Source organism: Podarcis vaucheri, assembly GCF_965113315.1.
Source record: "Podarcis vaucheri genome assembly, chromosome: 4".
NCBI lineage: Eukaryota > Metazoa > Chordata > Lepidosauria > Squamata > Lacertidae > Podarcis > Podarcis vaucheri.
In genome coordinates this window covers 27,676,947-27,737,894 of record NC_138762.1, presented here as the reverse complement: position 1 = coordinate 27,737,894, position 60,948 = coordinate 27,676,947, and the positions used below count along the sequence as shown (strand labels likewise).

At 43.5% G+C, this 60,948-nt stretch overlaps 3 protein-coding genes across 4 annotated transcripts; 1 reads left to right on the top strand and 2 right to left on the bottom strand.

Annotated features, from left to right (window-relative positions):
- Positions 1-1,199: 1,199 nt before the first annotated feature.
- RASL11A (RAS like family 11 member A) lies at positions 1,200-5,813 on the bottom strand. Its single transcript, XM_082220206.1, has 4 exons — positions 5,569-5,813; positions 4,344-4,400; positions 3,506-3,585; positions 1,200-2,159 (listed from the first exon to the last, which is right to left on the bottom strand). Exons 1-4 carry the CDS (start codon positions 5,687-5,689, stop codon positions 1,707-1,709), a joined length of 711 nt encoding a protein of 236 aa, XP_082076332.1. The 5' UTR covers positions 5,690-5,813; the 3' UTR covers positions 1,200-1,706.
- Positions 5,814-16,559: 10,746 nt separating this feature from the next.
- RPL21 (ribosomal protein L21) lies at positions 16,560-21,003 on the bottom strand. 2 transcript variants are annotated; one of them, XM_082221125.1, is made up of 6 exons: positions 20,928-21,003; positions 19,666-19,744; positions 18,910-18,971; positions 17,826-17,938; positions 17,310-17,460; positions 16,560-16,688 (listed from the first exon to the last, which is right to left on the bottom strand). In XM_082221125.1, exons 2-6 carry the CDS (start codon positions 19,730-19,732, stop codon positions 16,599-16,601), a joined length of 483 nt encoding a protein of 160 aa, XP_082077251.1. In that variant the 5' UTR covers positions 19,733-19,744; positions 20,928-21,003; the 3' UTR covers positions 16,560-16,598. The 2 variants fall into 2 exon arrangements, with proteins under 2 accessions (XP_082077251.1, XP_082077252.1); XM_082221126.1 differs by lacking the exon at positions 20,928-21,003 and adding an exon at positions 20,872-20,896.
- Positions 21,004-24,577: 3,574 nt separating this feature from the next.
- USP12 (ubiquitin specific peptidase 12) lies at positions 24,578-48,497 on the top strand. Its single transcript, XM_082220330.1, has 9 exons — positions 24,578-25,395; positions 33,759-33,839; positions 35,842-36,055; positions 36,632-36,861; positions 39,196-39,272; positions 41,341-41,424; positions 44,638-44,835; positions 45,250-45,328; positions 46,646-48,497. Exons 1-9 carry the CDS (start codon positions 25,348-25,350, stop codon positions 46,745-46,747), a joined length of 1,113 nt encoding a protein of 370 aa, XP_082076456.1. The 5' UTR covers positions 24,578-25,347; the 3' UTR covers positions 46,748-48,497.
- Positions 48,498-60,948: the final 12,451 nt, after the last annotated feature.

The following is a 60,948-nucleotide window of genomic DNA, read 5'->3' as shown; positions in this document are numbered from 1 at the left end:
AGCCTGCACCTGTGGCAGTGCATCAGGAGCTGGCCCCAGGTGAAGCCCTTCTGGCCCCAGAGGGGTTTGATGACTCAGTGGCCACAGGTGAGCCTCCTCCAGGGCCCAGTAACCCTTTGGCCTCTCCTGATCTGCAGAGGCTTAGGGCAGAGAGGCGAAGGGAACTGGTTGCCCCCAGGAGGAGTGCTCGCCTTAAGGCCAGAGGAGGCGGGGCTCCTGGGGGTCGGGACCGCCCCTGACCTTGGAAGAGGATAAAAGCCCAGTCAGGCCGGCCCCAGGTTGCGGGAGCAACGTCGTTGTTGGCTTCGGACCTTCCTGTGTTCTTGATCCCTGCTCGGCCTCCTGTTCCTGACTATCCGGCACGCCTGTCCCCTGCTCGGCTTCCTGTTCCTGACTATCCAGTACTCCTGTCCCCTGCTCGGCCTCCTGTTCCCGACCATCCGGCGTTCCTGTTACCTGCTCAGCCTTCTGTTCCAGCGTTCCTGTTCCCCGCCCGGCTCTCTGCAGCGGACCGCGCCCCTCTTCGTGTGGACTCTGCTACACTCACGGTACCTTACCCCCGGGACCAGCACAAGCAGTTTACCACACAGTATTAGGTAAGGTAAAGGTAAAGCACCCCTGGACAGTTAAGTCCAGTCAAAGGCGACTATGGGGTTGTGGCGCTCATCTCGCTTTCAAGCTGAGGGAGCCGGTGTTTGTCCACAGACAGCTTTCCGGGTCATGTGGTCAGCATGACTAAACCGCTTCTGGTGCAACGGACACCATGACAGAAACCAGAGCACATGGAAACACCGTTTACCTTCCTGCTGCAGTGGTACCTATTTATCTACTTGCACTGGTGTGTTTTCAAACTGTGAGGTTGACAGGAGCTGGGACAGAGCAACGGGAGCTCACCCTACCACACGGATTTGAACCGCTGACCTTCTGATCAGCAAGCCCAAGAGGCTCAGTGGTTTAGACCACAGCACCACCCACTCCCCTAGATTCTAACACATAGACGGTACTAGAGACTGCTATTCAAGAATTTAAAGTACCTTCATTTGGCTAGTGGAATTAGTTACATAGTTCTATGGAGCTTGGCATATATCTGACCTGATTTCAATATGCTAATATAACAAGGGTTTCTGGAAAATGAAGGGGTTCACACATAAAAAAGTAATATTTAATTATTTTATTTAAATAGTTTTATTTTGCAATTGTATAACTCAGGTCCTCGCAGCATTTTACAAAATCAGTTGTAATTCTTTCCCCGTGTTTACATACAGAATGAAACACCAGTCTGTAAGTTCTTTTTTTTTTAAGGGGGGATTTAAATCTGTATTTGAATAGGCTCAAAGAGAGATGAGCAACCCTAGCCACCATCTGGTAAAATGGAAATACTCTCATTTAAGCCAAGTTCAGACTAACAAAGTTCGACAAACGTGAAATCCAAATACTTTCAACTTTGCTTGCCCTAAGTTTAAAGAGCAGGTCACTATCAAATAGAGGGATATGCATATTGGCACTGTCTCTTTCACAGTTTCATTCTGTTGCAATCCAGCACTCAGTTGTGGGGTTGCAGAGTCAATTAATACAAAAGTAATGCAAGGAAGCTGCATACTTGCAAATGCACGAACAAACAGCATCAGTACAAAAATAAATTATTCTTATAAATGTATGCTTTATAAAACAGTCTGTTCAGCAGCGGCTGACGTCAAGGTTGGTGCTCACTTGACTTTGTACGATAAAGCCTGTTTGAAACGTCGCTTGAGATCTTGCATGTTAGGTGATTTGGGTCGAGAAATGAGGGACGACCGCCTTTTGTCTCCGCTGCCACAGCTGTGCAACTTACTCACTTCTTTACAAAGATACTGAAATACATCACATACACCTTGGCAGCTATCACTGGTGGAGATTTCTAGAAACACGCTGCCCAGTTCATTGGCCAGCTGCAGGCCATCGCTGGCCGCCACCTGTCTGGAGTGAGCCAAGTCGCCTTTGTTGCCTACAATGACAACAGGCACTTTAGAGTCTGGACGGATCTTCCGGATGTGTTGATAAAGGGGACGGATGGACTGGTAACTACGGTAGTCTGTAATGGAATAGACTAAGACAACACCGTCTGCCCACTTCAGGCACCTGGAGAGCGAATCCAACATCTGTGCAACATCTTCTTGCACCTGGAAAGAAAAAGAGCACATAGACTTAAATAAATGAGATACAAGTGGGAAACCTTTTCAACAGCAACTATATCAAATGCCTTTCCAAATAAGAAGAGGTTTGCTTCAAGACGGGCTGGTTGCTTTGGAAAGAGAAATCTGTTGCTGGCACAGCTGTTCCCAACTTGATGTCCACCAGATGTTTTGGACTACAAATACCATCATCCTCAGCCAGCGTGGTCAATGGTCAAGGCGGATGGGAATTGTAGTCCAAAGTGTCTGGAGGGCACTCCCCAAAGTGTGGGGGAGGCTGTCTTAGCCAATAGCCAGTTCACAAGCTCACAAAGGTTGCATGACAGTGGCACATGTTAACTGTGCCATGTGTGCTTCTCACATGTGGAATGGCTGTGTGCAACAGCTTTAGAGACTCATCAGATACCAGCCCGACCATTGATGCTTTTGCATCTGAATCTAGAAGGGATTGCCAAAGGCAATGTGTAGGTCTTCATCTGTGGTGGCTTTTGACCCCCAACCAGCAAGATGTACGACTCTACTGTGTAATGAAACAAAGAGCTTCGAAGAACTTTTAGTTTCTGCATGAAATGTAGCAAAAGTCACACCACTTTCTAAACAGCCTACGAGAGCATTATTTCTAAGACTGCAATACAGTGGTACCTTGGGTTAAATACGCTTCAGGTTACAGACTCCGCTAACCCAGAAATAGTCCTTCAGGTTAAGAGCTTTGCTTCAGGATGAGAACAGAAATCATGCTCCGGGGGCGCGGCAGCAGCAGGAGGCCCCATTAGCTAAAGTGGTGCTTCAGGTTAAGAACAGTTTCAGGTTAAGTACAGACCTCCAGAACGAATTAAGTACTTAACCCGAGGTACCACTGTAATAGGAAGCTGCCTTATGCAGTCAGACTATTGGTGAATCTAGCTTAGTACTGTCTACACTGACTGGCAGCAGTACCGGGAGATGCCAGGAATTGAACCTGGGATCTTCTGTGTGCAAAGGAGATTCTCTACAACTGTTGAAAAATGCTGGCTTGAATTAAGCCCTCTTGAAAATACAGTGGGTCTTCTGAAATGCCTACAAGTTACTTGCTGACTGTGGACACAGACAATTGCCGAGCAATTCCACATTCTATGCGGCAAATCTTTTCCATTTATTTCCTCCAACTCTTTAACCATTGGACTTCAGTCACAGAACATCATTTGCATTAATGTGCAGATTGCATCAATGAACGTGAAATATCGCAGCCTACTCCTATGAGTGGGAAATTTCTCAGCAACATTCATATCTACTGATGGAATGAATCAAACCTCAAAAGGCCGACAGAATGGACATATTTAGGATTGTTTCCGTACCTCAATACATCCTGGGGTGTCTTGGATTTGCAAGAAAATCTGGTCACCTTCAACGTGAACGAGCCTTGAATAGAGATTGCCTGGAGAAAGAAAAAGGGAAGCTCATTTAAAAACTGTTGCACTTTATTTGGAGGTAGGAGGTATATTATAAAGAAGCAGGGGAACTGATGCTAAACACATTCTTTCTCCATGGGGGTGCAATGTAAATAAAAGGAACCGGTGTGGTCAGAGAATTGGGGAGGCTTAGCCAGGCACCTCACTGGGTTACCAAGAGGCATTCACATTTTCTCAGCCTAATTTACCTTTTTATGCTGCTGTGAAGATAAAAACTAACATACACTTTCCTGGGCTCTTTGGAGGAAGGGTGTGACTCTGTTCATTTGTTAGTGTTTATTTATTATAGCTCTCGCCCTCCAATGAGCTCAAGGTGCTTCATTCCTCTTCCCCATTTTATCCTCACAAGAACCCTGTGAGGGAGGCTAGACTGACAAATAGTGATTTGCCTAAGGTCATCCAGGAAGCTTCATGGCAGAGTTGAAATCAGAAACTGGATCTCTCCAGTTCTAGTCTTGGACTCAGTCTAACCGCACTAGACCTAGGGTCTGCAAAATTATAAGGTTATATTTAAAAAAAACACCCCACAACACTGCTTCTTCCCTGTCCTTTTGTCCCTGTTGGGCAACCACAGAAGCACAGGAGAAGGGCTGGATGGTGTTATGGGAAGCGTAAACAGATCCATTTCCCAGACTTCCCTGGGAAAACAAGGCTATATGTGCATGATCCCCACAAGCACCAGACCCAGATTCACAGAGAGATTCTATGAAAGAAAGAAGCTCACCTGTGTTGGGTTCATAGTCTCCAATGAACCTCCTGGTTAGGTACCGTACAATCATAGCTGGAAAGAAATGAGAGTTGTTGCGTTACTAGTGGTGACAGGTGGCAAAGGAAGACGCATCAAACGACACACATCCCTTTGATAAAAATAGCATTTGCAAAAAAAGGTGGGGGCTGCGATGATGTCCTGCTACAAGCAAACACAGACACACAAAGCTTTTAGCAAAATGAGTGTGGTCTCCTTAGCTACGATGCCTGCTTGCCAATGTAGGCATCTCCCGCCTATAACGCAACAGGCGTGTAGAGTCTGCTTCGAAAGCAACTCTCTTCCCTGAATACGTTCGCAGCTTCTTTGTGTCAGGAGAAGATCTGCACGTACATGCCTCTGTGGCTTTAGGAGAGCATTCCCCCAGAAGCCATTCATTCCCTCGTTCATTCATTCTGGGAGACAAAAGGGCTGAAACGTGGATGACTTTGGGAACAGCGGTGGCTGCCTTGTATCAAGCCAGGAAAATTATCCTTCCCGCTTACTGGGGGGGGGGTGCGGTCCACCCCGGGTGTCACCCCTGAGGGGGTGACAAAATGGCACACCACCGGGGGGGGGGGCACTTACCACAGGGCCTGGCCAGCAGCATACCCAAGCTATGCTTCTCTCCTGGGAGTGATGTGCCCTGCGCTGCCCAAAACAGCAGCGTGGGGCTTGTGCCCGCCAGGCAAACTCCATGGGCAGCTCGCCACGCCACCCCCCTGGGTGGATTGCCACGGCACCCCCGTGGGTGGCTTGCCCTGCCCCCACGCCCCTGCAGTAGCCTGCACAAGGGCAGCCAGTGCAGATGTTGCGAACTGCAACTCCCATCAGCACGGCTAATGGTCAGGGATGAAGGGGGCTGTAGCTCACAAAATCTGGAGGGCATCGGGTTGCGGGGTGGGGAGAGAGAGAGAGACTGAGTTAGTCCACCAGCATCTGGCAGCTGCCTTATAGGCACATCAAACCAAGGATGCATCTAGCTCCAGAGTGGCCACACTGACCAGGAATTGAGATTCCTGCATTGCAGGGGGGTCGACTCCATGACTCTTGGGGTCCCTTCCCCCCCTCTACAATTCTATGATTACAAGGGTTGGGCAAACGGGACCTTTCGCATTCAAAACACGCGCCCGCCCGCCCGCTTCGGCTCCATCCCGCTTTGCAGCAGCCCCTCCGCGGATACGGCGGTGACCTTGGCGCTTACCGCTTTTCCCCACGCTCCCCGTTCCCAGCACAGCCAGCTTCACGTCCTTGACCAGGTAATCGGAGGGACACTCCTGGATCGGAGCTAAAAGGTAGTTGTGAGACATGATGGACAGCCGCATGGGGATAGGCTCCCCTTCCTCCTGCGCCCGGCGAGGCGAAGACGAATCCGGAGGGGCGCAGCTAGCGGCGGTGAGGCGACCTTTCCAGAGGGCAGCTGGAAGCGAGGCGAGGAAGGACAGTGAGCCAGGCTCCCGGCTCCAGTCTCTGCTCCGGATCGCAGCCGCCGCGCCTTTAAAGCGCGCCGGGCGGCGGGCGGGCGGGAGCTGTCTCCGCCCCTTCCTTCCATCTATGGGCCGGGGAAGGGCCGGCGCTGCGTGCGTATGAGGGCCGGGAGGTGTGCGCGCACCGCGCCGAGCGCCACCCAGCGCAGACCGTGGGAGATGCCCGCGGATCCAATGCAGGTTCCAATGGCGCTCCAAGGTTTTCGGCGGCAGCGAAACGAGGGAGCTTTGTGTCGGGGCGCGCTTTATTGGAGAGCCGCGGCTGGATCCTGGCTTGCGGCTTGGATGGGCGTGAATGAATGGGAGGCCCCCCCCCCCCCGCTCCGCACACGCCGGGAGTGAATAAAATGTGGAGAGGTGGGGTTTCCAGTATTTTATTGAAGGGGATCTTGGTCTCTAGGAGTCTGCTCCTATGGCACGCACAGACTGCCAAAAGGCAGAGGGTGACCCAGTAAGGCAAAGCCAACAAAAAAGGTAAAGGAAACGCATCTCCAAAAAAGGAGGATAGAAGATGGTGCAGGTTTGTGCAACATTTGTGTTAGCTGATGTACATAGAATTTAGAAATCATGGCTGCAGTTTAACAAGAAATACAATACATTTCACACTGCAGTTTCACTTCGCTCAGGTGTGCTGTACACCTGCTCTGTTTTAGTCCAGGTCGGTGCTGACTATTGGTGGCCTCTGTTGTCTAATCTGAGGGTCCTTCATCTTTTAACCAGACTGGACAGCCCCTCAAATATAGGACTGCCCTCTGTAAAGCAAGATGCTGGTCACTATGATAAAATATGGTGCTTCTTTTTATCCCACCCATTTCTACACTTTATTTTTAAATCGATGAATACAAGAGCTTGAATTGGTTTTAAAAATTGGTTAAGAAATACAAGTGTAGTGCAGTCGTGTGCACTAGCTCTCATGTGGCTTTGCAAGCTTACTAAGTCTCACTACATCCAATGGATTCAGCTCGCGTGGGGCTGCCTCCACCTATGACCTGTTTTGTGTGGAATTGCTATGCTTTGTTCACTTACATTTTATGGGGCATCACGACATCATCAAAGAAGTCTTCAAGCTCCTCCAGACGACACTTTTATTGGGCATGTGTCCTGATTTGTTCACGTGGAACTTACCTGGAGGTTAGACCATGTCTGGTCTTTACTGAACATTTGGTCTGATTTGCTTGCTGGGCAGGGGGATCTAAGACAATGGGGATTCATCCTGGATTCACCTTGATTTGCTTGTTCAGTGGTTATACGTATTTAGAATCACAGAATCTTAGAAGTGCAGAGTTTGAAGGAACCACGATGGGCTATCTAGTCCAACCCCCGTTTTGCTCACCATGGGGCCCAGTCCCACAACCCTGAGATTATGAGTTTCATGCTGTACCGACTGAGCTATGCTCACCCCATGCTTCTTAAGAGCATTTCCTTAGCATGACCCCTCCATCTTTTATCAGATGTTGTTCCCCCCTCCCATTGTATGGCTATCATGTATCAGGTATGCTTAGGATGATGTACCTGTACACCTCAATACATCTTCATTATTATCCTTCCAGTCATGCCATTTTTAGAAACCTATCCTTTGTGCTTCTTTGCCAATATAAAAATTAATTTAGAAAAGTGCACGTAATTAAATACAGTTGGATTTACATCACAGGCTGTGTTCCCTGTTCATTGCACACTCACTGTGTTTCCAGTTCTTTGTTTTTAAATCCCTGTTATGCATATGTGCCCTGTGCTTTGTTACAAAAGCCTATAGTTTTGATGCGTTGTTTCTCAAACTGGTTTCACACCAATCGGAGTCCTTAAGCTGCTCCTAATTCGTCTCGAGCCATATGTGAACACCTTCGCAAAAGGTGAAGAGAAGAAACGCCAAGGTACACCTGCTTCGGAATAACTGGACGGCTTCCTTTGCTCCAGTTGCAACAAAATATGTCTTTCCTGTAGTGTGCTGTAACTCACCAATGGTTTGTCTCCACCCATGAAGGAACACTCTTCCATTTTCTCCCGAGACAGACGGATGCCAACCATGCTACCAGTGCCCACTGGTGTGAATACAAACAGAAATGAATGAAGCTGTGCTGACATGAACAGCTAGGGAGGGAAGGAGCCATGAAACACACTGGAAAAACAATTTCACTGCACTCGTAAGGGAGCCATGTGAACACACCCTAAGTAATTCTGCAGGCTGCCCCTCTGTGTACAGCTGTCATGGGAAGCAATGTTACCTGCAACATGTGTGAAGTGCGGCTGTCACAAACACACTTCATGTTTGTGTTTGATGTATTACAGTATTTTAATATTTTTTTGGAAGCCGCCCAGAGTGGCTGGGGAAGCCCAGCCAGATGGGCAGGGTATAAATAATAAATTATTATTATTATTATTATTATTATTATTATTATTATTATTATTATTATCTTGAAACCGTGATCCAATCAGGGCATCTGGCAACAGAAGCCTGCTTATGGGAGCTACTTTTGTATGAAAATTAAAATTGCAGCAATTCTGTTTTCATGCCAGAGAAACTATTCTCTTAGAAGAATAGCTGCAGACCACAAGCGAGAGCAGTTTTCAAGCGCAAAGCAGCCATGAGCACATAAGTGCAGAAGAAGAAAAACAGTTTGGATTTGATATCCTGCTTTCTTACTACCCAAAGGAGTCTCAAAGCAGTTAACAATCTCCTTTCCCTTCCTTCCCCACAACAAACACTCTTTGAGGTGAGTGAGGCTGAGAGACTTCAGAGAAGTGTGACTAGCCCAAGGTCACCCAGCAGTTGCATGTGGAGGAGCGGGGAAGCGAACCCAGTTCACCAGATTACAAGTCCTTCTGGATCAGACCGAAGGCTCATTCATTGCAACACCCTGCTCTCATATTGGCCAGCCAGGTGTCTGTGGGAAGCCCCGACGCAGGGCTTGAATGCGATAGCGCTCTCCCCACTTGCGATACCCAGCCACTGCTATTCAAAGGCATACTGTCAATGATGCAGTGCAGATACTCTCCAAACCAATTCAGGGATATCAGATGGGTGTGCACAGTTGTTTAAAGATACAGTATATTTATACAAAGCCTATGTGACAACTGCGTGACAAAACAGGTGGGGCAAAAGGATTGGTCTGTAAGGACAGGAGGAGTTCTGTGGAAGAATGCTAAAAAGTTACTAAAACATTTTATTAGGGAGGAAAGGTTCCTATGGCTACCATACCATGCATCTGATGTGGCATAGGATAGGACTGTCTGCTACAGAGCTACAGTTCCCAACAACCTTAGCAAGCTACAGTTCCCAGAATTCTTTGGGGTGAAGGAGTCTTGTGCTTGGAATGTGTTTTAAGTGTCTTGTGTGGGCCTGCAGCTGCCATGTAGTCGGATGTAGGATGCTTGGTAAGGGTCTGATTCTCAGAACCGTTTCTCATCCTAAGCAGGAAACGGACTCTTTCAGACCGAAGGAGTTCAGGACGTGAGGGATTTCAAAGCACCGCTTCCAAAGATGCGAGGTGGCAGCCTTTCACCTTTGTTGCGATAAGCAGAGACACCATATGTACTTTTCCTAACTGCAAAAACAAAGCTACTTCACTGAGTGTTACCAAGAGCAGCTCTGGGGAGAGCAAGGCAACAGGGATAGGGAGCTGAGAGAACCAGCCCACAGCCCCCTTCCCTCAGCTTACTCCCAGTCCCTGCCCCAAGCACTGTAGAGTTGGAAAGGACTCTTGAGTGTCATTTAGTACAACCCCCTGCAACGCAGGAATATTTTGACCAATGTGGGGCTCAAACTCAGGACCTGAGTGGGGGCAGTGGTGGGTGAGAGGACCATGGGGTACACAAGCTAAAAATGACCCACTCCACATGGTCAATAATGATCAAAGACAGTGTTTCCCAAACTTGGGTCTCTAGCTGTTTTTGGACTACAATTCCCATCATTCCTAGCAAGCAGGACCAGTGGTCAGTGATTATGGGAATTGTAGTCTGAAAACAGCTGGATTGGGGAACACTAGAGAGCTCCACATTGATTGCCTCTAGTTCGGGTTGATAGGAACTGTAGTCTAAATACTTCTGGGTATCACAGTGTTGGCTCCCCTGGCATGTCTAGTTAGACTTGTGTGATTTTACTGAGAAGAGTTTAAACTATACCAGCCTCCGGGACAAGCTTTTGTTATTCTCCTCTTCCAGATTTTTATCTCTGGTAACAGTGTGATGCGCGTTTGTTGTGTCTCATGTGCCTCTCCGGTTTACTCATAAACAATGTCATTAAAATTTGAATTTCTCAGTCATGTTGTGAAATGAGTAAAAAAGGAAAGAAAAGAGTGCAATATTGCTTTTGTAGCTGTAATAAACCCACATTGCAAAAAATATTACACTGCACTACTAATCTACTTTTTAAGCTGGCTTTGGAAGGAGCAGTAAAATTGTTGAACATATTTTTCTCCCCTGTGTACAAATAAAGTAAAACTACTGTCACACTAAAAGAAATGAGCTCCCGTTTTAGTCCTCTAGAGGGATGCGCTTCATAGCTGTTTGGCTGAAATCTGTAAGAAAAAGAAACACCCTCATGTATAAGAGAGATGAGAGGCACCATTATGTGGATCCACATGAAACATCGCAGCTAATATAGGCGCGTTCTGAGATGGTTTATTAGCTGGCACTCTGAATTGTTCCCTTCCAGTGTGAATTCAATTTCATGGGTGTGAATGCACCGCTAGCAGAGCAGAGATACAGGGCATGTCATTGCCAGTTCAGAGCAGTTCCCAAAATGTGGCAAAAGGTTGTGTACTTGGATGATTCAAAAAGGGAACCTGCAAGAAAATGTTGCAGTATGGAGTGCTCCTGCCTAGCATTGGGCCAGACAGCCTCCCTCCTTCCCTTGCCTAAAAATGACCCAATCCACATGGTCAATAATGATCAAAGTGGTTCCTAGAAGCTGTAAGCATGTGACAGCAACCATATCCCGGGAATGGCTTTGACTGGCTCAACCAGGTGACGGCAGCCAATGGGTCTCAGAACCTCAGTGAGTTAGGGACTTCCCCTGCAATAATTTATATTTATATGCTGCCCATCTGATTGGGTTGCCCCCGCCACTCTAGGCAGCTTCCAACAAATTAAAACATTAAAAACTTCCTTATCCAGAGCTGCCTTCAGATGTCTTCTATAAGTCAGATAGTTGTTCATTTCCTTGACATCTGACGGGAGGGCGTTGCACAGGGTGGGCACAATTACCAGGAAGGCCCCCTGCCTGGTTCCCTGTAACTTCACTTTTGGCAGTGAGGGAACTGCCAGAAGGCCCTCGGCGCCAGACCTCAGTGTCTGAGCTGGATGATGGGGGTGGACATGTATCCTTCAGGTATATGGGGCCGAAGCCATTTAGGACTTTAAAAGTCAACACCAACCCTTTGAATTGTGCTTGGAAATGTACTGGGAGCCAACGTAGGTATTTCAGGACTGGTGTTATGTGGTTCTGGCAGCCGCTCCCAGTCACCAATCTGGCAACCGCATTCTGGGTCAGTTGTAGTTTCCGAGCCACCTTCAAAGGTAGCCCCATGTAGAGCGCATTGCAGTAATCCAAACGGGAGATTATTCTTGGAATACTCTTGGGCGAGACACCTGTAGCCCACCTCACTGCAGCAGGGGAATTCTGGGTATTCTTGTAAGTGGGTCTGTTGGAGTGTAGGCCTCTAGCAAATGCCCAACCAGGCTGGCTTTTGAATCTACCTGTGCTTACCACAGTATGGACAGAAGTATCCAGGAGTGTGGAAAGGGCTGCAACACCTTGCATTAGAGCTCTGCAATCTACTGACCCCAAAAAATGCATTTCCATTAGGAACACAGGAAGTTGCCTTATACTGAACCAGGTGCGTTGGCCCCTCTGCCTCAGTTATTGCCCACACTGACTAGCAGCAGTTCCCCAGGGTTTCGGGCAGGATCCTCTCTCAGCCCTACCTGGGGATGCCAGGGATTGAATATGAGGCCTTCTTCATGCACAACAAATGCTCTGCTCCTGAGGTGTGACACTTTCCCAAGCAGTGGGAGGTTGACCAGCAATGGGACAATTAGGAGCCATGCCCCATACGAGAGCAGAGAAATCTGCTTTCCTTTATACTGCCCATATAAACTTGTTTATTGCACTTGCATTGGAAAAGGTAACAAATATGAATTGAGAGGCTGTTTTTCTCTCTCCTCCTCTTCTTTCCTCAAGTGGCAACACCTGAGTGCAGGATTTATTGATTCAAGGCTACACACAAAAGCTGGAATATTGCCTATTGTCATTTCCTCGAACAATCTGCTGACAACAGATTCGGAATTACCACCCATCCCCTCTCCTGCATCCTCTTGAGCTGTGCAAATGTAGCTCATAGGTGCAGGCTTGAAAACAGATGTGTGTGTTTGTGTTTTCCTTCTCTGCGTACAGCCAGCATCCTCTTGTGCCTGCCTCAGTGAGCAGAGAGGAAATACAAGTTGCTGCTTAAAGGGACTAGTAAAGCAAATGGCAAAAGGGTTGAGGCTCCCTGCTTTTTACATTTTTTTTTACATTTTACATTACATTGTTTTACATTCGTTTTACATTTTGTCAGTTCATGATTATTTAACTTGCTCTGTCTTTTCGATGGTGGATATCTTAAGAAGTGTCCAAATACATAGCTAACAAACAATTTTCCAATGGTTGTAAACTGCTCCCTGGACATTTTCAGTTGAATGGTGGGTATGGAAATGTTTTAAATAAAATATCAGAACAACCCAATTATCAGCATACGGTTTAAAGCAGCCTTATATTCATGCACTGCTCTGGAAGCTGTGGGTGAAGAGGAACTCCATGCAGGCAACTCTCATGCACCCGGCAAAAAAAGTCAAGTCTGCCTGCATAGAAATACATTGGGCTGCTGCTGCTGCTGCAGGAGGAGGAGGGATAAAGGGTAGCCCATTGCACATCACCAAAAAGAGAAAACAGAGCTATCATGACTAGTTGCCATTGGCCACTGTGAAAATAAGATTCTCTAATCCTCTTTTAAAGACATTCAAGTGGGCATCCATTATTATTCTTAAGATTTGTATACCTCCCTTCATCCCAAGATCTTAGGGCGGTTCGCAAGATAAAAACACAAGGTAAAAACACAAACCAATGGTAAAACAAAAACAAAATACACCCCCAACACATTTAAAAGGCTGCAGAATGTTAATCAGCCAACAATCTAGTTGAGGAGGAACGTTTTCGCCTGGTGCCTAAAATATACCGTATTTTTTGCACCATAACACTCACTTTTTTCCTCCTAGAAAGTAAGGGGAAATGTCTGTGTGTGTTATGGAGTGAATGCCTGCGGATGGCGGGGGGGATCTGCTGCAGTCGTGAGCAGAGGATCCATGGTTCCCCTTCCTTCCCTCCTCCGTGGTTACAAAGCATGGATCCACATGGATCCTCAGGATTTTTGCATTGGGCTACTCCAAACTCACCTTCAGATCACATGTCTGTGGCCACAGCATGAACCACAAAAATCATATATCCACTATTTCGTTTAGAATATTTTTTTCTTGTTTTCCTCCTCTAAAAACTATGTGCGTGTTATGGTCTGGTGCGTGTTATAGAGCGAAAAATACGGTATATAATGAAGGCGCCTGACAAACCTCCCTGGGGAGAGCATTCCACAAACAGGAAGCCGTGGCAGAAAAAGTTCACTCTTGGATTGCCACCCTTCGGACCTCTGGGGAGGAGGCGCACAAAGAAGGGCCTCAGGTGAGGAACCCAGAGTCCAGGTTGGTTTATGTGGGGAGAGGCGGTCCTTGAGGTATTGCAGTCCTGAGCCGTTTACACACAGATTCATAGGTGAGGGGAGAGACTTCATCAGGCAAGGCCTTCTTCCACCTGCCTTGCTCCACCCTCTAGTCTCTGCTTCTCAATTTGTATTATATTATTTTATGCACTGTGGCTTGCCGTTGTTTTACTAATTGTAGTTTAGAAATTATTTTTTGTAATTGTTAAGAGTGAATTTCTGCTAAATTTTTATATGCTGGCATTATTATTCTATACTGTTGCTGAGTGTTACATTTTTGATGTAGTTTGCTTGAAGTTGTTTTATTATCACATTTTTGTATTGGATTAGATTGTTATAAGGTGTACATTCCTTGTTTCTTCAGCTTGTAAACCGCCTTGGGTATTGTAAGATAGATGGTATACAAATTAAAAATGATGAACGATGGTGATAGTTTTAAGTTACTTTCTTTTGTCTGCCTTCACTCATTGCCCTGAGTTCCAGTATTATGAAAAAAGGACAGAGGAGCCTCCTGGATCAGGCCATTTGCCCTGGCCCAGCATCCTGTTCTCAGTGTGAACAGCTGGAAGCCTGTGGAAAACTTGCAAGCAGGACCCAGCCACAGCAGCACTCTAGCCTCCAGCAACTGGTATTCAGAAGCATTACTGCCTCATCTGAGCTGGGAACAAAGGGGACTTGCTTGCATGTGCAAAATGGAGATCCCACACCTGGGACAGTGGAGAAGCATGCGCTACTCATGTTTTGTAGTGGGCAGCTCTGCACCCGACTGAATCACGCTGTCATCAATGTTTCTCCCATAGAATAGTACAGTCACATTTTCTATTCAGTTCAACAAAGAAACCACATAGCTAAAAAGGAAGCTTGTTTTGCCCACCTACATTTTTATTGATAAAGAGAGAAAAACCTTGATAGGTTTGTTTCCAGTCAAAAGCTGCTGCTTTTAATAATGTAACCTATTTCTGACTCCCATCTTTTGCTTTCTGCAGCTCTCTGTAAAAGTGCACATTTGTATGGCACTCTTGAAACATACACCACATGGTCTGAAGTGGCTTTGACTCTTTCAGTGTATTTTGACCCATCAAGAATGAGCTGGCCACGTAGAAGTTGAATGACAGATGTGGGGGTGAGGATACAGAGCTAAGACTGGATGAGACAGAAGATGGAATAGCAGCAAACAAGGGGAAGGACCGAAGAAGATTCAGAAATGGAAATACTTGAAAAAGGATGCTAATGAAGAGAATATAGGGGGATGAGCCAGAGAAAGAAACAAAGAGCCAGAGATCAAGATTTAAATAGTATAAAAAGGTGACATCTTTAAAGATTGAAAAATATGTGCTGCTCCAAAATCTGTTGGTAGAATGTACAGCCAAGGGTAAATACATGGTGCTTTCTGGCACAACTTGTTCTGGGGATGGATATTATGCTTTTTATGTAGAATGACAGAAAATAGGAAGCTGCCTTATAGTCCGACCATTGGTCCATCTAGCTCAGACAGATAGAGGCACTCCAATGTCTGACATCACAGTACTCATGGTGTAGAACCCATGAAAAAAACCATCCAATTTCTAAGATGTTTTACCAGAACCAGTGTTTTCTGTTGACATACCAGCCCATTCATCCCATTTTTTATCTCCCAGATCACTCTTTTCTCACTATTCCCCACAGATGTGTTTTCTGTAGAAGGAAGCCACGCAGCAGGGTGACAAGGATTAAATGCAGAATTAATCATATTTAAAGATCGACATGTGTTTATAATCTCACACTAAGTGGATCCCCTAGCGTTGGTGGGAGTAAGAGGCAAATGTAGTGGAAAAGGGGTAGAGGAAGGGAAATGAGGGATGCTGTCATTCCTTATCCTGAGACAATAAAGGACAAAAAACTTCATTGGAGACTAGATTCCTTTTTGAGAGGCTACTCAGTTCAGCAACTTCAGCCCAACTGTAGTTGAATCACCAAATGATTAAACTGGGCTATGTTGGTGTATTTTTGGAACATCACTCCTGTAGCTACAGAAAACATAATTGTACTAAGCCATCAAGGACAAGAGGAAAGCACAATCAACGTAATGAACAGCACTTAATTTATAAGAACAAAGGGTGTTATTTTTTAGAGTCTGCTAGATGTCAAACTCTCAATTCACACAGGTGATCTACGTGCCATTTTCCCACACACACAGCCACAGAATGGGCAGCTGGAATGTGCCCAACTTTTCCAAAATGGATTTTGTTGACCAAAGTTTATCAAGATATAGCTTGGCATAGATAACGGAGATAAATAACCCTTACTGATCAAAAGCTGGACTCCATCTGCATGTACCCTTTATAGACTGAAAAAACACTTGGTTTCTGCTTCATCCCATTAGTGCAAGAGAATAGGTTGATTTCATTAGCCAAATGGTAAGTTGCGTATACACACACACACAGAAGCAACAACCATTTTGTGTGCATTTAATTGATGTGCAACCACAGACGTATGAGTCCTTTTGGACCCAGAAGAGGGCAGAAAGGGGGCGTAACAGGTTGGGCTCATGCATGCTCCGCCAATGCATGCAGGGGGCCAGGAATGGAACCCACACACAAAACGGTCATTGCATGCACGTATCTCTCATCCCAGATTGACACACCTAGAACTCTGCTCAAGTTACTAAAACTTATAACCCAAACCAATGCTTTGAGAGACTATGCTAATCAGCTCTAACTAATAAGTATTATTTATGTATTTTTAAACATCTAGCTCACTTAGCTGGAATTAAATCAACAGCATACCCACAAGTAAGAATTTTGGGCCAATTTATAGTGCATTGGGGATTGGACAGCCCTTAGGGGCAAGAAAGAACTTGGCTATCTTTAAGTGATCATTTCTGCCTATAATTTAACTCAACACTCCATTCATGCCAAATAGTTCTTGTCTTTTTACAAAAGCACAGTGCTTGTTAAGAATAATTTGACCACACCAACACAAACTTAGGTCCTCAAGGTGGTATTTTATTTTGTTCACATACACTATGCCATAAACTCATATGGAATTGGTTCCAGCAGCTCTGGCTCCTTGCCATTGTTTCTCACAAAGTGGGCTTCTCTTGGAGGAGCAGGCTAGAAGGCAGAAAAAGAAATTTAAACATAAATCTAAGTTACAATAGCATTGTTTAGTCCAGGTGCCATCTGTTGGGCTTTCCTTGTTTTTACTGCAGCGCTATGTCCCTAGAACACAAAAACCTACAATACTTTGGACTTGAGAAAGCATGGCACCTCGTCTCGGAATATGGCAACTAATAATTCTATGCATGAATCATTTTATAATTTGTTAAATATATTTTCCCCTAGCAAGTTTGCTGTATCACTTGAGAATAAGATGAGTCACACAGTAGCAGTTTTTTAATACAAGCCAACAGCAGCTTTCTTCCCCCCGCCCCCCATAATATGCACGAAGATTACCTACTAGCACTGAAAATAACTTTATAAAAATAATACCAAGGCTAAATGCATTTGAAACATACTTGGATTATGCAGAAAAAACCCCACTAGTGTTTATGACTAAACTTCCTTCTAATCTGAAAAATGTGTTAATGGAATTAATTACCTGACATTCTTCTTGTCAGAAACTTAATTGCTTCCTGACATCTTAGTCACATAGAATGTTCAAACCACTTCCGCTAACCCCCTCCCTTTGTTTGCAGACAAAGTACATACTTTGTTCACATCTCAATACATTACCTGGCGTTTTAGTTCAAACCAAATTCCCTTTTCCTTTCCTTCTTTTTTCTTTCTTTCATTTTCTTTCACACGTTGCAAGAAGCTGTCTCTGCTCTTTGAGTGCTTAATATGCTCAATTCGCACATTAATTCTCTTGGCCAGAATCTTGCCCCTAGACACAGAACACCAACACTGTTAGATTTAGCAGCTTTTCCTGTGGGTTTTTTTAAAAAACAAGTAGGACTAACAGCTGAGCCCAAGTCAGTACACATGGTTACCATGCTGGTCTCAAGAGCATAGGCAACTCTGATTGCTGTAGGAACATGTAAGCTTTCAGATTTTGAAGAACTGTTCAATATGTTTCCTTTGACAGGATCCAAACCAATTAAGTATTAACTGGTTGGGTTTTAAAAGGATATTGTCTCTGCCCCACCTGAATGGCCAATGGAGACAACAAATGTCTAACTGGCAAAGTGAATGGGGAGAAAGAAATCCATCAATGCAATTAAAGCTCCAACCCATTTTAGTAGCACTTACTTAACTTTCTTGTTCACAATAATGCCCACAGCATGCTGGGTAACGTTGTATACCCTTCCTGTCTTGCCATGGTAACATTTGTGGGGCATGCCTTTCTGGATTGTGCCCATGCCCTGTTAATAAAAGACATAAAAGACAGACAGAAAATATTACCATAGCTTATCTTACAAAAAAATGTCAAAGATATATTGAACTAAAACAGTTGTAATCATAACATTAGCAACATTTCCCAAAAGCTTCCAATATCAGATAACAGAAAGAACATGTTTAAAAATATAAATTTGTCCCAAAGTCCTCCAATGTCAGGTTCCCAAGCTTTAACTGGACTAAGCATCTGTCTAATAATTAAACTATCAAGTAAGCTACTATGTTTTAGATTATACAGTGGGTAATATCTAGCAAGTCATACTCAGAATAGTCCTATTGCAATCAATGGACTAGATTTCAATTGGTCTACTCTGCAAATGGAATAGCATTGTATATCAAGCAATGTTTACCATTTGAAATAAAATTCTAGAGCGAAGTACTGGGTCTTCCAGTTGCTCACTTATCCTGTTGCAGGAAATCAGATCATGCAACAGCCATATCCAAACTGATGAATGGTTTGCCAATACACGCATGGTTGCCACAATTATTCTTACACATTAATGGTATCTTAAAATATTTAATCAAATAAAATTAAATCTGAAGAACTGGACACCTCTGGTTTGCTTTCAGTGCCGGTGAAATGATTTGCTCACTTTGCTATTACAAAAGCAATCATAAGAGACAATCATCATCAAGCTCCAGAGTGTTATGAAATAAAAATTTCAAGTAAAGTTCTGTATCAGCATTAGTGTGATATACTGAAGAGGGCAACCTTCTGGCAAATTAATACTCCTCTGTGTATTTTCCAAATTACATTGTAAGATGAAATGCAATTGTGAGCATAGTTCAAATCCCAGCATTTAATACTCAGGGCAAGCAAAACAGTATTTGTTATTCTGTTAGATTGTATTTAATTTGAATTCTGTTTTAGAAGGATAATGAGAGAACTACAGTATTAGAATTAGCATTAGAGCAGCATTTTTAAATTTAAAAATACCTTTATGTCAACAATATCACCCTTCTTATAGATGCGCATGTAGGTAGCAAGAGGGACCACACCTATGAAAAAATGCAATAATAATCATATTTTTACTTAAGATAATTTTGTATGTTTAGCTTGAGAAAGAGGTGGTTAAGAGTGTATATTATAGGCATCTTCAAATAACTAATGGGCTGATACATGAGGGATGGAGCAAGCTTGTTTTCTCTTGCTCTCAAAGATAGTACCTGAACCAATGGATTCAAGTTACAAGAAAGGAGATTCAAACTAAACATCAGAAAGTACATTCTGACAGTAAGAGCTGTTTGACAATGGACTCCCTTGGGAAGGTGGTGGACTCTCCTTCCTTGGAGGATTTTAAGCAGAGGTTGGACTAGTTGACCCTTGGGATCTCTTCCAACTCTATGAAATGTATTAAAAGTATTAAAATTGACTTACAACACTCAGGCTATATAAGTAAAATAAACTACACATAGAAGCAATTCCTCTTCCCAAAGCCCCTCTATTAGTGCTACTTTCTGAGCTTTCTAGCCTGCATCTACAGATTTCTAGCAATGTATATGTAAAGACATTTTTCAATAAATTAAAGATGCGTAAGTCTCAGCTGATACTGATAGCATATGGACTCTGGGATGTGAACGTTCACCTGACCTTGGTGGTCACATCAGTTTACTGAAATAACCCTTATTCCTGGATCAACTAAAGGCAACAAACCCACTGACCAACTAAACTAGCTGAACAAATATTCCCTACCATGTTTGCGAAAGGGTCTTGAGAACATGTAACGTGTCCCCCTCCTCTTCCCCTTGGTGTTGGTCATCTTGACGGTTTACTGAAAGAGAAAATACAATTGGATCAAAAATTAACAGAAAATAAAATTAAAACATGCACAACGGTAGCTTTCCCCCAAAGTAAATAACAACGAGGGGAGGCGGCATATGTCAAGATTATCAGGGGGGAGGGATTATATACCCCTCACACTACAATACTGCAGAAAAGCCATTGTCTAGCATTAAACACGTTTAGCATCATGTCTCATTCGAGCCTGAATATCTCGTCAGAATAATTTACCCGTGCAACATCTTGAAATCCATATACATGCATTTTACACCCAGGTATCTACACCCACTTTTGCTTGCGTATGTATAGACACAATATCCTCCAAAACACTTCCAAGTTCATTTGCACATGCATAGTTAAGCCACAGGTTCAGTCTCTGCTACCTCCAGTATAAAAAAAACAACAGGAGTTGAGGCAGTACAAAAGATCTCCCTGCCCAAGCCTCTGGAAAAGCCACTGACGCTCAAGAGCAGGCAAATTTTTTTTTTGGGGGGGGGGAAATCTCCATAAAGCAGCCTTTCTCAACCTGTGTCCCCAGATGTTGAACTACAACTCCCATCACCCCAGCTAGTAAGGCCAGAGCTCAGGGATGATGAGAGTTGTAGTCCAACAACATCTGGGGACCCACAGGTTGAGAACCGCTGCAAGAATAAGATACGTTTCCAGGAGCGACTATACACCTTAGTGACATCTAGACCTTTGAAGGCTTCCCAGCCCTGCCACTCGAGGTCCTGCCTTAACTGGAGAAGCCAGGGACGGGAGCCTGGGGCTTTCTGAATGCAAGGCGTGCGCTCAGTCCACTTCTGGGCGAGGAGGAGAAAGCAGGAGGCGGCGGCCTCCATCGCAAACCTCCACGTGCGCTTGGATCGCACCCGTTGCTGCAGTTTCCTCCCCGGCCAGCGCACCCCACTAGCGCCGCTCCCGGGTCCGAGTCCTCCCGCCGCCCTCTCCTACCTAGCCGGCCTCCCCCCTCTTCCCATCCTTCCCGGAGGCCAGGCCGCCCTCGGCGAAACGGCTCTCGCTCCCTCGCTCTCCCCACTTCCAATCGCCGCCCGGCGCAGTTCCCCCTCTCCCGTTTCCCCGCCACCGGCCCATTTCGCGCCAAAGCCCCTCACGGACCCGCTAGAAGCGACCCCCCAGGAGTGGAAGAGGAGCAGCCGAGCTCCGCCGTGTACCTGTAAGATGGCGTCCGAGGCCAAAAGGAAAGAAGGCGGGGCTTCCTGCGCTCTCCGCTCCTTCCTGCCCGCGTGCAGGGGCCCTCCGCGAGGTAGGGCTGTCCCGCAGAAACGCCGGAGTGTATGCGACGTCGCGTGCTGGCGTGGAAACTTTTATATATATTAAATATATAAAAATATATATATATATAAAAGGAAGCGACACGGGTGCTGGGGAGAAAGCAACCGAGCATGGAATAAATACCTCTGTCTTCCGTAGTACTGTGAACGGAGGCAGGCAGTTGTCGTAGATGCGCTTTCCAGGAGGCCCTTGCTAGGCAAAAAGGGAGCCCGGGGCCTAGGAGCTGACCCCGCCCACGCAGGCGTTAGGCAGCGCGTGCGGCTGGCTGCCGTCACGTGGTCCCAGGGAGCCGGTTGAATGGAGTCATGTACGTACTGCTGTGAATAGCACCATCTATGTAATAACTGGATGTTGCAAGCAGCGGATAGGCCGCGTTGGATATTTTATTTTTCTTACGGAGGAACAACTGCGATGGAGGGCAGGTTTCTGGCCCACTGTAAGCGATCTCAAGTGCAACATCTTCCCGGCACTAATTTCGAAAGAATGAATGGCATGCCATAGTCAAAATAAAAAAAAATCCTTCCAGTAGCACCTTAAAGACCAACTAAGTTAGTTCTTGGTATGAGCTTTCGTGTGCATGCACACTTCTTCAGATACACTGAAACAGAAGTTGCCAGATCCTTCTATATAGTGAGAAGGTGGGGAGGGGTATTACTCAGAAGGGTGGTGGGAATGGGAGATTGGCAGATAGCTGAGATGAGCCTGTTGACGACTCTTAACGACTGCAATAGGTCTGACAGGAAAAGGCAAGGGTGAGAAGGTGAAAAATGGCTTAGTCATGTATAATGAGATAAGAATCCAATGTCTTTGTTCAGACCAGGTCTCCATGGTTTTAAGTTTGGTAATGAGTTGCAATTCAGCAGCTTCTCTTTCCAGTCTATTTCTGAAATTCCTTTGTAGTAAAACAGCTACTTTGAGATCTTGTATGGAATGTCCTGGGAGATTGAAGTGTTCTCCTACTGGTTTCTCTGTTTTGTGATTCTTGATGTCAGATTTATGTCTGTTTATTCTTTGGCGTAAGGTTTGGCCTGTTTGTCCAATATAGAGAGCTGAAGGACATTGTTGGCATTTGCAAATGGACAACAGCTAAGCTTGCTCCTTGCACCTGATCGGCTCAGCCATTGAGCACCAGTTCTCCTAACCAGGTTCACATACACACCACCCGCCTTCATGTGTACATGTCAACACCTCACGCAATGGGGAATACCTCAGATGCAATACTGGGCACTGTCAATTTCAAATGTTTTAAGACTTTGGAGAGTCCCTGAGTAAATGCTAATAAGTCAGTTGGATAAATGTTGAACGATGCACTGTGTGAAAAAGTACATTTTTATTTGCCCTGAATCTTCCACTATTCAGCAACATTGGATGGTGCCAAGTTCTAATATTATGAGGTAGGAAAGATTCTCTGCACCTTTTATTTATACAAGGAGCCCTGGAGGCCCATCAGATGGGAGACAAGTGCTAAATGCATTACCAACATTTTGACTACCACACAGTGGCATTAAACTGCATCAGGCCATGTTATGGAGAGATGCATGAGCAGTCTGACAACCAGGAGCTCTTCATCTTCTAGATAGTCACAATAATAACTGTTTCATAAGGAATTCAATTTGTGCTTAAGCCTGTCTTTTGCTTCTCCCTCCCTCCTCATGTCTCTTTAGAATGTGAACCCAAAGGCAGGGACCATCTTAGAACTGATTTTTGTAAGGCTCTCAGGGAGTCTTTTGACCAAAGAGTGGTATTTAAATGCTGTAAACAATTAACAAAAAAAGCACAAAAGGAAAGGGGATTAGGGGGGAGGAGGGAGGAGGGAAAAGCAATATTGGGGTATTTTAATATTTGTTGCTTCAAACAGAACAAGATGCAGCAGTAAAAATAAAAGCTAATGCTATTCTAGGCTGCATGTAGTGTCCAGATCAAGGGAAGTAATAGTACCATTCTATTCTGCCTTAGACCACACTTGGAATACTGTGTCCAATTCTGGGCACAATTTAAGAAGGATGTTAGCAAGCTGGAACATGTGCAGAGGAGGGCAACCAAGATGATCAATGGTCTGGAAACTAAGCTTTATGAGGAGCGATTGAAGGAGCTGGGTATGTTTAGACTGGAAAAGAGGAAACTTAGAGGACATGGATATGATAGCCATCTTCATATATCTTAAGGTATGTCACATAGATGAGGGAGCATGCTTGTTTTCTCCTGCTCTGGAGGGTAGGACTTGAACCAATGGCTTCAAGTTGCAAGAAAGGAGATTCTGACTAAACATTTGGAAAAACTTTATTACAGAGCTGTTCAGCAGTAGTAAAGCCTCTCATGAGAGGTGGTGGAGTCTCCTTCCTTGGAGATTTTTAAAAAGAGGTTGGATGGCTATTTGTCATGGATGCTTTAGCTGAGATTCCCACATTGCAGGGGGTTGGACTAACCCTTGGGGCCCCTTCCAACTCTAAGATTCTATGATTGTAAGATCATTTACTCCTGCTGCCATTTCAAGCTGCATTTGTGCTGTGTTGTTCACATCAGAGAGAGGATCGGGATGTATTTATTCCATGTACATGACTTTTTTGGTTTTTCACTGCTGTAAACATCCACCCTAGAACTGCGCGTGCACAACAGCTGGCTCATACGTTCACATTCCCACTTACTCCGCATCCAGATTTCTAGTTGGATTAAAGGTGGTTTGAGGTGAGAAATGCATCAAACACCAGCATTTGTGAAGAAACTACAGGATTGATATGGTTTATGGCTAACAACATGTGAATGTAGCTTCCAAAACTAGCAGTGGGAACACATTGCAGTTATTGGTAACGTGGACATACCATTCTGCACAGTTTATTGGCAATTTAATTATTGGCATGACCAGTGGAAAGATTTCAAGGAGTTATGAAAGCTGCTGGTCTTTTAGCAGCACAGCACTGATGGAGATAAGTCCCATTTCTCTCTCCTCCTATAACTGGATGGAATGACTGCTGTGACCTTTGAGGAAGGAGCATAACAGAGATGCTTTTTCAGCACAGCAGTCCCATCTCTTTCCCTCTCCTATAGCCTGATGGGACGCCTGAAGATGCATCTGATCATGACTTTATGTGTCTGATGCAGTGGAGTGTGTCCCCCCAAAAGCTTATGCTATAATAAATTCCAGTCTTTAAGGCGGTGTAGTGTGCACGTGGGGAGGGTCGTGGTGGTCGGCGGCTACTACCGGTATTTCTGCAGCAGCGTCCCTGCAGCATCCCTCTCTCCGGGGTCCTAGAGCCGCCAAACCTGGCATGAAGAGAGAGCATTTTAGCCACTGTGTTCTTCAAAGCCAAGCATTTAGGAAGCCTGAAAACACTAGGCGTTTCAATTCCAAGAGAACTGTGTTGCATTTACTGGGATATTACGGAAGACGCAACCTAGTGAATATATTGGAGCTCTCCCAAACCCTTTGCCCATGTTATGAGCGCATAAAACGGTATACATCTAGATGAAAGGCAACCCACAGGGATCTGCAATAATCGCTGCAATATATCCTTAATTATTACTGTATAATTATAAACTTACTTATAACCTTCGAAGCTTGCATAATCTTAGAAGGGGTGTGGCAGCTGGAGCGGGGTGGGGAGCATGGCCGCAACTATCTCATTACGCTACGGTTGCTCCCGCTGCAGAAACACTTAACATGCCTACTACTACCCTCTCTTGTTTCGTGCTCTCAGGAGCCTAAAACACACAACGCATCACCTGCGCGCGTGTACGAGAGAAAGACGCGTATTGACCGCGAACAGCAAGAGCGAGGAGGGGGGGAACCACCCCAAAATAAAAACTATTCGACGTCTAGCGCTAGGACCTCGGGGAGCCACGGAGAGGCAGCCGGTGTGCTCTCGCGCTGATCAGGGAAAGCGGATTGGCTGCGCTCTGGGGGCCTGCGAGACTACCGCGCTACGGTTCCGGGTAGCAAGCCGTAGTAGGGGCAGCGGGGCTCGTGCGGGCGGAAGAGGCTGCGCGGCGGCGGCGCGCGGAGAAGGGCGGTTGGTTGAGTGCCGAGGGCAAGGCGAGCGGACGCAGCGCGTGCCCTCCGTCACCCCCCTCGCCCACCGTCGTCTGTCTCGGCGGTTGGAACCGCTTACGGGTCGTTTCGTCAGGCGGGCGGAGCTCTCGGGGAGGCCGGAGGGGGGCGGAGGCATCCCGCTCTCCCTCAGCCGTTGCTTGGGGGCGGCGCCCGGGTCTTCTTTTTTTTTTCCCTTCCCCTCCTCCTCCTCCGGTGGGAAACTCCCCCGGCTCGCCTCGACGTGTGATTGGGTGGAAGATGGCGCTGCGCGGATGGAAATCCTAATGACAGTCTCCAAATTCGCCTCCATCTGTACCATGGTGAGGAGCGGGCGGAGGGGTGGGCGCTGCTGTCTCCCCTTCCGCCCATGTTCGGCGGCCCTGTGTGGTGATGGCGGCGGCGGCGGTGTGAGGAGTCCCCCAGGGGAGAGGGAGCGCCTCGAGCTGGGCTCCGAAGGGGCCTGAGGGCGTGTGCCGAGAGGGGACGGGAGGCCACCGGGTGGACCTCCCTGCCTGGAGGGGCGGCGGCGGGAGGGTATTTCTGCTTGAGTGCACGTTTTCTGCCGGGGGTAAGGCCCACCCTGGATTAGGGTGGCTGCCGCTTTGGGGCAAACCTTAAAGCAGAAGCGTGCTGGATCATGACCTGGAGGCGGGTCAGAAACGATGAGTGAGCTGGACGAGTGAGCCCCTTAAAACGAAAAATGTGTGGAAATGGGTGGGCGGGCAAAGATTTTGGAGGTGGGCCTCAAGGTGGGACTGTATACAGAGGAGTGTTGGCACAGCAGGATATGAGTAGCTCCTATGAAGGCAGTAAATAATAATAATAATAATTTTTATTTATACCCCGCCCTCCCCAGCCAAGGCCGGGCTCAGGGCGGCTAACAAGCAATAATAAAAACAAGTTGAATGAATACAACTTAAAAAACATAGAGCTTCAAGCGAGGAGGGTGCTTTTCCTCATGCAAATTAAAGCATTCTGGTGTGGTAACTGGCGTGTTGCACCAAAAGCGAGGTATCCTGTGTTTTTAAAAGGCTAACACATTGTGGCATAAGCTCTTGTGGGCTAAGAGCTTGCTTCATCCGGCAGGTTGAGTGTCCTGCCTCTCACCATCTTCATTTGAATATTCAGCTTCCTCTTCCTAGGCTTGCTTTCCTCATAGGTTTCATTTCCTTATGCTTTAATTACTTGGGAAAGCAGGGCAGGATCAAAACCGCTGTTAATCAGCTTTAGAGGGCACAACATTGATGTCAACACTGGCATACTTTGACGTGTGGCTCATTTAAGTAGCTATGAAAGAGAGTAGCAAATGAGACTTTCAAATACAGACGGCCGCTTGAGTAAATTAAAAAGCCCCCTCAAGGAGGACATTCTTCTTGGCACATGTGGATTTTTATTCATAATGTGTTAAGTGTGCTGACTGGACTTTTCTCACCTTAAAATCCTTAACTGTTTACTTTAAGAGTGGAGAAACTTGATACTATTTCCCTTTTGACATAGAAGCCTTTTAGAAGGTAGGAGCAAAGCAAATAGGAAATCTCTTGCCAAAAGATATGTCACCATTCTGCAGAAGACTGCAAATGTTGCCTTATCTGGGCCCAGTTGGTTTGTAGCAGTTATCAGCCTCAGCCCCACAGGTCTGTGAAAATCATAGTATTGGAGTTTGCATTGAAGTGGCTAGTGACTTCTTTCTTTCTTTCTTTCTTTCTTTCTTTCTTTTGAACAGGCTGGCCCCTGTCCTCCCAAGGGTTTTGTTGTGGCTCCCCTGGACCTGAGTAATTTGGCAACTAATTTTTTTAAAAAACAACTCTGCTAAAGTGCTGTAATGTTCCCACTATATTGCTTTGGGATGTCCCCCAAAGTGGACATTTCTGCCTGAACTTAAATGCACATCTCCTTCTTATAGTGAGGTGTTTATGGCAAGAAAGCCTCAGAGTTTTGGAAACAAGAAAGTTAACTTCATCCTGTTTCCTGAGCCCTAAGACTTTCTTGCAATGGGAAGGAGAATAGGCACATTTACAAAGTAAGAAGACTTCTGAATCAATTTTTGCTCCTCAGCACAGTGATGGAATAGAAGCAAAAATACTGTGACACCCCCCCCCCACTTGTCTGCCTGCCTGTCTGAATGTGTGTATGTCTGGCTGTGTGCTTGTGTGGGCATCTGTTGTATATATGGTAAGTGTTTGTGTGTGCTCATGCTCATGCATTTATTGACCATGCCACTCTGACAACTTCCATTCTTGATATGTAGATCTCAGATGGGTGGCCAGCCCTCAATGCAGCCCTCCTGCTGAAAAAAGTAGCCTGTAGGGTGTAGTCTCTGCTTTAAAGACTACAGTGCATCCTTCCTTTCCCCCAATCTCAAATTACTTCCTTCTCCCCTTTATCCAAGTTTTCATATTTTGTGGTGTTTTCCACAAAGCCTTTATCTTATTGTGCGTACCTATCTCTCTCCTTTTCTTTTTTTGTCTTTAGCCATCACTTCTTCCTGTAGTTGACATGCCTACATATTAGCAGGAGGATCTTTTTAATCTCCTGTGTTATTCCTCAGTAGATGTCCATGTGCCTTAGCAAGATGGGCTCTACAAGAATACATTAGGCATAGATGCCTTTTGACTGCTTTATTCAGCCCCACCCCCATACATACAATGTGATGCCATTATAGTATGCTCAGTCTACTGGAAAAGAAGAAACGTGAGACATGATAGATGCATTTGCTGCTTTTTTCTCATGGAAGTTGAGTATCTAGTGATTGTGGATCAGGAGATACAAGCACATATCCTTCCAAGACAAAAAAAATGCTCAAATGGCATTGGATGAGAATTTGTGAAATTCTTTCATAACATAAGGGAAAAAATATTTTGAAAGTAAAGGAAGAGGGACAGCGTAAACATGTATACTTACCAGTGGGTGCTGAACTGATGAAAGGCTCGTAATGTGAGAAACAGTTAAACTTGCAGTAAAGTATTTATGGACTAAGCAGAGCTGTGAACCTAATAAAATGGAATTTTGAACCACACTAATGTATCACCACAATACATTTATAGTTATTTTCCGTCTCTTATCTTTTGTCACAATATCTGTTTTCAGAGTTCCGATATGCAAGTTAGTGCTTGGCACTAGTTGCACATTTATTTATTTATTTAAACTTGTAGCCTGCCCTTCAGCATATGGTCTTTGGGTGGGTTACAAAAATTTCACAATTAAAAACAAAACACACAGTCATTAAAATCATAAAACTCCAACCACAAAACCAACCAATAATAAAATTAGTAGAACAGGAGTATAGAGCAACAGTTCTTTAATGCTTTATTAGGATGAAATACTGATTAAGGCATTATCAAAATGTCTAATTCTTTAATTGCATTGGCACAAAATTCATTGGGATAGTTCTAATACTGACCCTATGGGATGTTAGTAGCAGGTGAGTAGTTCACTGTTATCAGTCATTATTCTGGCACAATTATTTGCTGCCATCATATTTTATTTTTTTGTTTGGAACAGCATCTATCCTGAATCTGCCTGTTGACATTTCTGACAACTGTATAGTGCTGCAGATTTCCAGACTGAATGTCGTATCTTTTTATATACTATTATATATTTATAGGGACGCAGGTGGCGCTGTGGGTTAAACCACAGAGTCTAGGGCTTGCCGATCAGAAGGTCGGCAGTTTGAATCCCCGCGACAGGGTGAGCTCCTGTTGATCAGTCCCTGCTCTTGCCAACCTAGCAGTTCGAAAGCACATCAAAGTGCAAGTAGATAAATAGGTACTGCTCTGGCGGGAAGGTAAACGGTGTTTCCCTGCGCTGCTCTGGTTCGCCAGAAGCGGCTTAGTCATGCTAACCACATGACCTGGAAGCTGTATGCCTGCTCCCTTGGCCAATAAAGCGAGATGAGCGCCGCAACCCCAGAGTCGTCCGCGACTGGACCTAATGGTCAGGGGTCCCTTTACCTATATATTTATTAAAGCATTTCAGAGCAACATTGCAACTTAAGAGATGAAATACAGTAATGTGACAATAAAAAAATGCAGTATGAAAAAAAAGTGTAAATAAAGTTTTCATCTAGCACTGAAAAGAGAATAAAGATGGTGCCCCACAGCCCTCTTTGAGAAGGCAATTCAACAAATCAGGTTCTGCCACAAGGGTATACAAATACTGGTGGATAGCAAAAGTGTTTTAAAAATCTGATTTTAAATGTTGCTGGTTTTAGATAATGAATATTAAAATGCTTCTAGATTTCTAGTTTTGTATGCTGCTGTGAGAACCCTTGGTTGGGCTGAGCATCGTGAGGTAAATGCAATGGATAGTAGATTTGCAGTGAATGCATTGGACAATGACAGATAGCTCTACTCTGTTCTCCTCACTTAAATTGATACTTGACATTCTTCTTTTCAAAGCCCAGCTACATATTATGTTAAATGCATAGATTTGCATAGGTTTTCGTGGTTTGCCCTTTTTTTAAGAGGAGCTATGTGAGAAGATCTAGATCAGGTCTGTGGCAGGGCTGCTTCACTCCTAATACAACACTGTAGTTTAGCCTTTGCCCTGTGTGCTAATAAGAGGCATACTAAGCAAGTATGTATGGCTGATTAAGCATCCTGGTAGGAAAAGGCGCTGAATCTGATTACCTAGACCAGAGGTTATGCAAGCTTGCTCTCCACTGTGAGAATAGTTCAATCTTTGTATGAGAACAATAAGGTTCTTTGACTTCTGAGATTGGTTCGAAAAATGGAACTTTAAAGGTTTTGTATGTGATCTGGTAGTGTTCATAATATCATTAAATAATGCTGCCAGCTTGTGTTGAAGAAAGCAATTCAATCACATGTAATAATAATAATAATATATCTATATCCCTCCCATCTGGCTGGGTTTCCTCATCCACTCTGGGTGGCTTCCAACAGAATATTAAAATACAATAGTCTATTAAACATTAAAATCTTCCCTAAATAGGGCTGCCTTAATATGTCTTCGGAATGTCAGGTAGTTGTTTATCGCTTTGACATCTGGTGGGAGGGCGTTCCACAGGGCGGGTGCCACTACTAAGAAGTCCCTCTGCCTGGTTCCCTGTAACTTGGCTTCTCGCAGTGAGGGAACCGCCAGAAGGCCCTCAGCACTCGACCTCAGTGTCCGGGCAGTACGATGGTGGAGATGTGCCTTTAGGTATACTGGACCAAGGCCGTTTAGGGCTTTAAAGGTCAGCACCAATACTTTGAATTGTGCTCGGAAACGTACTGGGAGCCAGTTTAGGTCTTTCAAGACTCGGCGGCTGCTCCCAGTCACCAGTTTAGCTGCCGCATTCTGGATTAGTTGTAGTTTCCCGGTCACCTTCAAAGGTAGCCCCATAGTGAGCGCATTGCAGTAGTCTAAGCGAGAGATAACTAGAGCATGCACCACTCTGGCGAGACAGTCCATGGACAGGTAGGGTCTCAGCCTGCATATCAGATGGAGCTGATAAACAGCTGCCCTGGACACAGAATTGACCTGCATCTCCATGGACAGCTGTGAGTCCAGAATGACTACCAGGCTGCGCACCTGGTCCTTCAGCAGCACAGTTACCCCATTCAGGACCAGGGAGTCCTCCACACCCGCCTGTCTCCTGTCCCTCAAAAAGAGTACTTCTGTCTTGTCAGGATTCAACCTCAATCTGTTAGCCACCATCCAGCCTCCATCCTCCTCCAGGCACACTCACAGGACCTTCACCGCCTTCACCGGTTCTGATTTGAAAGAGAGGTAGAGCTGGGTATGAAGTGTGAATTCTTCAATACTTAATGTACCTATCCAACCTTCCTTTCCAAAATGAATTAATTACAAGTTGATAAGAAAGCACAACACAGCAGCCAATATGTCAAATATTGAGATACATCATCAGAGAAAACAAACCCATCCTAGAGCCAGAAGGAGTGTAAAGGAAATGAGGCCAAATGAACCTAACCATTTCCCCTATAAATATCTCTAAAACCTAGGGTTAGAATCAATGGCCTGGTGAAGGGTGACCTAATCATAATCAAGCACAGCCCATTGCTGCATGCCAAAGAGAGAGTATGAAATGGACTGACCCAGCCATTAAAATTGTAAAAACTCAGGAAAAAAGAATAATCATCCCCCCCCCCCCCGGAAACCTTCCTGTCAAATCTTCCAATAACATTAAGTGGGATAGCAGTAAAGACTAGCACTCAGATTCTCCTCTGACTTCAATGGCTTGATATAATCATTGATTGCCATTAAGTCTGAAGTTGACAAACTAAGCTTAGTACTAATCAGGAAGTAGGTTTGTAAGCTGGGAAGCTCCCCATGTGTGCAAGGGAAGTGCAACCTTAAAAGGGGTATAATGGTGAACACACTGTTGAAAAACCAATTATCTGTACAAACGTTAATAGGTTTTTTATATTTTCAAGCTGCTTTGAACCAAAAATTGGCTCCCAAAGTAGCTTACAGCAGATAGAAGATAATACAAAGTGTTAGTGTGAGAGGGGGTTCTCAGCTGGGTAATAGATTTCCATTTTGTTTTTCTTCTGTCAGTATCCTAGCAACTCAGACCACCCTAGGGAAACAAACCACCCAATCATATTAAATTCACCATCCCTTGACATCCCTTGCTGAATGCAACAGGTTTAAACAGTACCATCAGGCAAGGTGTCACATTGTAGATTGAATTGTTTTATGTTCGCGACATAATACATTTTCTGTTTTACTGATCTTCTTCTTCTGTATACTTTGACATTGTGATTATGCACTTAATTATGAAGCCCGCCATGTGCTTTATTGAAAAAGTATATTTCCATACATTTTAAATAGGGCAACTTGTACAAAGTTCATTCATCAATTAGAGTCTCCCTGTAAGTCTCCTCAAAAGACAACCAATGTCACTTTAGTCAACCATTGGTAAAGGTTCAAGCACAATTGTGATCTCTGAACTCTTTGTATTTTTAAACCAGGGACTTCATAAAAGATTTCAGTGTGAAAGGTTGGATCCATAATTGCAAAACTGTTTATCCATCCTACAGAGGAGCATCCATTCATTTTAAAAAGAAAATATTGGCAGTAAGGTCATCAATAGGAATTGAATCACATTCTTGTGTTGCTACTTCCTCCATCATGACTATATTTAAATATTTAAGTAAATTTAAGTATATTAATTCCAGTTATACATAAAAATGGAAGGAGGTTAGTACTGGGATATTATCCTGATAGTTAATGTCAGAAATGATGGGTGTGCAAATTAATGCTACTTAGTCCTTTACCATAAAATTTAACCTGGAGTCCTATACAAATGTAAGAAAGAGCAACATTAAACATACCACGGCTTCTGAATAGCCATGCCTAAGGTTTTTGCTTATACTTGAGTATGTTTAACTAATCCAAGAAGTCCTTGTAAGTGCTGGACTATAATCACAAATTTGTCAAGACAGGCATAAGTCTGAGGAACAGATGCACGTTATCAAGTCAATGAGCAATGTAAAGATCAGCTAATTTTTGCATTCGTATAACTAACATGTGCAGGATCTTTATTTTTAAACAACACGATTCCAATAATGTGCTACAACCTTCCAAAATGAGCATGGGTGCCTTTAATTTTCAGCCCTTCTAGTTAAAACTGACTCTATAACGCTTTAGTGTGGAGTAGAATTGTGAGGATTCCCTCCATACATTTAGTAATGTGTCAGGCTTCCGCAGCTATGAGCTTGGCTTCTTCCCTCCCATATTGATCTCTCAAAACATAATGATCCTTCAGAGCTCCTTAAACACGCTGGACAGCAGCTAGCTTTAGCTAACCAAGAACTAATAACTTAGATAAATAAATAGTAAAGGCATGCTTTTACTATTTACTATAGTAAAGGCAAATAGTAAAGGCATAACCATTTTAATTTCAGAGTGTAGTTACTGGCCTGGGTCACTTAAGCAAACTCTGGAGCAGCTGGGGAACTGCTAGCATGTTACCCGGTAAACTAGTTTGGCTTCTCTGCCTTCCTTCTATCCTAATAACAGCAGGCTGCACTATTATATTATGTTTTATGGCTTAATGATAATGTGCCTGCCATCGCAGGTTTGCATTTCTAGTATAATTTCTGACCTTTAGCTCTCTTTGTGTGAAAGAAAGAGGGGGAGTAAGTAGGTTGCCATAAGTGAAAAATGACATGGGAGCTCCTGCTAAAACCATTGGTGGTTTAATCTATTTGAAAGTGTTCTGTGTTTTTTTTAAACCCAGGCATCTGGTTAAATTGGAAATTTTAATTTTTATCATTGTAGTCTCGCTTGTTTGTCTTATGACAGATTTGTTAATACATTGTTTGTCAGACCTGTTTGTATGATTTGTAATTTTGGTATATTGTTTTTCTCTGTTTTTATTACTTTGTTCCCAATTCTGAGATTGAAAATAATGAAGAGCAGGCTATAAATACTGTAAACAAATTAAAAACAACAGCAACTATGTGTTGTGTGAAGAAGTAACAAACAGAAGTACTGTTTGTTAGTGTTACAAACTAGTATATCAGTTGTCAGCTCAACATGCACAGCCATACTGTTGTATGTACAGAGAAACTTGCATCGCGGGTTGTATTCTTGTTTTGGGCATCCTCCTTTAGTTGTTCTTAAGCAAACTCTTTGCCTAATTTGCCTGCATGGGTAAACTGTGCCATAGAACAGGTCATGGTAATTACTGGTGTGTGTTTTCCCCTCCCTCTAGGGCGCTAATGCCTCGGCCTTGGAGAAAGAAATTGGTCCGGAACAGTTTCCAGTCAATGAGCATTATTTTGGTTTAGTAAATGTAAGTTGCAGATATTACTTGTTTTGAAAGAAAGTGAATGTATATGAAAGAAGTTGCTTGCCTGTGCCTTAGGACTACACAAATTCTGGGCATAAAGAAATTATAAAAGTTCTCTAGTACTTGATTACAGTGGTACCTCGGGTTAAGAACTTAATTTGTTCTGGAGGTCCGTTCTTAACCTGAAACTGTTCTTAACCTGAGGTACCACTTTAGCTAATGGGGCCTCCTTGCTGCTGCTGCAACATTGCCATGTGATTTCTGTTCTCATCCTGAGGTAAAGTTCTTAACCCGAGGTACTACTTCCGGGTTAGTGGAGTCTGTAACCTGAAGTGCCTGTAACCTGAAGCGCCTGTAAGCTGAGGTACCACTGTAAACGTGTTTTTTATTTTGGGTGGGAAAATATATTCAATCTTTATTCAGACTTAAGTTCAGACTCTAAACTAAGTGCAAGACCAGTGTTTTAAACTGTTCTGGAGAATCCTGGGATTCCTAGGAAGCCTGGTAGGGGTTACTCAATGAGAAGGTGAGTGAAAGTGAGGAAGAGTCCCTGAAAGACAGCTTGCCCATCTCTGGTAGTTTTCTTTTTTTGCAGTGTACATACAGCCTCAGGAGAGGTATATCCTAGGTCTCTCATTGTTCATGAGAGCCAGTTGTGACGCTAGCCAATGCCTGCCATATGTGCCAGCCTGAGTGTCCACTCAGAATATGCAGAGAACTATATGCAGTGTGCTGGGTGTCCATGGTGCATGTTCACGGTACATTGGAGTTAAAGTTAAGAGGATTTGCTGAAGCTAGAAACAATGGCATTAGGATATCTTTAAACTAAAAATTAAAAGCAGCCAACAAGCAAAACTCCCATCTTAATTGGACTGAAACCTTGTATTCTTATGTTTGTAGTTGATGCATTAGATGAAAAGGACAATCATATAAAATTCATTGCAGTTGTTTAATTGACTGGGAGTTGGACCTGTTTAAAAGATGCCTCAAACAGCTGGTAGACTGTATAGCTTTCAAAACTTAAAATAGTGATATATGGGTTCTCTGTTCCCTGCCCCATTAAAAAAAACACAACCCCATGTTTCTGCGGTGATCTTGGCGCATATAACGCTGCGGGCCCTCACACATTTCTCTTTTCTCTTTCTAGCAATAATTCCCTTGTCTTAGTGACCTTAATAGTGATTCATGGTTACTTCTGCACCAACTCTAACCTGGTTTGACCCTAATCAGAACTCCCAGCTAAGCCAAAATTTGAAGTGAAACATTGGTGTAGTTGTAATGATAGCACCGTAGGTAAGCCTGACAAGGAAGAAGAGGGAACTTGCTCTGAAGAGGGGGAAGAGGACGTACATGAGCCTATGGCTCATTCTCAGTCATGTAACATTACTAAACAGAGCTATCAGCCTCTTGACAAGGAACATGTACTGTGAACTTCGAATTTTACAGCATTAACAGTGCATACATTTTATAAAATGGAGAATACAACATAGAGAGTTATACCCAAATGTAACTTCCTGGGAGTGGAGCAGATTTATGTGAGTGGAATGGGGCTCCTCCTTCCTCTCCACCTCCTGTAGCCTCCCTCATGACCCTCACATTTTCTCTGGAAGTTTGGGGGACCCTCCAAAACAGATCTGAGGCAGAGAAAAGGCAGCCCCATTGCTCAGTTAGACTATTATTTGACATCAGATATTACCCAGAGTTTTTCTGGTGAATTTTCAAAACAATAACATTTACTAATGCTGCATAGATTTCCATTGTAGAAAGAAAACTCATTGGTTGTCAGATATTTCTAAAAATAAAATGTGTACAACAGAGAAGCCAGATGGCAGTAAAGGTGCATGCTTTGCTGACTGTTAAATCTGCCACTAGTTAATGGATAAGTTATACTTCAGTCTCCAAAAATCAGTAATTTTGCTAAGATACACTTTTGTTTCACACCACTCTCTTTGTAAACAGTCTTCCTTTTCAGTAAAAACTAATAGATCATTTCTTTGTGTTCTAGTTTGGAAATACATGCTACTGCAATTCAGTTCTTCAGGCACTTTATTTTTGTCGTCCATTTCGGGAGAAAGTCTTGGCATACAAAAGTCAGCCCAGAAAAAAGGAAAGTCTTCTCACTTGCTTAGCTGATCTTTTCCACAGCATAGCCACCCAGAAGAAAAAAGTTGGAGTAATACCTCCAAAAAAGTTCATAACAAGACTTCGGAAAGAGAATGGTAATGCTTTATTTTGCTGTTATGACACGTTTACCTTTTTCAGTTTTACTCAGTCAGAAAAAGGGTGTTGTCTCTCTGTTGTTCATTCTTGTTCTAATTTGGACTGACACTCAGAAACTGAACTTATGGTTCCCCACCCTGCCCTGGTGATCGTTAAAGTACTATAATATCCCTATTATCCCTATTAAATGGGGGCATAACCCTGTATTTTGCCAAACTTGCAATAAATATTTTATTTTAAAGGTTTAAATGTCACCCTGTATATCAGTAAGATGCACAGTAAAATGCCAGTAAAATTTAAAATTTGATGGCCATATCATTTACACTTACTTTGCCTCTTTTTATTAGAATATGTTGAAACAGCCATAACATATATCCTAAGGACAATAATGTTTCTCAAACAGTATTTTTAAACTATTAAAATCCTCAGAATGATGGCCAGTATGTATACTAGTGGAGAGTGGAGTTTGTTTATTGCAAAACTCTTTTGCATAATATTGGAAGGTGGTCTGTCTATAGATATAACTTACTTGCTTTCTGTTCAACCGTCTTATATCCAGTTAATTTGTTTTGCAGAGCTTTTTGACAACTATATGCAGCAAGATGCGCATGAGTTCTTGAACTATCTGCTAAATACAGTTGCTGATATTTTGCAAGAGGAGAGTAAACAAGAGAAGCAAAATGGTCGTTTACCGAATGGCAGCATTGACAGTGAAAATAACAACAGCCCACCAGACCCAACATGGGTTCATGAAATTTTTCAGGGAACGTTAACAAATGAAACCAGATGTCTTACTTGTGAAACGGTATGTATTTCCTATAGATTACTTTGTGCAAATGTGTTTTTTGTATATCAATCAATCAAATCAATCTATATCAATCAATCAAATCTTTATTATGGTCACAGACCAGCATAAGTAGGGTGGGGAACAATAATTTAAAATCTGTAAAACGTTTTGGAAAGCTAAAATTATTAAAACAGAAGGTATATATATATAAGACTATAAGAATCTAAACGAGGCTAAAAGACTCTAAAAGAAGGGTTAGGAGCATTCTCGCTTCTCGGCCTTTTGGCTAAGATAAAATGTAGTTGTTTCTGTAGTGTATCACAACTCTTTTGACTGTATTTAGATAATCATATCTCAGCTTATTAAGCAGTAGTATGAATGAGGCTTTTGCCTCCGTTCCGCACACAGCCCTTTCACTACTTCCTTCACAGTGTGAGCAAACAAAGTGAGGAACCTCTAATTAGAGTTTCCTACATTATCCAAACCAGGAAACTGGTTTACTGGTGTTAGATTTCAGTTGTGTGAGGATTTGAGCACAGAGAAAAATGAAGCTGCTTATTTTGAAGTCTACCTTGATGAAAGTTAACCATTTAATAGCAGCTATTAAAATTAACACTTGTTCACGTTTCCTTTCATGATGGAGTAGTCCTAGAATTTCTCTCTAATTCGGCAAACAAGAATGAGTGCCTCCAATTTTTGCAAAAGAATTGCATGGAAAATATGTAGGATTTCTATGTACCAAAGATCAGGACAGAAAAACATTTACAACAAGCATCTTCCTGCCATATGTGTTTCAAAGTTGCTTCAAGGAGATGGGGAAATTATTTACAAAGAAATCTTGCATTTCATGTTAACACTCAGTTTTGCTAGAGTTCTCAGAGTTTTTGTTCCTTGAAATTAAAGAAATGTCATTCCTAATGCAGGCAACCGGTAGTCAAAATAGCTATTTACCTGCAACTCAGCCCCTTATCATAAATGATAGGATAGACAACTTACGTAATTTGAAGTTCAGAGGTATATGTCAAAATGTGGAACATAAAAGGCCTAATCTAAAAGTGAGAATGCATAGCACTTTCTTTTAAAATTGGTTACCATTATTTTAAAAGAAGGAGAGTTTTCTGTACACAGGACTCCAACCTCAATATTTCTTTTATCCTTGCACTGCAGTATTCAGAGCACTGCAGCAATTTGTGAGGGTCCTGACTTTCTAATATAAAAAAATTCTAGTGCTGTTATGCATGTCTTGCGTAAAAGCACAATTGAATATGGAACTTCAAAGAGAATCTTATGTAGCTTTTAATACAGACAATCTGAAGCATATTTTTCAATGAAAGGATTGCATCATTAATGAATGAATTATCAAAGACTTAGCTGGTATGTGTCTGCTTTTATATCAGTTGTGCTCTGATATTGACCCTCCACCACTGGCATTCTGCCCCCTAACCTCCCTAGCCTACCCAAAATGGCTGTTACATAGTATCCCTCTGGGTTGGATGCCACATAGCAAGTTTTACCCAGTGCTTCTTAACTTCAAGAAAATTTAGTACTCTAATTTTTTTGTACGATTCAAAACCAACATCTAGCAGAGTTTTTGTACTTAAAAAAGAAGTAGCAGCAGCAATAGATTTAGATACATCATGACTTTGATTCAGGTCTGGTATTGGGAATGCAAAGACTGATGGAATCCACTTTTCAGTAACAAGGGTCAGAAAAGGAAAGCAGCTGTGAATTTGCAGTCCAATATTCATATGTTTATTGTACCAAGAACAATTAATACTATGTAAATTTATCTGCAGATGTTGTCCCAGTCAGAGCCAAGGCATCAAGATCCCAGTTCCATTTGTATCACTTGCTCTTTTGTCAGTATTTACACATGGGGTATTACAGAACAGAAACTAATATCTATACTGTTAAAGCTATATTCAAAAGAGACAAATTATATTCCCAATTCATCAACTCGTTTGCTTTTATCTTGCTCACTGGAGAGCATACAGAGTTCAGCAGGTTTCCAAACCAAGTTCTGACAAGTGTTGCCTTAGGCATTTGCCAGTGTATCCTATTCTATCTTTCATAAAGCTTCTGTATCTGCTGTAAGAAAAACAAAAAGCAAACAAAGAAATGAAAGTGAAAAAAAAGCATTTTTTTCTGGTCTGCATACTGGTAAATAGAAGAAAATGGTAAACCCATCTTACTAATGTGCTTGTATGGCCTGTTAAATGATAATTCATCTTGAAAAACCCCTATTAGCTTTTTATCACCATTTGATTTATAGGTCACTTTGAGACCTGATTTCAAAATGTGCTTTGTGCAGGGAAATAATATTTTTTTTGCACCCCCCCCTCCAAATTGCAGATAAGCAGTAAAGATGAAGATTTTTTAGACCTTTCTGTTGATGTGGAGCAAAACACGTCTATCACTCACTGTTTAAGGTATGGAAGATATTCAAATTTTGGACTGTTTGTTTGTTTGATTGATTGATTTCTTATCCACCCTTCACCATAAAGTTCCATGGAGGTTACAAGAATATAATATGCCTATATAAAATCAGCTGAAATGGTTACAATTATAAAAATAAGTAATACTATTCCAGCCAGAGCACTATAAATTCAGCAAAAGAGGTGGGTCTCTCAAAACAACATACTTTGACTATCACAGGCCAGGCTAAAGAGGTGCATCTTAAGCATATAACGAAAGCTATATGGCAAATATGCTAGATGCACCTCTGTAGGGAAGGGAGTTGCACAATTTCCGGTGCTGCCATTCCCATGTTTCTGTATTCATCCATACTATGCAAGTTAACAAGAGAGAAAGTTAGTAAAAATGTATCTTTTACTGCAGTGTTTCCCAACCTTTTTTGGGCAAAGGCACACTTGTTTCATGAAAAAAATCTCGAGGCACACCACCATTACAGCCCCGTGACGTCAGCGCGCAGCGTCACGCCGGGAGGTACATGAATTGCTAGCAAATTACATAATCACCTCCTTGAGGGCTGGCTCATCTTCTCCGAAGGCAGAACCCCATGAATTAACAGCACAGACTCACACCATAGCCAAGACGAGGGGGGAAAACCTCAGTCATGCACAGTCATGCACATGTGGGGGCTAAATGAGGACAAAGACCGGGCAGAGAGCAGGGTTCAAATCACCCCACCTGGCCAGGACAATCCCTGGGTGCTCCCTTGGGCCACTCGCCTGACCCACCTCGCAGGGCTGTTGTTGCGAGGATAACACGGGGAGAACCACGCGCGCCCCCGGGAGCTCCTTGGAGGAGAAAGCGGGTGATGAATGCAATGCATGAAATATATGAGAGGCGACCAGGTTTTGCAGGTGAGGGGCCCCCGCCAGCCTCCGCTTCCAACACCCGGCGCAACGACGCCGAAGTTTCCCCCCGGGCTCGGCTCGGGGAGCAGCGCTGCTCCCCCCCCGGCTCCCCTTCGCCCTCCCGGCTCTCTCTGCCGCCCACTGGGGACCCCCCTCACCTGCCAAGTCCGGAGCGCCGGTGGAAGTTGCATGCATGCATGCAGGGCGCCGCGTTGCCATTGCATTGCACTGCACTCCATGCAACGCCTGCACGCATGCATTGCCTTGCACGCCCGCCAAGGGGTCTCCCCGCGGTCCGATGCGTCCCCTCCGGCGCGGATGCAGCATTGCAAAAATAAAAAACCCCCGACGCAGCCCTACCTGGGGGGCAGCCTCTGCCTCCGCCGCTCCGCCTCCGCGGGGATCCCCGGGCTCCATCCTGCCGCCCGATCTCCGCGGGGGCGCAGGCAGGCTGCGCGGGGTCTGCGCGGAAGAGCCCCTGCCCGCCCGGCCGCCGCCGCCGCGCTCATTCCATGGCCGGGAGAAGAGCGCTTCAAACAAAACGCCCGGCCCGCCAGGCCACGCTGGGAAACGTAGTTTGCGCACCCCGCGCGGGCGCGGAGCCCAAGGGCGAGGGGACTACGGATCCCGGCAGCCCCTGCGCCGGGGACGGAGGGGGAGAGGCCGGGTGCAGGGATGGAGGGACGGGTGGGCGAGCGAGTGAGTGAGTGGCAGCCGCCAAGCCTTGGCCGAGAGCCAGGAAGGGCCTCCCCGGAGGAGGAGGAGGAGGGAGGCGCAGAGCGGGAGGGAGGGAGGGAACCCAGAGGTCATCTAGTGACGGCGCCCCAATCAAAAATTTGACTTAAAAAAAAAATCTTTCGAATTTTTTAAATTTTCCCGCGGCACACCAGGCAACATCTCGCGGCACACTAGTGTGCCGCGGAACAGTGGTTGGGAAACACTGTTTTACTGCACCGACTTAAGACTGCTACTAGGAATCTCAAGCCTTTCCCTTTCATGGAGCTCTTCACGCTCTCTATTAACCAAACTTGAACTACTAGATGTCATTATACCTGCTATGGCTTTCTTGTCCTTTGGGATTAGCATGTCAGTCGCTGCCAGCTTAAATTCAGTACATTTAAGCAAGATGTTGAGAGTTGGTCTGTCTTTCACGTTAATGCCTGTTCTTCTATTTTAGGGGATTCAGCAATACAGAAACCCTGTGCAGTGAATATAAATATTACTGTGAAGAGTGTCGCAGTAAACAGGAAGCACACAAAAGGTACCATAAGCATATATTGTAGGTTTCACAGTTGTTAGCAAGCTATCCAAACATTTCTCCTTACGTTGTGTTTTGAAAGTTTAATTTGGTTATAACACTAATAAATGTTCTGTAGCAACCAAGATACTTGAGGTTCAGTGGGATTAGTTTCCTAACTGCGTGATTTCTGCCTCTCACGTTTTCAGCCCCTAATATTTCAATATTATCTAAAAAGCTAATCCTAATTGTCTTCGCTGTCTTCCCACCTACCCCCTTCCCTTTTGTATTTCATCTGCAAATTTTATACACTTACACTGGCTCAAGCTCCAGATGTTACCATGGTACCAGTATTCAGACAAATACTATTTGGAGCAGCCAACCTTGAGTGGCTGGACAAAGCAATGTGAGATGTTATCAGGATATGATCCATCATTGGAGATGGTGAGCACTGTATATTTTAAGAAGATTAAAAATCTTATCTTTAACCAGCTTTTTTTAACAAAGATTCTGTGTGAGAAATGGGAATTGTTGGACGTCATGATAAGCTTTGGCATATGACGGGAATGGCTCACATCAGGCTTTCGTTTTTTGCATTCTTCCCCCCTCCTCCTCCTTATTTCAGGAGTGAGAAACCCTTCCCCCCCCCTTCAAGGGCTGCATGCTGGCAATGGGAGAAGCCAGAGCCAAAAGGGGAAGGGCTTTTTCTCATCCTCAGAGCAGGCTGCCAAAGGAGGAGGCTGTATGAAATTAGGCTGTGGGTGACAGGTTCTCCATCTCTAGCTTTTTGTTATATGTAATCTGAGCCCAGCCAGCTGAAAAGGATCCATTTTTATATCCTTGTAAAAATTAAAGTATAGGAGAACATAGGCTATTGTAAACATTTTGACATGAATTGTTCTGTTTATAAAATTGTATATGTGGCTCATTTACCTATGTAACATTTTCATTTCTATATATGTTTCCATTATTTTCCTTGGAGTTTTGAATCTTCATGGTGACGTATGACTTAAGCTACAGTTTAGCCGAGTGATGATTAAAATTTCATAAAACTATTCTCGTCTATGCTTAAGTCATTAATTAAATTGATTGGTACTTTTGTGGAATTTCACTTGATGCTTCTGTAAGAGTTGAGTGTTTTTAGTTTTGATAAAAGGATGTCTCTCTGAAGGGTTGTCATGCAGACAAGTAGACATCTTTGTTGCTCCAGAGGGCAGAACTAGAACCACTGGGTGGAAACTGCAGGGAAAGGGATTTTGGCTAAGCATTCAAAGAAGCTTCCTAGTGGCAAGAGCTATTATACAGTAGAACAGACTTGCCTTGGAAAACGGGGGCTCTCCTTTGTTGGAGGTATCGTAACAGATACTGGGCAGCCACTTGTCAGGTATGTCACAGTTGCATCCTGCACTACAGAGCCTGTCCTGAGTAGGGGATTTAGACTCAATGGCCTCCAAAGTCTCTTCCAACTCTATGATTCTATGGGTCAGGAAACTATCAGTCCTTGAATATGTTCACTCAGCATTTTTTGTCTGCGGTAGCTGTAGTTCTACACCACGGAAGTGATAAATTTCTAGCTACTTGGGTCTACAACTGGTTTTCACCTTCACCTCATGGTGGGTCACACCAGTAGCACCACTGCTAGTTTTATTAAACTTTTAAGAAAAAGAAAAAGAGGAGATAAAGCAAGAGAATCAGAAGGGAGGAAAGCAGATGGATAAGAGTATATGGTGTTTTTTTTTAAAGTAAAACCAGATCTCACTTTGGAGGCTAGGGTTAAAACTGAGTTCCAAATCTAGAAATGTTATTACTTTTTACATTGTATCAATTTTTCCACAAGGGATGTGTTCACTAGATAAAATGAAGCAGTAAGGCCTTTGCTCTAGCCATCACTGTTTACCAGTAGGATCCAACAACTGTTAATAAGAACTGTGGTTCCTAAAAGTTTAAATAAAATATTGGTGTTGGTATACTTGCAACACAGTCCTAATCATGTCTGCTCAGAACAATGTCCTATTGAATTTAGTGGGGGCTATTCCAAGGTAAGTAGGGTTGGAATTGCAGCCTTGTATATTTATTCAGTTCAGTTTTTAATTTAATGCCTATAAAATGTGGTATTCCATGTTTTAGACTAATTTTAAAGTAAAATTGTATGTAATAATTCACATTACCTGTCCATCAACCTTCATTGTTCAAACCATTGCTGTTTTCATCTTGTTTGCTTTTAAGTGCATGGCTGTGCTTCAGGAAAGTAAAGCATGCATTTGCAAGCAGTGATGTACTACTGAAGTTTAATGATGCCTGATTTTCAGTGTGAAAAGTGGTTCGTTAAGGGGTGCAAAACGCTCTGACATGCTGCTCCTTAGTGAACATTTTAGAACTTTCTTAATTTTTGCATACCAACAAGGAATTGCAGAACGAGCATGTTGATGCCATTGTTAAAATGCACATCCCCCTGAAAATAATGCCGGGTGGATTGATGATGTCCATAATCATGTTATTCATTTGCACTGCATTACTTTTTAAATGGGCTGCCCCAGATAGTCAGGTACTGTATAGAGGACTAGATTGTATAGGAGGTTGGCTCAGTACAGTGGTGCCCCGCAAGACGAATGCCTCGCAAGACGGAAAACCCGCTAGACGAAAGGGTTTTCCGTTTTTGAGCTGCTTCGCAAGACGATTTCCCCTATGGGCTTGCTTTGCAAGACGAAAACGTCTTGCAAGTGTTCCAGTTTTTTTTCCGCTCCCCCCCTTTTTCTAATCCGCTAATCCGCTAATAGCCTTTTAGCTGCTAATCCGCTAATCCTTTAATAGCTGCTAAGCCTTTAATAGCCACTAATAGCGCTAAGCCGCTAATAGGGTTGCTTCACAAGACGAAAAAACCGCTAGACGAAGAGACTCACGGAACGGATTAATTTCGTCTTGCGAGGCACCACTGTAATAGTTTGTGACTTGCTTGGTTTCAACCATGTTCCCTTCCCCACAAAATTGCTATTGCACCTTCCAAACATTGCTATGGGCTTTCGGCAGCATGCAATTCTCAACAGCTAGCAAGTGGTAATTGCTGTGTGAATGTATTTCTGTTTAACATATTTGTATACTTAAGTCGATTGATTTTAATAAGTCTACTGTGAGATATGACTTCATTGGCTACTGCCCACCACCAGAAAAAAGTAGGTTTTAAAATGGAGTTGAATCTTGGACATTTATGACCACACTAAAATAAATACTTTGTTTCAGGATGAAAGTGAAAAAGCTGCCTATGATCCTAGCTCTCCATCTGAAGAGATTTAAATACATGGATCAGCTACATCGATATACAAAACTCTCCTACAGGGTAGTGTTTCCCTTAGAGCTTCGGCTGTTTAATACATCAGGAGATGCCACTAATCCCGACAGAATGTATGATCTAGTGGCTGTGGTAGTCCACTGTGGAAGGTAAGAAAATACAATGTGACACATTACTGCTACTGATTTCCTGTGAAATAGCATTGTATCATTCTTTAAAATCATCAAAACAATAGGCCTTTGATGGACTCTATTAATTTATGTAGAGTTATGGGCCAGCGTTGTTGTTTCCTTCAAGTGTCATAGTTGAGTGTTGTTTTTATACAGCGATTAAATTAGCAAAAAAAGGGGGGGAGCACGTCTTGTTCTTCAGTTTTAGCTGCTTCTTTGGTTCTTGTTCTTTATGAAAAATCAATATTTGAAGCTTGTTTTCATATAAATGTTGTGTTTAAAAGATAAAATAAGCAGAAGTAGTTGTCAGAATTCTTCAACATTTTCTTCTGAGGAAAAAAATGATCTTAAAGTTGATGATGACCACAATGTGAATTGCTTTCTTATTCACAGTGGACCTAACAGAGGACACTATATTGCAATAGTGAAGAGTCATGATTTTTGGTTACTCTTTGATGATGACATTGTAGAGGTAAGAATGTCTGTAATTCTAGATTCTAAACGTTAGAGTAGTTATTCTGTGTCTACTACTTACTTTTAGATTATCTCCAAGACAATAGATTTTGCAAAGAAACTGTTAACTTGTTACCAATGCTAGTAGAACATGGTAACATTTCTAGTAAAGAGAGTATGCCTTTGCATATTATTTTTTTTGCAGTGTCTTTTTCAGTGTGTCTCCTTCTAGCAAACAGCTACTGTCGTAATCTTAAAATGATAGCCAGTGGTGTTTATTAGCCAGAGGTATGAATGCAGTTTATGGAATGTATTCCCTGCCCTGGCAGCCCCCTGCACACACCCCAAATCTGCTCAAGAGGGTTGAGGGGTATGTAGGCTGTTGTAGGAGAGCGGAAGGGGAAATCCTGTTGCATTAGCAGAAATGTGTTCCCAAAATGTTTGCTATTACCCTTAATTTCTATCTTTTTTCCTTTGTTATGAAGCATAAGAGTTTATGCTGTAATCTTGCCACCCCACCCACTGTTGTTGTTGGTTGGAGGAAGGGGACTGTCAGGAGTTCAGCCTACACTCGAGTAGGACCCTGCCATAGACACATGCCTGACTGGCATGTTCCCTCCCTCCTGGTCGATTGTTCAGGAGCTTCAATAGCTTTCTTCAGCCCAAACATCACAGCGACCGATGCCAACTGACACTGGCACACTTAGAGATCCGCAGAGTTTGCGCATCATGCGTGACAGACCTCAGCAACTCAGCATTTTGGCTAATCTACTTTATTTACATATGAACACACACAGAGCACTGCAACATGGCTCCCTCTCTCTCTAGCATCAGACAGCAAAGAGCAAAAGAACAAAGGACAATAGTCCCACTTCACGGAACACAGTAACACAAACATCCTGTTTCTATCACTTCCCACTCTGTGGAGTCAAAACATACACTGTCATGTGACAGACAAAAATCCCATGACTGCAATCATGGATCAGGAATTCTAAGATGCAGTCCTGTCTCCTCCCACCCTCACCCCCCACCAGCAAAGAGAAACATTGCTGGTGAGGTTCTGCTGTGGTGGAGACCCAAGCTGTTCCCAAACTGTTGTGAAGCTCTCATCAGTAGTTCTGCCATTGGCAGTAGCCAGTTGAAAACCCGGAAATGGGGTGGGACACTGGAGGTTTTGAATTGACAAGACCCCAGACCCCTGATTGTCCTTGAGATATGGCAGTGGCTCCAGCACTCTGATCTCTCCCAACCCCAATTAGAATTGCTGTAGCCATGCTAGATAAATTGGAGTGGGTTTTCTTCTTACAGAAATTATATCCTCCGCATTTCGTTTCAGAAAATAGATGCACAAGCGATTGAAGAATTCTACGGGTTGACATCGGACATCTCAAAAAACTCTGAGTCTGGTTATATCCTCTTCTATCAGTCTCGGGACTGAAATGGGTCTGTGGTGAAAAGTGACTTCCTGTATCGCTGCTTTTCTGACATTTGTGGAAAGGAGAAAATAATAATTCCAGAGAGAGAGAGAGAAGGAAGGAAGGAATGCAGAGTCAAAAGAGTGGTAGCACAGTTTGCACAGAACAAAGCTAATGTTTCAGAGAGGCTTTCTTAAGCTCTTTATATCATGCTCATTTAATTTGCTCAGGTGTCATACTGAGAATGCTGATCCATGACAATTGCTCAGTGGGAACAGAGAGGCCAGCTGCTCTCATAAGAGCTAGCTATCGAGCAGCTGAAACTCTGCTAGAAGATTTTATCAAAAGTCCATTCAAGTCAGTGGTAATATTTTCACGATCTTCAGTACGCTTTGAATTTTGGCCAGTGTTGCACAGGAAATAAGTGTAACAGAAGCAATATTAATTTGACATACATTGTTTGTTTGTTTGTTTGTTTCTTATTAAAAGTGCAAATGATTCTCTGTTCATTTATACTCAGTTTCTGGGTTTATCGCACACCTAATTAGAGAGAGTTAGCCTAACAGTTGCCTTCCTGGCCAGAATAAATTAATAGAATTTGGTGTTAGCTAATAGAATCAAGAAGGCAAGTATGTTTTGCTTCTTTTAAGAAGCTTACATTACAGTAATATGTACCTCTATAATTGGTAACAGTTTGGGATTTTAAACTCCCTATGGGGAATAACTTGGTTTATAACTATAGTTTATTTTTATTTATGTATTACTGTAACTTCTAGAGGTTTTGTATTCTTCTCAATTCCAACATGTTTTGGAGCCTAGTTTTGTATATTAGCTTATATCAGATTTAAATATTTTATTTCATTGCTTATCTAAGATTTATCTCATATCTCAATAAGGATACATTCAAAGCCTGAAGTAACTGAGGAAGGTATAGGTTTTACTTCCTTCCACGAGGAACTGATGACTCTGGCTATGTATTTGACATGATTTATTTAAGGAGTTGGAAAAGGAACTTTCCTCTGACCTTGTAAAACAGCTTACTTGTTTTATCACAGTGAGAGACTAGAGCACCGTTGGTGTACTAGACTTTCTGTTCAAAGTCTTCTAAACAATTGGCTGCAAAGTAGGTCAGAGTTCCTCATGCTTAAGTCCCAGTAGAATCAGAGTGTGGGCTTAATTGTGACATTTAATTAAAATTTGAAAATAGTTTCAGAATATCTCAATCTTCAATCTGTGGCTACAGTGGATTTTAAAATCCCAGATGTATGTTGGATGAAATGACTCCTTACAATTCTGTGATGGTTCTATTCAGTAAAATTTATATAGTAATAAAATTGTCTTTTGATATTTTGATTGGATCATGACAGCAACAGATGATAGGGAACTGATCTCTTCTGATGGAATTGAACTCTTCTAGTTAACATTTCCATGCATTATCATTGTTGTCTGATGGTGGCTGAATGTAACTTCTAGAAAGAAAGGAAGAAAGAAAGAAAGAGGCTGAGCACACATTCCCAATAAGAGCATTTATGCCTTGATAGAATGTGGTTTTTGTTTTGTTGGACATGTTAAAATGTAAAACTTTCCCCCCTTTTCTGCTGCTATAATTAATGCATATACTTTATCGGTATCATTTAGCTCAGGAAAACAACTTCATATAACTGAACAGATTTCTAACAGGGTCACCAAGTGGGCTACTTTATTTAACAAATGTGAAAATGTCATGTCAAATTGTAAAGATTCTTTTTATATAAAAACAAACGTTATAAAATTCTTGTTTTTGGTCTGCACTCTTCTTCTTTTTTAAAAAATTAACTGCTACTTAGCTAAAACACCACCATTTCAAAGATGGCCATATTAAGTCTTCAATGAGAATACATAGTAGTTTTAAAAGTAACAAATCTAAATTAAATATATGGCTTATGGTTCATAGCCATTGTGACTTTCCCATATGGTAATGTGGAGCTTGAATAATTTTGATATGGGATCTTTTGATAGAGAGGAGAGTGTATGTTGCTTTACATCAGCAATGTGTTTGGAGTTTTTTCAAACTAGGCTTTGCTTCTGGCTACTGTTTCTCAGATGCCAGAAATTCCAAGAATGGCTTAGGGTGGCATTCAGTTAAGTTTTACTTGGAGTAGGCCAACTGAAATTAGTGAACATGATTAAATTAGGTACATTAATTTCAAATTTCAACACTGAGTAAAACTGAGTTGAATACCACAGAGATTCATGCAAGGACTTGTACATATATCCAGTGATATATGTACTTTTTCTAAATTCATTTCCTTGTACACCTGGCTCCCTTTCATATCACAACTGTTTTGAAATTCCCCTTAACATCACCTTGAATCTGGGAAGGCTGAAAAATGCTGCTCAAAAGCAAGTCCAAAAGCTCTTTGGGTCCATGAAAGTAGTTGTAGATTTCTTTGAATTCTAGCCATGACATTTATCTTATTCCTGGCGCTGTTGAAAATATGAGGTGGTTCTTTAAATAAACAATTCGCTTGCATCACACTGCAGCTTAATTTGAGAAGCACTGAGAGCTTGAAAGAGACTTGAGTCACTTGAAAAAAGGATAACAACCGTCCAAAGAGATAGGGAAGAAGTCTTCAGATATTAATTATGATTGGTATGCAGTTCGTATTTTGTGCAGGGGATTAGAATTTAACAGAAATAGTACATTGTCATTGAGAAATTACGTATTATATACTTGATCTCTGATTTTAATTTTAAAGCTTGAAAACACTATTTTATTTTCTCTTAACTTTCTCATGCATCTTCTTGCAGTGTCAAAAACACGGATAGAGTCATACAGTGTTTCATTCTAACTGATAAGTAGTACAAATGTTACAAAAATTACAAACGTAATGTGTTTATTGATTCATTAAGTTGGTGTTAGCAGTACAGAGTATTTTCCTAGGTAAGGGAAAGGTAAAGGACCCCTGGATGATTAAGTCCAGTCAAAAGCGACTATGGGATGTAGCACTCATCTGGCTTTCAGGCTGACCAGAATGCTGGACTTAGACCTGAATAAGATCCAACACGGCTGCTCTTACATTCTCTTCTGAGAAAATGATGCCACTAGGGCAACTTATGCAAGGCAACTGAGACAGATGTGAATGCCTTTGGCAGTTGCTCTTTCCCGAATCTAAGTTAAGAGATTCCTGTAATGTCGAGCATCTGCAAAGTCTCACTTTTAAACTCCTGGGAAAGTAAACTACTGGTCCAGTTTGCCAATCATGGAGAGAGACTACTTTATTCATGTCTCAGGAATCTGATGACCTCTTCTATTATGAAATAATTGGACAAGCAGAAGAAAGCGGCTTTCCTGCCGGGCGTGAGATGGAAGACAATGGCAGCAGCTCTTAGGTCAAGTTAAGCAGCAGGAAGAATGTCGGGGGTAGATATCTGAACTCTCTGGGGACAGCAGACGAGGAATGGTGATATATGGTTCTTAATCAGAGCAAGGGTGGGGGAATTAAAATGTGATTACAGTGGAACCTCGGGTTGCGAACGTGATCTGTGCGGGAGGCATGTTCACAACTGCAGCGTTCACAACTCGCAGTGCCACGTCTGCGAACGCGCAGGTTGTGATTCGGTGCTTCTGCGCATGCACAAAGTGCGATTTAGTGTTTCTGTGCCTGCGCGAGCGCCGAAACTCAGAAGTAACCTGTTCTGGTACTTCCGGGTTCAGTGCGGTGCATAACCCAAAATCGCATAACCTGAAGTATCTGTATACAGGTACCACTGTATAAAGAGAAAACATTCCCCTCTTTCCAGTGGGGATCTGACTCATAGTCAGCTGACTTTAATAAGCTTTGAGAAAGTCATGAATGTTCTGCTAAAGCAGAGCTGAGGAAGCCATGGTCTTCCAGATGTTGTTGGTGCCAAATGCCATCAGCATCAGCCCCAACCGGCATGGTGAATAATGAGGGATGATGGCAGCCGTAGTCCAACAATAGCTGGGGGACCATAGGTTCCCTATCATTGTGCTGGGTGGGGGTGGGATCCTGTTCAGTTTGTGTTTAAAGGTGAATTTATCAAACTTATCACCCTTTCCAAATCAGTAAGAGACTTGAAACACAGCCAGCCACCCTTCGAAATCCACACTTACCCAAATTGTGCAAAATAATGTTTACAGAAATGTATATATTAGGGGCAAGTGAATAAAAAGAAATATGTCAATGGAAATAACCCAAAGGCATCATATTAGGGGAAACGGCTTGCAGAAATGTGCATATCAGTCAAAACAGCATGCAAAATGTGTCTATTAGGAGAAATTTGCACTAAAACACTGATAAGTGTTCATTCTTTTTCTTTTTCCTTTTAGGAACCGTAAATTGCTGCAGAAACGCGAACTGAATTTAAGTCTGGACAAAAATGAGAAACTCGGAGAACCAAAATCGGCAGATCCTCCCATCCCTGTTTGTGCAAATCTCTGACCGCAGGCATTATATGCTTCACTCCTGTCAGCAATTGCACTGCAGCATTCTGCACTAAATGCAACATTAGGATCAAGTGCAAGTTATGGGATTTCAGCTGGAAGTTATGGGATGTGCACTGATGGGAAATGACGCAGTGTGGCTGCCCCGAGACCTTTGCAGGTTCAAATGGAATTGAAAGTAGGATTACATTTTACCACCTGACTGTATCATGACCCCAAATAACCACGAGTGCACAATAAAAAGGACACCTGGAGGCACCCAGAGAGAAACTATAGTTGACCGCTGGTAGCCCAGCTGTACCCCTCTAAACTCAAAGCTCATTTGGGGTACACAAGCTGTGGGTGCAATGGTTGAAGTCTCCTGTATATCCAGCCTATCTCTATGTGTGGGCAAGATGTCAGGTAACAACCCCCATAAAAGAAGTTAAAAAGGTAAAGGGACCTCTGACCATTAGGTCCAGTCGTGGCCGACTCTGGTGTTGTGGTGCTCATCTCGCTTTATTGGCCGAGGGAGCCGGTGTACAGCTTCCAGGTCACGTGGCCAGCATGACTAAGCCGCTTCTGGCAAAACAGAGCAGCGCACAGAAACGCCATTTACCTTCCCGCTGGAGCGGTACCTATTTATTTACTTGTACTTTGACGTGCTTTCAAACTGCTAGGTTGGCAGGAGCAGGGACCAAGCAACGGGAGCTCACCCCCTCATGGGAATTCGAACCGCCGACCTTCTGATCGTCAAGTCCTAGGCTCTGTGGTTTAACCCACAGTGCCACCCGTGTCCCTTTATAAAAGAAGTTAGGAAGAAGTTAAATATCAGCCAAAGATAGGGGGAGGGGAATCAAATTTTGATCAATTATACAGCAAGCTCACCATCAAACAGCAAGGAGGTTTTGTAAACATAGTTAAAATCCGCCCCCCTTGAAAAGTGATTGAAGTAAATTACTAATAATATTTAATAAGAAGAGGCACAGTCACAGCACATTGCTAATTGAGCATTTAAAAACCCAAGTACATTTGACATCGCCTTCCTGTCGAGCAGTAATTCCAGATCTGATATTCTACCCCTGCCGAAATCCCCTTGATGAATAAAGCAGCAATCTGCCTGGAATAGCCCCAACTTTGTCTGCTATAATCTTTCACAAATCAAATAACAACTCGGAGGATCATTTGCTTTGCTACAACAATATCTTGTTATTAGCTTTTGAGTTGGGGTTGTGTGTGTTGTGTTTTTTTAAAATAATAATAATAATAATAAATGAGCGAGAGATTAGAAAAGCATTGCTGAAAAATTGCACTCATTATTTCCCCCTCGCAGTTGATGTCACTCGCACTGCTTCCTAGTTTGGATGAGTTCCATGACTCCCCGGCACGCAGTCTGCACGCAAGAGGTTGTTTGGGAAATCAACCAAGGAGCAGTAATTTATCACTCCAGCTGGTGCCCTTCCAGCTGTACTGTAGGAAGCTGCTAATTGCTTGGTATTCATTCAAGAAATGATGAGCACAGTGCCCTTTCTAGCAGAAAGGCAATGTGGAGTGCTGTTGAGGGTTTGGTCTTAGAAAGGGAAAACTTGCTTGTAGCGCAGTTAGACTGGCAACCAAGGCAGTCTTCTGAAACCAACCTGGTTGAATTAAACCACCAGCAAGCTGTGCCCACTTTCCAGTTCAAATCTGCAAAAGGCCGCTTTCTTTCTCGCCTCCCTGCTGCTTGGCAAACTCAATTGTCATTGTTTAGTTGTTTAGTCGTGTCCGACTCTTCGTGACCCCATGGACCAGAGCACGCCAGGCACTCCTGTCTTCCACTGCCTCCCGCAGTTTGGTCAGACTCATGTTTGTAGCTTCAAGAACACTGTCCAACCATCTCGTCCTCTGTCCTCCCCTTCTCCTTGTGCCCTCCATCTTTCCCAACATCAGGGTCTTTTCCAGGGAGTCTTCTCTTCTCATGAGGTGGCCAAAGTATTGGAGCCTCAGCTTCAGGATCTGTCCTTCCAGTGAGCACTCAGGGCTGATTTCCTTAAGAATGGAGAGGTTTGATCTTCTTGCAGTCCATGGGACTCTCAAGAGCCTCCTCCAGCACCATAATTCAAAAGCATCAATTCTTCGGCGATCAGCCTTCTTTATGGTCCAGCTCTCACTTCCATACATCACTACTGGGAAAACCATAGCTTTCAGTATACGGACCTTTGTTGGCAAGGTGATGTCTCTGCTTTTTAAGATGCTGTCTAGGTTTGTCATTGCTTTTCTCCCAAGAAGCAGGTGTCTTTTAATTTCATGACTGCTGTCACCATCTGCAGTGATCATGGAGCCCAAGAAAGTAAAATCTCTTACTGCCTCCATTTCTTCCCCTTCTATTTGCCAGGAGGTGATGGGACCAGTGGCCATAATCTTCGTTTTTTTGATGTTGAGCTTCAATTTTTGAGCAGAGGTTAAATCCTGCTGCATTGGCTGGACACCTGTTTCACCCAATGCAGAATTGAATGCAGCTGATGGACTGGTGGGCGTGGTTTGGGGAGCATGCACTTGCAAGCCAAATTGGTGGGCCAGCCAGGATTGGCCCCTGCGCTCAGGGGACAGAGTGCTTTAATCCACTTTAAGTGTGCAAACCTACGTTTCCCAATCTACTCCTGAATCCATCAAGCAAAATAGTCGCCTGCACCTAAGTAGCCAAGAAGATGGCAGCACCCAAGGACCAAAGGCAGGCACCCACAGACTTCAGGGATCTGCAGGTGTGGGTGGGTGGAAGTGGGGGGAGTGCATATCAACAGCTTAACCCAATAAAAATTACTTAGAAGCATGAATGAGTGGGGGAATGAAGAACCAAGGCACTTCAGGACACATTTCATTACATAAGAGAACACACTATTCCCTTAAAATAAGAGTACAGTATATCAAAAGAGACCTTGAGTGTGTTCAAGCATCATCCAGGATAACCCATAGGCAAATTTGTTGCGCAGGTGTAGGGAGAAATGACTGTGCTCACCAAGAGCCCATTTCCTAGCAGAAAGAGGGCACTTCATTAGGACAAAATTGGCTGTATCAGTGGCAGAGCACGAAACCCCTTTGCTTGATCCTGGAGCAAAGCATAACAACATGTTGTTTACACCTCAAATTGTTTATACCGAAGTGGAGATGGATTGCTGTTGACATGTTCTCTTCACACCACCTGGAAACCATGAAATTGCAATATGAGAACTTATGGCACATAGACTGTACCTTTCCCTGTACTCTGAGTAAAGATGACATTTATTTATTTCCCTGAACAATTTCCCCACCTCAACATTCGCATTTTCAAATCACAGGCATTCCAGCGCAGGGACATAGGCAAAGCGATTCCAGTTCCCCAGATGAATAAATAATCTTTTTTAAACAAAACAAAACAAAACAAAAAACTTATTATTATGTTTCTAAACAGATGCAACAGAAAAGAACAAGGAAATCAAGACTGCAACGCCACATTTCACAAGTCAAGTTTGGTATAAATCGGTCCTGTAACTGCCTCAGATCTTAGCCTAGCTCATCTTTCCGTACCTGTCTCCGTAAATTAACCAAATATTTTATCTGAAAGGGTTCAAGGAGAGCAAACATTTTCATTTCATTTTCATATTTATATTTTACCCTTCTCCCAAGGACCTCAAGGCGGCACAGATGGTTCTCTAGCTCCCCATTTTATCCTCATGACAACCCTGTCAGGATGAGGGGCAGCGAGGGCCCCTAAGTGAGCTTCAGGGCTGGTGAGGGATTTGAACCCTGGTCTCCCAGGTCTTAGGGCACATCAGCACCATCAAGCACACCAGGTCTTAGGGCACATCAGCACCATCAAGCAAGGCAGCTCTCTTTGGGGGATGCTCTATAGAGCTGGATTGCATACATGGAGCAGAGGAGTAGGGGGACAAGACCACCTTCCAGCTCATCCAGTGATAAATGTGTAGTATTTGAAGGCGGATCCCTCCATCCTTCCTTCCAGATGGCCTGCTTGTTTCACATTCATCCTAATCTGTTTGCACAAAGTTTGCAGGGAAGTCTAGATGGCGATTTGTTCTGATTTGTTCGTGGGGAGGTTAGACAAGTGGCACTCTGGTCTAAGCCACTGAGCCTCTTGGGCTTGCCAATTGGAAGATCGGCGGTTTGAATCCCCACGATGAAGTGAGCTCCTGTCGCTCTGTCTCAGCTCCTGCCAACCTAGCAGTTCGAAAGCACGCCAGTGCAAGTAGATAAATAGGTACCGCTGTGGTGGGAAGGTAAACGGCATTTCCGTGTGCTCTGGTTTCCATTACGGTGTCCCGTTGCACCAGAAGTGGTTTAGTCATGCTGGCCACATGACCCAGAAAGCTGTCTTTGGACAAACGCCGGCTCCCTTGGCCAGAAAGCAAGATGAGCGCCGCAACCCCATAGTCACCTTTGACTGGACTTAACCGTCAAGGGGTCCTTTACCTATACCATCAAGCAAATGTTAACTAAGACTTTCCAGAGCTTTCTGGGACTTTCCAGGACTTTCCATCAATTTCTTTATTGCAAAAGCTCTGATTTTTTGGAGGGGGAAATGGGTTTGCTGCAGAAAAGCAATAACTCAACTTAAATTGCATAACTTGAATTTCCTGATCTAGGGTTGAGTCCCCACCCCCCACCCCCCAATAGTGACAGTCTGGAAGTTCCCTCAGAAAGCCCGGTGCTGTGTGAAAACTCAGCTGGGGAGCCAGTGACAGCCGAAATAAACAGTAGGGCAATGCATGAAGGAATAGTTCATACTGGTAGAAAGCAGATTCTTCCTGTGTGTCTAAACTTGCAGCCTCCTTCATGTTTTAAAACCGGGGACATTCTGTTGCAAACACTTGCCGTGCAATGTCTAGCTTGGCCCGAGCTGCAGACCTTAGATAAAGCTGTGGTTTACATTATTTCAACATATACTCTTCCAGTAAGAAAGAATGAGTGATAGCTAGCCTTCCCCCAGCTCCCATCTGCCCGTGATGTATGATCTGGCACAAAGACCTCCCGTGGAAGCTTTCGAATGCTTCTCAGTCTTGCAAAATGACTCAACTTCAGAAGACAAGGCTCAGGCTCACCAGCCATCAGTTTCCTTGTAAGCTAAAGTAGCCCGATGAGAACAGAGCAAATCTTGCACAAGGGGCTCCAAGGTTGCTCAGTGCCGATGCCTGCCAGGCGCCACTCTTTCAAACTCGCAGAGAAGCATCATGCCGGTTATGAAACATTTCAGCCTTCTAACTGCGTAACTTGTGGACATCCAGTGAAGCTGATTGCTGGAACAGTCAGGAGAGATGAAAGAAAGTGCTTCAGCAGCTCAGCAGGTAGAACTTGAGATTCTTAATTTCAGGGTCCTGGGTTGAAGACCCACATTGAGCGAAAGATTCCTCCATTGCAGGGAGTTGGGCCCTATGGTCCCTTCGAGTTCTAGAATTCTATTAATTCTATGGATTCATGCAGTGCATAGTTAAACTGCAGAATTCACTTGTACAGGAGGTAGTGATGGCGACCAACTTAGATGGCTTTAAAGGAGAATTGGACAAATTCATGGACTATCTGTGGCTGCTAGCCATGATAGCTCTGCTCTGCTTCCACAGTCGGAGACAGTGAATGTTCCTGAATACCAGTTGCTGGAAACCACAGGAGGGGAGAGGGTTGTTGTTCTTTGTTTTTGTGTGTGTACATAATTTCTATTAATTTCCAATTATTAAAATCCAATGACAACCACATTTTATCAATATCAAATTACAATTCCCATCCAAATATAAATAAATTATACAGCCAATTATACATTTTGAGTGTCTTCCCATGTGCTGGGTTTCAGGGTGCAAAGTTCTTATTTCTTCCTGCTTCCGAGATCTTAGTTAATCCAATTGCATTCAGTCCTGATCTTAGTCCCTTATCAACAGCTACTGATTTCCTGACCTCCATTCATGTTGAGATATTTAGCAACAAAAGTTTTTCCGCAAAAGGAGTTCTGTTTTCCTGTAAATTCCCTGTGTGAGATGTTTATTTTCTCATTTGCTTCTTCGTTGTTCTAATCATGTCTTACATGACATCTCTGCCTCCACTTTTCCAGTCTTTCTCTTCTTCTGTTGAAATTCAAGCTGCGTCATTACGCCATCTTTGTTGTTTATATCTGAATATGGGAGTAATCTGGCGTCCTGCCATAGCTCTGGGTGAGATTCCACTTCTCCTTCTCCTCAAATTCTTATCTCTAGCTGCTGCAGATCAAAGACCATAGTCCAAATTACCGTCTGATGGAAGTTAGATGCTTTAAGTCATTCCAATGTTCTCACGCAGTTCAATTTTCCTTTTAATCCATAAATATAATTCTGTCTTCTTTTTCTCTTTTTTGCTTTTTATCAGATGTTATCATTGATTCACTTGGCAGTTTGCAATCTTGTCCCCTTCATCCTGCACACGACTGTAAATTAGAGACAATTTCATCCTAATATACAACAGAACCTCTATTCTTAATGGCTGCGTTGGGGGGTTACCAATATGTGGAGCACTTTTCCGTGCAGTGTCTCCATGGCAGTGGGAGCCAGTTAGCAAGACAATCTACGAGTGAAGCTTACTCCCCCTAGGCCTTGGGGGAAGCTTGCAAGGACAATTACTCCCAAATCATCCTTGTTTTCCTCCGCAAACGATCTCCACTAGCGTGGGAGCTGCATCCATTTAAGGCAGAAAGTACTGGAAGTCTGAGGGTTGTTGTTCTTTGGTCCAGCTTGAAGGTTTCCTACCGGCAATTGAGGGGTCACTATGAAAACAGGATGCTTGGCTATTTGGGCCATTGGCCTGATCCAGCAGGCTCCTCTTATGTTCTTACATTCTTGTGTCATAGAATCATAGAGTTGGAAGAGACCACAAGGGCCATCGAGTCCAACCCCCTGCCAAGCAGGAAACACCATCAGAGCACTCCTGACATATGGTTGTCAAGCCTCTGCTTAAAGACCTCCAAAGTAGGAGACTCCACCACACTCCTTGGCAGCAAATTCCACTGTCGAACAGCTCTTACTGTCAGGAAGTTCTTCCTAATGTTTAGGTGGAATCTTCTTTCTTGTAGTTTGGATCCATTGCTCCGTGTCCGCTTCTCCGGAGCAGCAGAAAACAACGTTTAGCCCTCCTCTATGTGACATCCTTTTATATATTTGAACATGGCTATCATATCACCCCTTAACCTCCTCTTCTCCAGGCTAAACATGCCCAGCTCCCTTAAAGAGCATGGCATTAACTTCTAAAGTATAGAAAGTCAGGAAGGGGTGTGTCGTTCTGTTATTGAAAGGGGAAAGGGAAATTGGACGGGAGCATGCAGTGGAACCTTGACTCTCAAACACCTTGGTACTCGAACATTTCGGCTGCCAAACACCAAAAACCTGGAAGTATGTGTTCCGGTTTTCGAACGTTTTCTGGAAGCCGAACATCCCATGCAGCTGTTGACTATTGTTTCCGGGGCGCCTGCACCAATCGGAAGCCGCGCCTTGGTTTTCGAACGTTTCAGAAGTCGAACGGACTTCCAGAACAGATTATGTTTGAGAAGCAAGGTACCACTGTATTTCAAATGTTGGCATTTCACACCCAACGTCTTTGGGAGACAAGGCTAGCTGTTAGTTTTTTATGTTAAAAAAAAATGCTTGGTACTTGATGTTATACTTTTGTATATTGATTTTTCTGTGTTTTTCCCTCCAAGTGTTAATAATAATAAAAACTTTCATACCAGGGAGCAGGGCATTTTTCCCCAGAGGGAACTCACAGAAACTCAGCTCTGGCACCTCTCAAGCAGGTACCATTGCTATTCTTAGAGAACAAGGGAGGTGTTCATGGTGAGTTCTGGCACCTCTTTTTCCAGAAAAATTGCACTGCTAGGAGGCACTTTACCATGGGTAGGCAAACTAAGGGCTGGGGGCCAGATCTGGCCCAATCGCCTTCTAAATCTGGCCTGCTGACGGTCTGGGAATCAGCGTATTTTTACATGAGTAGAATGTGTCCTTTTATTTAAAATGCATCTCTGGGTTATTTGTGGGGCACAGGAATTCGTTCATTTTTTTCCTTCCAAAATATAGTCCGGCCCCCCACAAGGTCTGAGGGACAATGGACTGGGCCCCTGCTGAAGAAGTTTGCTGACCCCTGCATTTTACTAACTTGAGTGAAGAACAAGATTCCCACCCCAATCTGCATACAGAAACTGATCAGGTTTAAAGCTTAAAGCTAAGGATCTGGACCAGGAGAAGCAATGAAGACAGACCAGAGAATGTATCACTGTTGAAGTTCTTTGTAAGGTTTTCTTCTCATTCATCTCACTCTTTTATATCCATGCAAGAACAGAGTTTTCCAGCTCTAAGAACTAAATAAATTTCTGGTAGTCCAATATTGCCCCCTGGTGGATTTTAATGTAGTTACTACGACATCAATTTCTGCATTTTTCACTCATGAGTCTGAGGGCCTCCAGACTGTAAGCTATTTTGGGAATGGGATTCAGTCACCTGAATTGCGCAAAGTCAGGTTGCACAATTGACTTTGCATTTGGAGGTCTTGCAGAACAAATCCACTTACCTTAAAGAAAGGGACTTTTTACAATGAGGCAAGTGATGGGAAAATGCACTGGTCAATGTGGGAAAGTCTGGGATGACATTTGCCTTGTGCAACATTATCTAACCACCCCACAAACAAATCAGACTGCATGTTCAATATGCAGGTCATCTGAGAATATGAGGGTGTGGAGGACTAGTGGAAGACAGGAGAGATTAACTCCTTAGTTATATTTCCAACCATGCTGATTGTGGTCTGCTAAATGCTCCACTTTCTTCCCAGCCAAGATCTCTTTCCCTTCCAGAGCCCTGTTTATGGGGATTTTTCTTTTTAAAATTAACTGAGATCATTAGCAGGGAAGAATGGCAGGCAGGCGAAGAAAGGGGTAAGCTCAGGGCTCCCCCCCCCCAAGCTGGAACTTGCTGGAACTCAGTTTTGGCACCTCTCAGGTGGGCACTATTGCTGTTATAGGAGAACAAGGGAGGTGTTCATGGTGAGTTCCGGCATCCCTTTTTCTAGAAAAAATAACACTGGTTAAGCCTTCTTTTTCTGCTTGGAAATTCTCCTTGCCAGTGCTTTTTTTCTGGGGGGACGCAGTGGGAAGCACAGGGCTGTGGCTAGGGGGTGGTGAGGTGGGCCCCCACCAGGGGCACAGGTGATGGGGGGAGTGCAAAATCAGCTAAAAATATGTCCATAAATATAAATATCAATTACTGCCTCATAAGAAATGTTTTTAAATAGAGGGTGAATTGAATGGGTGGAGAGGGGGTTGGAGGAGAGGCGGAAAGAAGTGCTAATTTTTCTGTGGCTAGGGGGCACAATCTGGACGGTTCTGCGAGGGGCACAAGACCACCTAGCTATGGCTCTGGGTACGCATACCCCTAAACATTTTGTGAATCTTTGTAATTTTGTCCATTTACGGTATTTATTTTTCCTGATTTGAACTATACAATGGTGATTTTCTTGAGTCAAAATGAGAGTACTCCTAAACATTTTTTTTTTTTAGAAGAAAAGCACTGCTCCTTGCAAATAATACCCTCTGTGTCCTAGCCCTTACATTACATGAGACACATGGTAACTATTGCAACACACATTCATTCACCTGAACAATATAACCTCAAAACAAGAAAAGATCAGCTTTTCCCTTCCATGAACACCTGACGTTAGACCAATGGAAATGAATGGGCATGACTTACTTATATTCCAGTGAGTCTATTCTGAGTCTAACATGGTTGACTATAACCCACTTCATTATCCTTATTCACTGAAAAA

Excerpts from the sequence above, each read along its gene's own strand:
- USP12 (XM_082220330.1), top strand. The coding sequence starts at position 25,348 with ATGGAAATCCTAATGACAGTCTCCAAATTCGCCTCCATCTGTACCATG. Across the intron at positions 36,056-36,631 it reads AAGACTTCGGAAAGAGAATG|AGCTTTTTGACAACTATATG; the intron begins GTAATGCTTTAT and ends TTTGTTTTGCAG. Across the intron at positions 41,425-44,637 it reads AAACAGGAAGCACACAAAAG|GATGAAAGTGAAAAAGCTGC; the intron begins GTACCATAAGCA and ends ACTTTGTTTCAG.
- RASL11A (XM_082220206.1), bottom strand. The coding sequence starts at position 5,689 with ATGCGGCTGTCCATCATGTCTCACAACTACCTTTTAGCTCCGATCCAG. Across the intron at positions 4,401-5,568 it reads GGGGAGCGTGGGGAAAAGCG|CTATGATTGTACGGTACCTA; the intron begins GTAAGCGCCAAG and ends ATTTCTTTCCAG. Across the intron at positions 2,160-3,505 it reads ACACCCCAGGATGTATTGAG|GTGCAAGAAGATGTTGCACA; the intron begins GTACGGAAACAA and ends TTTTCTTTCCAG.
- RPL21 (XM_082221125.1), bottom strand. The coding sequence starts at position 19,732 with ATGACCAACACCAAGGGGAAGAGGAGGGGGACACGTTACATGTTCTCA. Across the intron at positions 18,972-19,665 it reads AAGACCCTTTCGCAAACATG|GTGTGGTCCCTCTTGCTACC; the intron begins GTAGGGAATATT and ends ATTTTTTCATAG. Across the intron at positions 17,461-17,825 it reads ATTGTGAACAAGAAAGTTAA|GGGCAAGATTCTGGCCAAGA; the intron begins GTAAGTGCTACT and ends TTCTGTGTCTAG.